This window comes from Rhinoderma darwinii, chromosome 12 (genome assembly GCF_050947455.1).
Source record: "Rhinoderma darwinii isolate aRhiDar2 chromosome 12, aRhiDar2.hap1, whole genome shotgun sequence".
Taxonomy (NCBI): Eukaryota; Metazoa; Chordata; class Amphibia; order Anura; family Rhinodermatidae; genus Rhinoderma; species Rhinoderma darwinii.
The window spans coordinates 82,810,774-82,882,862 of record NC_134698.1 but is presented as its reverse complement, the minus strand read 5'-3'; the positions used below and the strand labels follow the sequence as shown (position 1 = coordinate 82,882,862).

Below are 72,089 nucleotides of genomic sequence, written 5' to 3'. Positions count from 1 at the left end.
CATTACTTATACTGTACTGATCCTAAGTTACATCCTGTATTATACTCCAGAGCTGCACTCACTATTCTGCTGGTGGAGGCACTGTGTACGTACATAACATTACTTATCCTGTACTGATCCTGAGTTATATCCTGTATTATACTCCAGAGCTGTACTCGCTATTCTGCTGGTGGAGTCACTGTGTACATACATTACATTACTTATCCTGTACTGATCCTGAGTTACATTCTGTATTATATTCCAGAGCTGCACTCAGTATTCTGCTGGTGGAGTCACTGTGTACATACATTACATTACTTATCCTGTACTGATCCTGAGTTATATCCTGTATTATATTCCAGAGCTGCACTCACTATTCTGCTGGTGGATTAACTCCGCATATACATTACTGGTATCCAGGGGCATAGCTAGGAGTTTAGCACAGGGGGGAGGGAAACACATCTGAATGGGCCCTCCACACAGAATAATGACCCCTTAGTGACTCCCATACAGTAAAAAGCTCGCATAGTGCCTAATAATAAAATAAATATTCACCTATCCCCATTCCCATGACGAGTGGAGGAGAACCCTCTGCTTCCCGCTCTGTGCAGTGTGTGGTACGATTACGTCAATACATTGCGTCCGTCTACGCCAAGCTGCTCACGGCCACCATTACATAGTGAATGCTGGAGCAAGGAGCCGCCACCTGTATCTGTGTCCTGAGGATTGACCCTGGGCCCCACCATCTCGGTGGCAAGTCCAGGTTTTGTTGATTTCTTAGCAACAGGCTCCGCCCCCACAGGTGACCACATTGGATCTCCAGTGACTTATGGAGAGCAGCGTGGTCACTGGGGGACCCTGGGGTACACTCTATATCTATGAGATACAACCTGAGAGCTACGGCGCCCGGCACCCCTTGTCTCGCTGCTGGGGATCCTCTCTATGTCACAGGATATTTGAGTCTTTGGTGATGACGTCACTCGCCACAAGTGCCGCTGATGTTAACCCTATAAACCTGATGTCAGGCGGTGCGGGAAAAGGGCCGGTAGCAGCAGCGAGGGCGACCAATCGATCAGATTCGTGATTTAATAAGTCGCTTCAGGTAATTGGCTCAGGAATTCTCTGAATGGAACAACATTGTGTTTCCATTTGATAAGAAATATAAATAATTTATGTAAATGAGCAGAAAATCGGTGCCCCCCCTCCCACCCGGAACGCCCTTTTTATAAGTATATGTATTATCATAATCATTGAGATGGCGCGCAAATCCTTCACGCTGCTTAATGACGAGCCTGGGCCACAAATACGATTATTGCAAAATAGACGTTACCATAGTGACCTGGAAATTGATCAAAAAGTCTTATGTTATAAAGTGGCGCCAGAATGAGGGTTCCTGGTCCGTCATCATGAAAGAATCCTACAGAATCTCCTCATTCCCTCCACTGTGCTGAAACACTCTGTGCTGCTGGGAGAACCTGCTCCTTTAAGTAGTAACGTCCACTGATCTTTCATTGATCTTCATTCTCCAGCCTGGCTCCAAGAAGATAAGCACACTCCCCTCCTGAAATATTCTGTGCTGCTGGGGGGACTGTGCTCCTTCCACTATGTAAGGGTATATTCGCACGCCCTATTTTCAGCCGTTTTTCGGGCCATAAACGCCCAAAAATGGGTTTAAAATACAGGGGCTGATCGCCTCCAAACATCTGCCCATTGATTTCAATGGAAAGAACGGCGTTCCGTTCCCATGGGGCATTTCTAAGCGGCCGTTTTTAAAAATGCCCCGTAAAAAAGAAGCGCATGTCACTTCTTGAGCCGTTTTTCATTCGGTCAATAGAAAAACCGCTCCAAAAACTTAAAAAATGCATCAAAAACGCCTGTAAATCAGAGGACGTTTTCCCTTGAAGCTCCGTATTTTACAGCCGGTTTTTGTTAAGCGTGTGAACAGAGCCGAAGCTGAAAACACGCAGAACAGAAACCTAAGGCTGGAAAACGTCAGTCCAGGCTGGACGTCCGCAGCTCCTCTATAGTCCAAAGACTGAGAACATTTTATTCCACTTTTTTGAGGAAAGATCAAATTGAAATGATTAAAATGATCTATTTATTAATGACATTACAATGGCGCCCCCTGGTGGTTAGCCGGCAGACTGCTGGCCTCACCATGTTGGTTCCGTATCTGGAGAAGCCGGGTGACCACCAATATGGCTGCATTTCACCTCCCAAATGTGTGGTCACGGAGCTTTCCCAGACTCCCCGAGATCAAACCTGCCCAGCTATAATGAAATAAGAAAATGAGGATCACTGTGTGGCACATCTACCATTCAGGACTCCAGAAAAGCTGGGTGACAATAGCCACGTGAGCTGTAATGCAGGCCGTGTCAGAAACAGACAGCAATAAAAACAGATGATGGGGAATGTAGTGCTGTATGGTCACACGAGAGGCTTAGAAGACAGTATCACACATGATAGGATTAGATACACAGCTCAGCAGACAGTATCACACATGATAGGATTAGATACACCGCTCAGCAGACAGTATCACACATGATAGGATTAGATACAGCAGCTCAGCAGACAGTATCACACATGATAGGATTAGATACACAACTCAGCAGACAGTATCACACATGATAGGATTAGATACAGCAGCTCAGCAGACAGTATTACACATGATAGGATTAGATACAGCAGCTCAGCAGACAGTATCACACATGATAGGATTAGATACAGTGGCTCAGCAGACAGTATCACACATGATAGGATTAGATACAGTGGCTGAGCAGACAGTATCACACATGATAGGATTAGATACAGCGGCTCAGCAGACAGTATCACACATGATAGGATTAGATACACAGCACAACAGACAGTATCACACATGATAGGATTAGATACACAGCACAACAGACAGTATCACACATGATAGGATTAGATACAGCAGCTCAGCAGCCAGTATCACACATGATAGGATTAGATACACAGCTCAGCAGACAGTATCACACATGATAGGATTAGATACAGTGGCTCAGCAGACAGTATCACACATGAAAGGATTAGATACACAGCTCAGCACAGTATCACACATGATAGGATTAGATACAGTGGCTCAGCAGACAGTATCACACATGAAAGGATTAGATACACAGCTCAGCAGACAGTATCACACATGATAGGATTAGATACGCAGCACAACAGACAGTATCACACATGATAGGACTAGATACAGCGGCTCAGCAGACAGTATCACACATGATAGGATTAGATACACAGCTCAGCAGACAGTATCACACATGATAGGATTAGATACAGAGGCTCAGCAGACAGTATCACACATGATAGGATTAGATACACAGCTCAGCAGACAGTATCACACATGATAGGATTAGATACACAGGCTCAGCAGACAGTATCACACATGATCGGATTAGATACACAGCTCAGCAGCCAGTATCACACATGATAGGATTAGATACACAGCTCAGCAGACAGTATCACACATGATAGGATTAGATACACAGCTCAGCAGACATTATCACACATGATAGGATTAGATACACGGCTCAGCAGACAGTATCACACATGATAGGATTAGATACAGAGCTCAGCAGACAGTATCACACATGATAGGATTAGATACAGCGGCTCAGCAGACAGTATCACACATGATAGGATTAGATACAGTTTGCTACTTTTCTATCATTTTATATACAGGGTACAGGCCATTATTGTTATAGTCCCGGAGGGCCCCTTTATGGCTCAGGGCAGGGCTGGTAATAGAAGTAGAGCTTGTCGGGTCACTTGTCGGGTCACTTGTCGGCTCTTGGTATGGTGGGGGCTGCTGAACAAGTCTTATTCACCGCAATATCACAAACAACCTGTGGCCAGATGTGGCGCTGTTTTTGCAAGAAATACATGTTTTTCTAATCCAGGACAAATTAACTCAAATATGTAATGCAACCACCACCCCATAAAGTGTCGTGTCGTGCCCCCGTTTATCTGTAAATGTGGGTGAATTCATTGGTTTTTCAGTGATTATTTACTTTCCTTTCAGTCTCTGACACTTCTTCCTCGGGCCGGGGGGATTCAGGGTGGTCACTGTGACAGCTGCAGGCAGTGACTCCTCCCGGTTGCTATGGTGACGGCGGCCATTTCCGCTTCGCGTTCTTTTGTGTGGCGGAGTATGATGCAGCGCGGCCGCCGTACAGTGACGTATTTCCGGTTAGAGCGCAGCGGCAGACATGGTGAGTGAGCAGCTTTTTCTCCGGGAAGCGGGTAATATACCGGCGATCACAGCGGCCTTGTACCCAGGTCAGAGCCGGTGCGGAGTCTCGTAAAGTCCGGGGGCAGGTTACATGTCACTGAGTATTGTCCGCTCCACCAGAGGAGGGGAATTATATATACTGATTATATACCGGCAGCACAATCACAGGCCCCTACATAGTATCAGTCACAGTGCCCCCCCTATATATCGTATCAGTCACGATGCCCCCCCCCCCCTATATATAGTATCGGTCACGGTGCCCCCCTATATAGGGACGAAAACACAAAATGCTGGTGGGCTGCGATACAAACAAAACACCAATATTGCCATTGGCAAATAATTAGCCCTGGTTTCCCAGGTACCTATAGAATGTTTATAGTATTGAACGTGTAACTTTATTATAAATGACTATAAAGCCGACAAGTGAAGATTAGAAGCGCGATGTGAGCGCAGAGTCCCGGTGTCGCTGCGGTTATTACTCAGTAGTCGGTGCTGTCGGAGTTCAGGGTCCGGCTCCCACCTCTGATGACCGCACGGCCTGTACGAGACCCCTAAACCAGCGGCTGCAGTCGTTGCACAAAGGACTTGGGTTTAACAGGACACATTGATCCTAAAGCCCTTTGTGAACGGAGCGGACGATCCTGAACCTCCTAGAAATAATCATTTAAAAAAATCTTTGTCTTTTCAATAATGTCGATATTGACTCATTTTCCAAATATTTCTTGCTCTGATGTGATCGCCTATTGTCTTCATGTTTTACCCCTATATATATATATATATACACACACCTCGCTGACGCTGCGATTCCCGGAGGTTTCTCATATCTTTTCTATGTAGATAAATACCTGGTCTTTGATGATCCGTCTATGCCGTGACCTGTTGTCGATCTGGTTATTGATAATTGGCGATATCCGGGCTTATCCATATATGTAGCCATCTTTTTTCCTTCCCATCCCTAACATCACCTATATATATATATATTTCTGCATATCGTCCCGATATCTTCCGCTCCTCCCGGTAGACGGCTCCTGACAGAGGCACCGAGAGAGCGATAACCTTCTCGTAGCACAATTATTCTGCTCTTTATATTCTCTGACACTTTGTGTTATTTTTTTGCATTCTCGTCCACGGATATTGTAGCGGTCTTTCTCCTCTTCTCACGTCTGGCGGTCCCGTGGTAATACTTTACATCACTCACAGACCGGTGCGCGCTCCATGTATAAGGTCGCGGACGTGCGCAGTGAACCGTTGTTTATATTTTTCAAATCCGGTGGAATTTCTTTCAACTGCGCGAAAACGAGCCCCTCATTGGTCGGGCGGTAGCGCCACGTGGTTGGAACATTCTCCTGTCAATCAATCTATCCACAGGAGTGAAAGCAGGTCCCTCATTGGTTGGGCATTAGTGCTGTGGGATTGGAGCATTCTCCTGTCCGTCTCCTCATCTAGGGTTTTTTCTATGAGAATCATTGTGATTGGCAGCATCGGAGCAGCGGACGTCACCAGTGAGGTTATAAATGGGAGACTTTGTTGCGATCGCCGCCATTAGCCCCATTTTCCCCTGAGGAAACATGTCGGGGGCTTCTCCTGTTTTAACTTCAATGTGTCCTGTTAAACCCAAGTCCTTTGTACAACGACTGCAGCCGCTGGTTTAGGGGTCTCGTACAGGCCGTGCGGTCATCAGAGGTGGGAGCCGGACCCTGCACCCAGACAGCACCGACTACTGAGTAATAACCGCAGCGACACCGGGACTCTCCGCTCACATCGCGCTTCTAATCTTCACTTGTCGGCTTTATAGTCATTTATAATAAAGTTACACGTTCAATACTATAAACATTCTATAGGTACCTGGGCTAATTATTTTTGCCTTTGGCAATATTGATGAATACTGTCTATATAGTATCAGTCGCGGTGCCCCCCTATATATGGCATCAGTCACAACGCCCATCCCATAGTAGTAGCTACTGTGCCACTCCATAACAGTCCCCCCCCATATAGTGCCAGCTACAGTGTTTCTCTATAACATTGCCCTTTATAAAAAGTAACTGTTCCCCATATAGTGTAATCTACAGTCCCCCCCACATATAGTTCCATCCAGACATAAAATAATCACCGTGCCAGCCGCATTGCCCCTCCCATAACAATCATGGTAGCCCCCTAAAAATGACAACCACTGTGCTCAATAACAGCCGCCCCCCATAACCAGCCCATCGCTGCTGGACCTTGTGGACAGGGCTTGGGGTATTTCCAGGTGGCGGCCGCTCGGCAGGTTCTCGCAGCTCATGCTGAATCTAGTGCTCGGAGTTGCACTTTAACAATTGTTTCCAGCCGATCCCATCACTGACCTGACTGATAATATTCTGTGATTTTCAGGGTCAAAGTCAGAGCGGAGGACATGGCCCCGGGGGAGGGAAGAAGGACGACAAGGTGAGTGGCCCCGACATCGGCTGCAGCGGGATTATTCCTGTCATTTCTGGTGTGGCCTTAATGTGTTATAATAAAATATAGAAAAACGGTGCCCTCCGATCTCTGCCACACGGCTATATCCAGTGATATTGGTGGCCGGACCGCGCTGGACAACTCTGCTGTGCGGCCACAACATTACACCCCAGTCACTGTGCCTGCACTCCATGTCAGTGAATAGCTGCGGTGATGAGATGACGGCTCCTGTCACAGTGCCTGCACTCCATGTCAGTGAATAGCTGCGGTGATGAGATGACGGCTCCTGTCACCGTGCCTGCACTCCATGTCAGTGAATAGCTGCGGTGATGAGATAACTGCTCCTGTCACTGTGCTTGCACTCCATGTCAGTGAATAGCTGCGGTGAGGAGATAACAGCTCCTGTCACCGTTTCTGCACTCCATGTCAGTGAATAGCTGCGGTGATGAGATGACGGCTCCTGTCACAGTGCCTGCACTCCATGTCAGTGAATAGCTGCGGTGATGAGATGACGGCTCCTGTCACAGTGCCTGCACTCCATGTCAGTGAATAGCTGCGGTGATGAGATAACGGCTCCTGTCACCGTTTCTGCACTCCATGTCAGTGAATAGCTGCGGTGATGAGATGACGGCTCCTGTCACAGTGCCTGCACTCCATGTCAGTGAATAGCTGCGGTGATGAGATAACTGCTCCTGTCACTGTGCTTGCACTCCATGTCAGTGAATAGCTGCGGTGAGGAGATAACAGCTCCTGTCACCGTTTCTGCACTCCATGTCAGTGAATAGCTGCGGTGATGAGATGACGGCTCCTGTCACAGTGCCTGCACTCCATGTCAGTGAATAGCTGCGGTGATGAGATGACGGCTCCTGTCACAGTGCCTGCACTCCATGTCAGTGAATAGCTGCGGTGATGAGATAACTGCTCCTGTCACTGTGCTTGCACTCCATGTCAGTGAATAGCTGCGGTGATGAGATGACGACTTCTGTCACCGTTTAGCTTAGATCTTAAGGGGCCGGTGTCCAGTCTTGTAAATAAACCTTAAACCTGGTACAATGAAAAGTTCTGAAACAATTCCTCAGCATTTTTTAGATCTCTGCTTGCTGTTAGATAATCGGAACATTGTTCTCTCCATCCTTCCTGATGCTGAAAACCTGTTGTGGCCTAATACTACTCACAGCTGAGGGTTTGTTACAATTTTATCCGGTCTAAACAATCCTCTATATGTAAGATAAACAACCTGGATTGATACATCGTTCCTGCACTGATACATTGTCACAAACTATCAGGACAGGGGAGATCTTTGTGCCGCTGATGTATTTTGCTCACAGAGTTTTGTCTGGACTGGATACATTTATGGCTGGGTTCACACGAGCACATTAAAGAGGCTCTGTCACCAGATTTTGCAACCCCTATCTCCTATTGCCTGTGATCGGCGCTGCAATGTAGATTACAGTAACGTTTTTATTTTTAAAAAACGAGCATTTTTGGCCAAGTTATGACCATTTTTGTATTTATGCAAATGAGGCTTGCAAAAGTCCAAGTGGGTGTGTTTAAAGTAAAAGTCCAAGTGGGCGTGTATTATGTGCGTACATCGGGGCGTGTTTACTACTTTTACTAGCTGGGCGTTGTGTATAGAAGTATCATCCACTTCTCTTCACAACGCCCAGCTTCTGGCAGTGCAGACACAGCCGTGTCACTCACAGGTCCTGCATCGTGTCAGACGAGCGGGGACACATCGACACCAGAGGCTACAGATGATTCTGCAGCAGCATCAGCGTTTGCAGGTAAGTCGATGTAGCTACTTACCTGCTGATGCTGCTGCAGAATCAACTGAAGCCTCTGGTGCCGACACGATGCAGGACCTGTGAGTGACGTCACAGCGTGATCTGCCAGAAGCTGGGCGTTCTGAAGAGAAGTGGATGATACTTCTCATCAGAACGCCCAGCTAGTAAAAGTAGTAAACACGCCCCGATGTACGCACATAATACACGCCCAGTTGTACTTTTGCAAGCCTCATTTGCATAAATACAAAAATGGTCATAACTTGGCCAAAAATGCTAGTTTTTTAAAAATAAAAACGTTACTGTAATCTACATTGCAGCGCCGATCACAGGCAATAGCAGATAGGGGTTGCAAAATCTGGTGACAGAGCCTCTTGAACGTCCGTAATGGACGGACGTATTTCGGCCGCAAGTCCCGGACCGGGCTCCTGGCATCATACTTATGTATGACACTAGGAGTCCCTGCCTCTCCGTGGAACTTCTGTCCCGTACTGAAAACATGATTACAGTACGGGACAGTTGTCCCGCAGCGAGGCAGGGACTCCTAGCGTCGTACATAACTATGATGCTAGGAGCCCGGCTCCCTGCACTGTGTTCGGTCCGGGACTTGCGGCCGAAATACGTCCGTCCATTACAGACGTAACATGCTCGTGTGAACCCAGCCTATGTATTAAGACTTCACAGGCTTTCAGTCTGTTCCCATTCAGACAGCAAGCAGGGGTACTGAACATGGTGAAGAATTGAAACTGTATATTAGAAAGTTGCTGAAGTTTTCATTGATCAGTGACGAAGATTTTATTTTCTCCTTTTTTTAAAAATTAGTTTTATTTAAAATGTTGCAAACCGGATGAGTTGCTTTACATTGATACGTGGCAAGTGCAGAGAGTAAGGAATCCGCTCCGTCACCTACAATGTTATAAATCCAGCACAACGGTCAAAGCGTGGCTTTTTTTTTTTCTCTTTTACAAAACGATCAATAAAAAGAAATCAGGACTGGTTGTCTGCGCCGCTATAGAGTTGCATGAGTAGGGAGAGAGCAAGGGATATCCTCAACGAGAAACTGATGAGTGTTACCATGGGGCCGGGCGATTATGACAAAAATCACGATGATTTGAGCATGTGACCTCGATTGCGATCTACGCCACTGCAGTACTATATACCCCCTGACACTGCCCTCCACGCAGTATAACACCCCCCTAACTGCCCCCCGCGCAGTATAACGCCCCCACAACTGCCCTCCGCGCAGTATAACGCCCCCACAACTGCCCTCCGCGCAGTATAACGCCCCCACAACTGCCCTCCGCGCAGTATAACGCCCCCACAACTGCCCTCCGCGCAGTATAACGCCCCCACAACTGCCCTCCGCGCGGTATAACGCCCCCACAACTGCCCTCCGCGCGGTATAACGCCCCCACGACTGCCCTCCGCGCGGTATAACGCCCCCACGACTGCCCTCCGCGCGGTATAACGCCCCCACGACTGCCCTCCGCGCGGTATAACGCCCCCACGACTGCCCTCCGCGCGGTATAACGCCCCCACGACTGCCCTCCGCGCGGTATAACGCCCCCACGACTGCCCTCCGCGCGGTATAACGCCCCCACGACAATGTTGAGGCGGCTTTTTCTGCCTACACAACTCTTTGTGAACATACCCTTAGGCCTAGTTCACACAGTTTTTTGCAGCTGGAAAAATTTGCCTCGAAATTCCTTAAGGAATTTTGAGGCAGATTTTGACCTGCCCACAGGACACTTGTCGCTTTTTTTCAGCCGTGGCCATTGAGCGCCATGTGCAAAAAACGCAGCGAAAACCGCTTTCTCTGCCTCCCATGTTAATGGGAGGTCAGAGACGGAAACGCCTGTAGAAGGGCATGACGCTTCTTTTTCCCACAAGCGTTTTTTCTGTTAGTGGGGAAAAAAAAACGCCTCCTATTGAAATCATTGGGAGGTATTTTCGGCCGTTTTGTGGCGCAGTTTCCACGTCAAAAACAGCACCAAAAATTAGTGTGAACATGACCTTAGGTGGGAATTGGGATTGACTGGCGTGTCGGAGCTGGAGGGCTCTGCGCCGCTGCAGTTGAGGGCGGTGATGAGTCTCTTGTGATTGAATGTGAGGAAGGAGCCTTCACTAAATACATCTCCAACCTCCACTGCTCCCCGGCCCCGCGTTCCTAGTATTAATATGTGATCCCCGCTGTACAGTGACAGTCCTTTCCTCCGGCACTTTGTGGTCCTCACATCAATAATCTTATCATGCTTATCGTCCACCTGATAGTCCGGTACTTGTCCGGTCTTTTCCTGCTACTGAGATCGATGGTGAAGCCCCCGGCGTCTGTGATGTCGTGTCAGCCTTACAGTCGGGGACTTCACCATGAATTAGCTGGAGGAGCGGGTTAGTACATGTGTCTGATAATCCGGCAGTCCTGAAGATTCTGGATTATTGGAATTGTGTTGTGCACTGAGTAAGATGATCTTTGGGCAGCACATTCTGCTCTCACTGTGAAGTAACCTTTGTTTTCATCTGTAACATTGAAGGACAAGAAGAAGAAGTACGAGCCGCCCGTCCCCACTAGAGTCGGCAAGAAGAAAAAGAAGACGAAGGGTCCCGATGCCGCCAGTAAACTCCCGCTCGGTGAGATCTGCTATTCTGTCCCTGCAGCTGCGAGTCGAGCCGTGACCTCCCCCCAAATAACCGTCATAGTATCGGTCTGATCGGAGGGGGTTGACTGCTAGGACCCCACAATGGACTGTAACCCTCCGCTGGGGATGGGGGAACAGGTTACCCCTTTATCAGAACCAGTGGTCAGACCCCCACAATCACATTGTTATTCATGGAAAAACCCCCTTTAAGGGTCATCATGGTGACCCCGCAGGTTGGGCCGTCATACATCTGATGTGTACGGCCGCCTTCAAGGGGTTATCCAGTCCCAAAAATTTGATGGCCAATCCTCAGCAGAGGTCGTCAATATCTGATCAGTTGGGGTCTGACTCCTGGCACCCCCCGCCGGTCACCTGTAGTGAAGGGGCCACAGCGCTCGTACGATCGCTGCTTCCCCTTCATTTCCTGTAGGCCGAATTCAGACGAACGTAGAGTACGACCGTCACATGGACGCGTGTTTTTCAATGGACCGCGTGAATGGTCCATTGAAAAATAGAAAGTGTCCTATTTTGTTCCGTTTTCATGTCTATGGGGTGCACCTGGGCACCTCGGACGTGAAAGAGTCACGTTTTTCACGTCCGAGTTTCCCCACATTGGTGTGAATCTGGCCTTACTGCCCTCACTGAATCGCTGACGCGCTTGTAGCGGCGGTTCACACTTCTCCTATTCGAGTGAATTCTGTGACCGGTCACCTGCACGTCTGGCGGCGGTTCACAGTGTGAGCAGTAAAGGAAATGAAGGGGAAGCAGCGCTGGTATGAGCGCGGCGGCCCCTCCAAAACAGCCGATCGGCGGGGGTGCCGGGAGTTGGACCCTGACCCGTCACATATTGATCGCCTATCCTAAGAATCAATTTTTTGGGGAATGGACCTCTCTTTTGAGACATAGATGCTTGAAAGACCTAAAAGTTTTGTGATTTACAGAATGAGGTGCAGATCGTCCTCCTCTTACAGGTTGTCACAATTTTTGTTTTTTTTTTTTGTTATATCTGGGACGGTTGGATGGCCGCCATATTGACTGCCAGTACAGCCCCCAAATGAGTTCTCACCCAGTCCGCTGATTGGCAGATCTACCCGGTGATGTATTGATACCCCCCCCCCCCCCCACTCTCATATTCCTGCAGAACCGGTGGATATTCCATTCATTACTGTAGCAGAGATATATATATTGGTAACATTTACCCAGATTACAGGAGACGACCTCTCGGGGGCGCATGTCTTGTGGTGATGGGGTTTTTATGTCATGTCCCCTAATCCCGAGCCCTTCATTCTTCTCCAGTCACCCCCCACACACAGTGCAGGCTGAAGCTGCTGAAGCTGGAGAGGATAAAGGACTATCTTCTCATGGAGGAAGAGTTCATCAGAAACCAGGAGCAGATGAAGCCGCTGGAGGAGAAGCAGGAGGTGAATGACATTATAGCTGGAGGGGTCCACGGGTCATGTGACGGGGGACACCCGGGGTGACATTGTGTGTGATTTCTGCCGATAGGAGGAGCGATCCAAGGTGGACGACCTGCGGGGGACACCCATGTCAGTGGGAACCTTGGAAGAAATCATTGATGATAACCATGCGATCGTCTCCACGTCCGTGGGATCGGAGCATTACGTCAGCATCCTCTCGTTTGTGGATAAAGATCTGCTGGAGCCGGGGTGTTCTGTCTTACTGAACCACAAAGTGAGTAGACGGAGGACAGGGGGGCGCAGAATCAATGCTTGACCTGTGTACAGGGGTTCACATCTACACTATGAGCCTTAGTCTGGGGTGCTGTCGAGGTTACCGTCACTTTTGACCCAGCATGCAGTGCTATTTTTGCCGTTAAAACGACCGAAGCATTGACAGAACCCCCCGATAGACCACGTTATAAGTCCATGGTGTCGGGCGCCATTTGGATCAGTCATTAGACCGATCCATCGTGGTTCATTTGTGAACATGGCCTGGTGTAAATAAAGGTTAGTAACTGTATAATGAACGATTCCGGAGCTTTTTAATAATAGTGCAGTAATTCCTCGCCACTTTCAGGATCTCTGCTTGCTGTCAGTGAATATAAATATAGGCTTTAAATCCCTTTCCTGACCCAGCCTTGATAGGGTTTGTTACATTATATCAGTCTAGACAATCCTCTGTGAGGTAAACACATCAGCAGCACAAATCTCGTTCCTGTTCTGATAGGTTGTTACATTTTACCTGCACTGATACGGCGTATTCATTTGGAGTCCCGTGAACAGCTCCACTAAAAATCTGGCGCGGTGTAGATACTTTATTCCCTTGACTGGGCTGTGATCGGAGAAGTGTGGTCCGGCTCTACAGGGGGCTTCCCACCTGTCAATAAGTGTTGCCCTCTTCTAGTCAGATGTTATAAGTGGGAACACCTCTCGCAGGAACCCGAGGGAAATGTGGAGAGAGAATACACTTATTCATATTTATACAAACACGCCTTATATAAAGTGCGGCTGCGGTGTACAGGGTCCCGCACCCCCAGATGGGACTTGGACATTGTCCACTTGTGTTTGATATATTGAGGTAACGAATCCTAATACAAGGTAAAGCTGTGTAGACTCCCTGCTGCCTCCGCTCGCTGTCAATCATCTCCTTGGCTTGTGCTTTGTCCAGGTTCATGCTGTAATCGGGGTCCTCATGGATGATACAGACCCCCTGGTGACTGTGATGAAAGTAGAGAAAGCTCCTCAGGAGACGTACGCCGATATCGGAGGCCTGGATAACCAGATTCAGGAAATCAAGGTGTGTCATCGGTTCTTATCATCCACCTGTGTCGTATAAGGATTGTTCTTTTCTATTCATGTCCCCCATAGACTATGCGAAGAGTGACCACGCTTAGGGGGCTGAAGTCCCATCAATCTGACTCTTAAAGTGACATCATCATGGCTTTTGCATCGTACGTTACAATTGGGCTGCCCTGTCAGATTTTTATATATATATAATTTATTGCAGTTTCTGACTTTCTTAGATGGAGCTATAGTCCGGATGCTGTCGCTTTAGACTCGGTTTCACACGTCGCATATTTTTTTTTTGCCGATCTACTTAGCAATGCAAAAGGGTGAGATTCACGTCCACAACAAACCTGTGACGTGTGAACACCGCCGTGAAGAGTAACTCCGCTTTCATCAAACTTTTGACATGTCAAAGACATATCAAAAGTTTGGATCGGTGAGGGCCTGGTTGCTAAGACCCCCATCGATGCTGAAACAAAAGGTGCAGAAGTGCTGAGCTGAGCGCTTTGACTGTGACCAGCGCTCCTCGTCAGGCTGAAGACCGATTGTATAGAAAGCCTATGTAAACCGTCTTCAGGGAGCGTCGATCACATTTGAAGGTACCGGGCACTCACCTGAGCACTTCTGCACCTTCGTTTCAGCATTGATGGGGGTCTCAGCACCCGGACCACCACCGATTCAAAAACTGGGTACTACCGGGATAGAGAGAAAGAAGGCAGGCACTGCCCCAATGCAGGAAAAACCGTCTCTGCGCATGAAAACTGTGTGGCTCAAAACACGTGGAAATACAGCTGTCAAAATGTTGCCCGCGGGGTGCTCGTCGGTGGAGAACAGCAAATATGTAGAAAGTAGAAAATACGAGGCACTCACCGCAGTGGCAATAAAGGGATTTATTGATATTGATCTCGATTTCAAAAATGTGGAAGTGCAGCTAAACGTTTGACATGTCGGAAGTTTGGATTGGTGAGAGTCCGAGCACTGAGACCCCCACCAATCGCTAGAACGAAGCCGCTGCAGGTCTCATGTGAATGCTCAGCTTTTTCCGGAAAGCCAATGTATCGGAGCACGGGCTCATAGACTTTCTATTGAGTCCGTACACAATACATTTATTTCCGGAAAAAGCCGAACAGACACGAAGCGGCTGAGCATTCACATGAGACCTTCAGCGGCTTCGTTCTAGCGATTGGTGGGGGTCTCAGTGCTCGGACCCCCACCAATCCAAACTTCTGACGTGTCAAACGTTTAGCTGCACTTTTTAAGCTTTATCCAGTAGAAATGCTGTAAAATTAAATCACTGGAGAACGATTTGCGCCATTGTTCTGTACTATTGACCCCAACGTCTGTGTGATCTCTGTCCTGTAGGAGTCTGTGGAGCTTCCCCTCACCCATCCAGAATATTATGAAGAGATGGGCATTAAACCACCCAAAGGTGTCATTCTATACGGCGCACCCGGCACAGGTACAGTACCCCATGATCCCTCTTCTTATTTTCTGTAGGTTTTTTTTATGTTGTCTCACTGAACAATCTTTATAGGTAAAACCCTACTGGCCAAAGCTGTAGCCAACCAGACGTCTGCCACCTTCCTGAGGGTGGTGGGCTCGGAGCTGATCCAGAAATACCTGGGTGATGGTCCTAAGCTGGTACGAGAGCTGTTCAGAGTGGCCGAAGAACACGCACCATCTATAGTGTTTATTGATGAGATCGATGCCATTGGCACAAAGAGGTGAGGACGGAGGTTCCCAGTCTCCTTGGATTTCCTGTGGCTGGAAGGACATGCTGGTTATTGTAGTTCTACAGAGGTTAAACAGTAATGCGTCTATAATGGTCTTTTTATTAAGGATCGGGCGTAAGGGGGTTGTGGTTTATTATTATTGTAGTCCTGAATCAGTGGATTTGACCCCAGTGAAGCACCCGGCGGTCTACCTTATACATGAGCCGTGTGTAATCTTCCTCTGTTCCCAGATACGACTCGAACTCTGGCGGCGAGCGAGAGATTCAGAGAACCATGTTGGAGCTGCTCAACCAGCTGGACGGATTCGATTCCAGGGGTGATGTGAAAGTCATTATGGCCACCAACAGAATAGAAACGCTGGATCCGGCTTTAATTAGACCAGGTAAATAGGGGTTAACACAGTCCTGCAATAGAGACCAGAGTCCTAGCCCCCCTCCCCCCAATACAGGGGCTGGTATTCTGGGCTTGGATTTTAGAAAGTTCTTTCTTTTTTTCTGCACACTTGATGTATTCAAGAGCGGTTCATTTTATGTTTTACTTCCATCTCAGGTCGTATCGACAGAAAGATTGAATTTCCTCTACCGGATGAAAAAACCAAGAAGAGAATCTTCCAGATCCACACGAGCCGCATGACCCTGGCTGTCGACGTCACACTGGACGAGTTAATCATGGCAAAAGACGACCTGTCCGGAGCCGATATAAAGGTGTGTGGCTGCCCTGCGGGTATTGGGACTATTGGGGGGTGTTTGGTCCGCCCAGCAGAGGTCATTCTTCCAGTCTTTGGTGGAAGGACCATGAATGTAGCTTTTACGGCTGTAGCCACTTGAGCCGGGTTCCCACATAGAATAAACGCTACGGAATTGTGTGTGGAAATTCCGTAGCAGCAAAGTGGATGACATTTAAAAAAAAAACACAGCGTAAACGTTAAATTGACCTGTGTTGCGGCTTAACCACAACGATCGCCGCAAGAATCGCAACTCCGGAAAAATAATAATCGTACTTACCCTCTCCTCCTTCCTGCAGTCCGGCCTCCTGGGATGACGTTTCATCCCATGTGACCGCTGCAGCATCGGAGTACGCGCAGAGAAGACGGAGGGGGGGGGGGGGTGTGTATGTGCTTTTTTGTGCAACGGAAATTGCGTTTGAAAAAACACCACAATGTGGCGCAGTTTTACAGGCTGGAGGCGCTGCGGGATTTTTACGCAACATATTCAACCTGTGGGAGCTCGGCCTTAAGGGTATATTCACACGCGGCAGATTTTGTGCAGAAGCTTATTCCATACATGTGACTGGGGTTGTTTCTGCGGCGGGTGCATTGATTTTTGCAAACCCTATTTTGGTGTATAGGACAAATTCCTGCAACAAATCTGTCAAGTCTGAACGTACCTTAAGACCTGATTCAGACGGATGCATTTTAGCATCTGTATTACAGCTAGAAGTCCTGGCCTGACTGTGGGTCTTATGACCTGAACTAACAGCATCGTAGCAAAGACTCCAACATGAAGCCACGTTACGGTTGTTGGACTCACCCCAGTGGGATTCCCCGTTTTGCAGACTTAAAACTGAAATAGTTTGTTTTTTTTCCCCTGTATTTGCTATTCCGAGAGTAATCTGTGACGCGTTTACATGTCACTATTCTGCTGTGTAGTCTCAACATTTCTTAGGGCCTGTTCACATCACCATTCCGGCAGGTTTCCGTTTTAATAATTGAATCAATAGCGGAGTCGACTGCGCTATTGATTCCATCCGGAAACCATTAGCAATGTTTCCGTCACCCTTGATATCAATAGTGACGAAAACGGAAGCCGTGGTTTCGCTTTCCGTTGCAGGGTTCACCCGACGGAAAGCGAACGGTGATGTGAACAGACCCCTTGTACTGATCTTTGTCGCATTCACAATTCTGATAACTTGGATGTGACCGTTTCCTGTACTCTGCTGTAGTGCATTGTGGGAGATGCAGTCCTACAAAGCAAAACAGGAAGTTATGGCATATCGTTGTTAGGTGTGTGTGTCACCAGGACTGCAGCTCTGGATGTGACTGGAGATCTGTACAGTAAGCCAGGTTGAGTAATATATGCAGATTTAACCTGCAAGTCCGGATGTAGTGGGCGCCATAACTCAGACTGTCTCCTCCGCAGGCGATATGCACAGAGGCCGGGCTGATGGCGCTCCGAGAGAGGAGGATGAAAGTCACCAATGAAGATTTTAAGAAATCTAAGGAGAACGTCTTGTACAAGAAGCAAGAAGGCACTCCGGAGGGGCTGTACCTGTAACGTGATGATCTGTAGATTTGCTCACTGGTTGGGGGGGGGGGTAGTATGTGTAGAGGGGTGCAGGGGCGCCTGTTGCGAGATTTTCAGCCGTTGGACTACGACTCCCATCATATCTAGAGCGTCTCCCGTTAGACATGATGGGCTCGCTTGCAGCAACTCATCAAACCTTCGCTGATTGCTGTTCTGTTACCGGAGGTTGTGTGAAATAAAAGACAACTGAAAACTCATTGATTGTTTTTTTAAAAACGTTGTTCCGTTTACAATGCATTTAGGCGGCAGGATCCGGATCACAGAAGAAGTGGTCGGATGGTTCGTTCTCCAGCAAATCCTGAACCATCCCCTGAGCTCATTTATTCCATCTGTCTGAACGGGATTCTGCAGCCTGCTCTGTACTAGAAGACATACAGGCTGCAGCAGCCAAACTGTTATCAGGTGCTAATTACAAAGGCCCCAGAAGGTGTTCATAACCATTGAAAGGGATTTTCCCATCAGACATTTGACTTTTCCACAGGATATGTCCGAGACAGCAGAAGTGGGTCCCCCATCTATCTTTAGAACGGAGCCCCCTAAACCCTGTTCTAGCTTTGTCTGATCTCGCTGACTCCTGTCCTGATTACACGGTTGGGAGTCACTCGCTGAGCTACGCGGTTTCTGTAACTCCCATAGAACTGAATAGTTGTGACGGACACAGCGGAGCTCAGCGAGTTATGGGGTTTCAGTAACTTCCGTCCATACGATCAGGAAGTGTCCGGGAGGCGGAGTGAGCACAAAAAGCTAGAACGGGGTTTAGGGAGCCATAAATGTCCCTCATGGGAAAATACCTGTAAACCAGCAACAAAGCGGAAAACCATCGCAAGTGAGAGGAAAAAGAACAAAACCGTTCTACTTACCCAGAATTCACATCCTGCAATGTCACCCCCAAAGGATGGAAGGGGGGGGGGGGGGGGGTAAATATGAACTTGTTTTTCAACGCGGCTTATTGGAGATCCCCTGCGGTCTGATGTAGCGTGTCCGCCCTGAACACTGTGTGTGTGTTTACCCTTAGTGTGGAGGCTCTGCGGCCGAGTTGTGTCTTCGGAAAAGAACACACACCACACACACACACACACACACTCCACCCACACTCACCCCCCCCCCACTCCACTCCACACACTCCACACTCTCACCCCCCACTCCACTCCACACACTCCACACTCTCACCCCCCACTCCACTCCACACACTCACCCCCCACTCCACTCTCACCCCCAACTCACACGCCACACACTCTCACCCCCCACTCACACGCCACACTCACCCCCCACCCACCCTCCTCACACCCTCCCCCCACTCACCTCTCACACTCTCCCCCCACTCCACACTCACCCCACACACACCACACTCTCCCCCCACACACACTCTCACCCCCCACCACACTCCACACTCTCCCCCCACTCCACACTCACACTCCACACACACACACACTCACCCCCCACTCACACTCCACACACACACCCCCACTCCACTCTCACCCCACCACACACACCCCCCACTCACACACACCCACTCTCACCCCCCACTCACACGCCACACACACTCTAACCCACCACACACACACTCTCACACCCCACCACACACACACACACACACTCTCACCCCCCACTCACACCCCACCATACACACCCTCCCCCCCACTCCACACTCACACCCCCCCCCACTCCACACTCACCCCCCCACCCACACACCCCACCACACACTCTCACCCCACCACACACCCTCCCCACACACACTCACCCCACTCCCCCCACTCACCTCACACACTCCCCACACACACTCCACACACACACACACTCACCCCCCACACACACCCTCTACCCACACCCACTCTCACCCCCCCACTCACACCCCACCATACACACCCTCCACACACACACACACACACTCTCACCCCCCCCCCACACACACACACACACACACACACTCTCACCCCCCACTCACACCCCACCACACACCCCACTCCACACACTCACCCCCCACTCACACGCCACACACACACCCCCCCCACTCCACTCTCACCCCCCACACACACCCCCCACACACACCCCCACACACACCCCCCACACACACCCACTCTCACCCCCCACTCACTCACCACACACCCCCCCACTCCACTCCACTCTCCACACACACCCCCCACCCCACGCCTCAAACCCTATTCACACACTCCTCACACCCCCCGCTCCCCACTCCTCACACCCCACCACACACACCCCACACACCCCACACACCCACCCCCCCCACACACCCACCACACACACACCCCACTCCACCACACTCTCCTCACACACCACCCCACCCCCCACACACACACCCACTCCACACCCCACTCCACACCCCCACCCCCAGGACTTACTTCTCACTCTATGTAATACGCCACCGTCGCAATGTCTACACAATCCTTTGTTCCGTTGGTAGAAAACAATAGTGACTCGTGACTCAGCTCGTGAATCTGCAAACAGGACGAGGGGCAAGGGGATATAGAAGGTGAGATATGGCCACCATTCCAATTTTCACACAGCTTTCCTGGTGTCCTGAGTGGTAAACGTACCTCTACGCAGCAATACATCCTCCCCTTCCATATAGATAAATATATAGCTAGGCAATTTGATGTTCAGGACTTGAGGAAAGCTATAAAGGGCCAATATATATATTTATTTATTTTTTATTATTTCCACCCATCTTTCCTAGTGGACTGAATGGTGAACCTGCCTTATGTGCCAATACAGCCCTGCTTGGTACAGCTAGGTGTAGTGGCTGTTCAAAACTCAAGGACAGCTGTGAACGCCAGATTGCTTCCCACCCAGCTTTCCCAGTGTACTGACTGGCGAGTTATACAGCAATGCATCATCTGTTCCGATCTGCTAAGTAGGCACATATGCAGCACAGGAATCGAGGAAAGTCGAGTAACCATACCTGTGGGATGTCGCCACATCGCTTCACACCCAGCTTTCCCAGTGACCTGATTGGCTAGTTAACAGGTATATAAGAGCAGAGGATGTATTGCTGTATAAGTATATTACTAAGCAGGTGTGCGGTTCAGGAGTCAAGGAAAGCTGGGTGACAATCCCTGTGGAATTCGAATATTCGCCATATTGGTGGTCACCCAGCTTTCCGAGAAACAGAAATAACCAACAAGCAGCTGAACAGAATTTAAAACAAAATTGGGAAAAATAGAAGGAATTGCGCTAAACTCTTAATGTTGGTCCCAGTAGAATAATAATAAATAAAATAAGTCCCGTCCTCACCGTCACCTGTAAGATCTGCGGAGCTTTGAGAAGGAACCGCGACGCTTTACCGATCAGTTTCCTGTAAATGTGAACACAAGACAGACGATGAAACGGCCGCAGCGCCAGCGATTTTTCAGACGATGCAATAAAAAATAATTCAATTACACGCTGGAAGCCAGAAACAGCGGCTGCCGAAATTACGCAAACGCCGCAGGGCTCCTCGCTAGAGGTAAATCACCGGCTGAGCCGCAATGCACACGGCCGGAGTCATCTGTCCCAGGAATCTACAGTGTATAGAAAAATGAAACATTGTGTGCGCTCTAAAAATATGAGATGTCTGCGCCGGCAATTAAAGAGACATTAACAAGACGCGTAAAGTTGATGAATTTCCTATTTTTTGGAGCAATTAAAAAAAAATAAAATTAATAATAATAAAAAAAAAACAAAACACGGACCCCCCCCCATGCAGTACGCAGATTCAGGGCCACCTCCCGCAACGTCAAAGCCCTATGTGATCACAGTTACACCCCACCATCTGACAATACCAGACGCACCCACCGAGCCGCCCTCTTCTGCTTTTAGCCTTAGGCTTTATTCAGACGAACGGGAATTACGTCCGTGCAACGCGCGTGATTTTCACACGCGTCGCACGGACCTATATTAGTCTATGGGGCCGTGCGGACATGTGCGTGATTTTTACTCAGCGTGAGTCCGCTGAAAAAAAGTCATGACATGTCCGTTATTTCGGCGTTTTGCGAAGTCAATGGGTGCGTGAAAACCACGCATGCCGCACAGAAGCACTTCCGTGCGAACTGCGTGAGTCGCGCAACAGCTGTCAAAAGGATGAATGTAAACAGAAAAGCACCACGTGCTTTTCTGTTTACAAACATCCAAATGGAGTGTCATAATGATGGCGGCTGCGCGAAAAGCACGCAGCCGCGCATGATATGCTGCTGCCTTACGGAGATGGTAAGTGTTTTTTGCGCGCGCAAAAACGCCACGTTCGTGTGAATCCAGCCTTACACTGCACTAGCCAAAATCCCCCCCAAAAACATGCCAGCTAGTTCCCCCCCAATAATGCCATTTACAGCACCCCCAACAATGCGCTAGCAACAGTATCCACAACAATGCCAACCAATCTCTTCCCCAAGAATATGACATAGTGTGTCCCGTCCCCGTCCCCCCCCCCCCCCCCCCAACAATGCCAGCCATGGTGCCAAGTATTACAGTGTGACTAGTTGGCGGGGCTGCCCTCTAGTCCCGTCTGCACATGGCTTGAAACTGATGAGGTCTCCAGAGCGGCTGGGACTAAGGAGCTGCATTTTCTGGACAGTGTAATGGCCAGGGGGCCTCCCCCCAAACACAGGCGTCCCTGCATCTACCCATACTGGATGCGGACCCCGGGACTGTAAATAAGTTACGGGCCCTTGAATCAGATTTACTGTCGGTTCCTGCAGGACTTCAGACGGCTTCTTATACCGGAGACCTGAAAATCAACGTCATAAATACTGCGCTACGTAAGAGTCGTCGCACTCACTGCACGCGGACCAGATGATCGCACTTGGGGTCATCGCTGGTCCTGTAGTTCTAGACAGAGATCCGGCAGTAATTATGCTACATGTAAAAGTAGTTTAAGAATGCAGCCTATCCATTCACTAGAGAGCAGCGGTGACATCACTGAGGATGCAGCCTATCCATTCACTAGAGAGCAGCGGTGACATCACTGAGGATGCAGCCTATCCATTCACTAGAGAGCAGCGGTGACATCACTGAGAATGCAGCATATCCATTCACTAGAGAGCAGCGGTGACATCACTGAGGATGCAGCCTATCCATTCACTAGAGAGCAGCGGTGACATCACTGAGGATGCAGCCTATCCATTCACTAGAGAGCAGCGGTGACATCACTGAGGATGCAGCCTATCCATTCACTAGAGAGCAGCGGTGACATCACTGAGAATACAGCCTATCCATTCACTAGAGCAGCGGTGACATCACTGAGAATGCAGCCTATCCATTCACTAGAGAGCAGTGGTGACGTCACTGAGAATGCAGCCTATCCATTCACTAGAGAGCAGAGGTGACATCACTGAGGATGCAGCCTATCCATTCACTAGAGAGCAGCGGTGACATCACTGAGAATACAGCCTATCCATTCACTAGAGCAGAGGTGACATCACTGAGGATGCAGCCTATCCATTCACTAGAGAGCAGCGGTGACATCACTGAGAATACAGCCTATCCATTCACTAGAGAGCAGCGGATATATATTTTCCACAGGACTCACACTGGTTGCAGTTGACGGTCAGGTTGTCATATCCGCTGAACACGGCCTCACAGGTCCCACAGCGGTTCAGGTGACAGGTGAGATATTCGTTGTACGGACATGAAGAATCCTCACAGACCTCATCATAGTCGCAGTTCTCATGGGCAGGAAGAGCGTCAGGGCATTCATCATCTAAACAGAAAGAGGACATTAGAGGTACAATATACAATATCAGGCGGTAATATTCAGTGTCCGGGAATTATCAAACGTCAGGCGTCCTATATGGATGTTCAGATGAATGTTCCCCAATACTAGAGTACAGTATACAATATTCCATGCACTATATACAGTATCAGCTATCAGGCTGCAACATAAAAGACGAGCATGTACGATCAAAGGTCAGGGTATAGGTACAATATCATGTCATATCACACGTCAGGGGGCAGTGGACAATGTCAGACTGCGGTATATATGGGTGATCAAATGTCAGGGTGCACATATAGATGTTCAGCCCCCGTTATATAGTGTGTAGTCCGCCTGTATTATCAAACCTCAGGGGGCAGCATTAAAGAGCAGCGTTACATCAACGATCAGGTCGACCTGTGTGATCAGAGGTCAGGGGCCGAGCACAAGGTCATGCAGGAATAAATGTAAACATTCCACCTACTAGAACCAGTGTAGAAATCCACATCCCTGGTACTGGGGAGACCCCCGACCGAGACCCCAGAAGCAGCCGACAAAACCCAAAGCAGCAGAACCTTCCTGTGTCCATGTGAAATCATCAGTAACACAACGTCCACTCTCCTTCTACAGCGGGTTCCAGTTCATTGGAGACAGGTTTAGGCATTACCCCCTCCCCAGGCAAAACTTGTGAGGGCACATATATTAAATGGTCAATAAAACGGCTGCTGGTTGGTGACATTGCAAACAACACAATATTAGATCCGGAGCCCTGATACTAAAGACGAAGAAATGTGAAGAACTCACAACTTAAAGGGGATGTCCAGCTATAAACACCATGTTACGGTAATATATAGAATCAATCTCCATAAACAGAGTCATTGTATACATACATTATATTACTTATCCTGCACGGATGCTGAGTTATATCCTGTATTATACTCCAGAGCTGCACTCACTATTCTGCTGGTGGAGTCACTGTGTACATACATTACATTACTTATCCTGTACTGATCCTGAGTTATATCCTGTATTATACTCCAGAGCTGCACTCACTATTCTGCTGGTGGAGTCACTGTGTACATACATTACATTACTTATCCTGTACTGATCCTGAGTTATATCCTGTATTATACTTCAGAGCTGCACTCACTATTCTGCTGGTGGAGTCACTGTCTACATACATTACATTACTTATCCTGTACTGATCCTGAGTTACATCCTGTATTATACGCCAGAGCTGTACTCACTATTCTGCTGGTGGAGTCACTGTGTGCATACATTACGTATCCTGTACTGATCCTGAGTTATATCCTGTATTATACTCCAGAGCTGCACTCACTATTCGGCTGGTGTAGTCACTGTGTATATACATTACATTACTTATCGTGTACTGATCCTGAGTTATATCCTGTATTATACTCCAGAGCTGCACTCACTATTCTGCTGGTGGAGTCACTGTGTACATACATTACATTACTTATCCTGTACTGATCCCGAGTTACATCCTGTATTATACTCCAGAGCTGAACTCACTATTCGGCTGGTGTAGTCACTGTGTATATACATTACATTACTTATCGTGTACTGATCCTGAGTTATATCCTGTATTATACTCCAGAGCTGCACTCACTATTCTGCTGGTGGAGTCACTGTGTACATACATTACTTATCCTGTACTGATCCTGAGTTACATCCTGTATTACACTCCAGAGCTGCACTCACTATTCTGCTGGAGGAGTCACTGTGTACATACATTACATTACTTATCCTGTACTGATCCTGAGTTATATCCTGTATTATACTCCAGAGCTGCACTCACTATTCTGCTGGTGGAGTCACTGTTTACATACATTACTTATCCTGTACTGATCCTGAGTTACATCCTGTATTATACTCCAGAGCTGCACTCACTATTCTGCTGGTGGAGTCACTATGTACATACATTACATTATTTATCCTGTACTGATCCTGAGTTATATCCTGTATTATACTCCAGAGCTGCACTCACTATTCTGCTGGTGGGGTCACTGTGTACATACATTACATTACTTATCCTGCACTGATCCTGAGTTATATCCTGTATTATACTGCAGAGCTGCACTCACTATTCTGCTGGTGAAGTCACTGTGCACATACATTACATTACTTATCCTGTACTGATCCTGAGTTACATCCTGTATTATACTGCAGAGCTGCACTCACTATTCTGCTGGTGGCGTTACTGTGTACATACATTACATTACTTATCCTGTACTGATCCTGAGTTATATCCTGTATTATACTCCAGAGCTGCACTCACTATTCTGCTGGTGAAGTCACTGTGCACATACATTACATTACTTATCCTGTACTGATCCTGAGTTATATCCTGTATTATACTTCAGAGCTGCATTCCCTATTCTGCAGGTTATCGGAAATACTCATCAAGCTTGCCCGAGCGCTTGTCCGGTTGATGTCAGTCATGCAACAGATCCAGCAACTCTATTTCTATATTTTATTTTATCATTTTTCGTCCCGATGGTGGTACAGAAAAATCAACGCAGATGTGAACAGGGTCTAATATGTATGGGCATCTTAAGAAAGGGAGCACTGCACCCAGCAACTAAAACAACTTGTTACAATGTATCAGTGCAGGTAAGAGCTATCAGACTGGGTTACAGAACAGAGGCAATGCTGCATTTATCTCACAGAGGATGGTCCACACTGATACATTGTAACCAGGTCTCAGCTGTGTGAGCAGGTCTAGGTCAATACACTTAAAAACTTTTTTCTTTTTCTCAAACCACAAACAAAAATAGGAAATGAGACGTCACGGGAAGAAGAGAACGGAATTAGGACGAGATGCAGATTTTACAAATTGGAGCGCTGCAAACCGGCAGCGACCGTCACAGAAGTGTTTTATTCAGTATTTTACAAAGACGCGACTGTACAGGGGCCACAGGGGCCAGCGACTAGTCCTCCAGTAACAGATCCAGCTCCTCCAGGGGTAGTCGCACTCTCAGCTCCTTCTCTATCATTAAATCAATGATTTCTTGTAGCCGATCCGGGAAATATTCGACAGCGTCCAAATACAAGACCTGCCGGCGAGAGGACAAAGAACGGCTGAATACCAGTCATCCGCCTACTGACCACAAGAGGAGGCTATACTGCAGTCAATAGGTTATGTTTGCTCCAGGGAAAGCTGGGTGACTGTTCATATGGGGGCCATGACAGCTCCTGCAGTGGACGTTCTCCGGCTTTTCTAGAGTCCTGAATTGTACATCTGCCTAGTAATGCAGAAGCAGGTGATGTATAATTTGGAATATTTACCATTCAGGAGTCTGGGAAAGCTGGGTGACAGCCTGTAATGGCAAGGATAGCGGTCTAGAGAGAATTATCTGTAATATAAACAGTCAGAACTCCAACCCAATACATTTTACCTGCACTGATACATTGTAACAAACACAAAGAGAATTGTGGAGAGACTTTATCTAAGAGGGAATTGTTCATATTGTGGGGAATCTTTACACCTATGTTTATATTTTCTCATATAACCGATTCCTCATTTGTTGGGTGGTCTAGATAAGAACTCGGGGTACAGTTGTATTGGGTTTATAGGGTTGACCATTGCTCACCTTTGCCCAAGGACAGCTCTGTACGGCCTTGTAGAACAGCCCTTGGCTTCTGTCCTGGTGCCCCTGAGAGACCTGCAATACAAAAAGGAGGCACCATGTGGATGGGTTTAATGATGCCATGTCCTTGTCTTCCCCCTGCATGAGAGGAGCTCAGAGAGGCTGTTAGAGCATGTCTGTCCCCAAGCTTGCTGACAGTTTCTATGGACAACCAGCCGAACATTGAGTGCAGCTCTGGAGTATAATGCAGGATATAACTCAGGATCAGTACAGGATAAGTAATGTATGTGCACAGTTACTCCACCAGCAGAATAGTGAGTACAGCTCTGGAGTATAATACAGGATGTATCTCAGGATCAGTACAGGATAAGTAATGTCATGTATGTACACAGTGACTCCACCAGCAGAATAGTGAGTGTAGCTCTGGAGTATAATACAGGATAAGTAATGTCATGTATGTACACAGTGACGCCACCAGCAGAATAGTGAGTGTAGCTCTGGAGTATAATACAGGATAAGTAATGTAATGTATGTACAGTGACTCCACCAGCAGAATAGTGAGTGCAGCTCTGGAGTAGAATACAGGATGTAACTCAGGATCAGTACAGGATAAGTAATGTATGTACACAGTGACTCCACCAGCAGAATAGTGAGTGCAGCTCTGGAGTATAATACAGGATGTAACTCAGGATCAGTACAGGATTAGTAATGTAATGTATGTACACAGTGACTCCACCAGCAGAATAGTGAGTGCAGCTCTGGAGTATAATACAGGATATAACTCAGGATCAGTACAGGATAAGTAATGTATGTACACAGTGACTCCACCAGCAGAATAGTGAGTGCAGCTCTGGAGTATAATACAGGATAAGTAATGTAATGTATGTACAGTGACTCCACCAGCAGAATAGTGAGTGCAGCTCTGGAGTATAATACAGGATGTAACTCAGGATCAGTACAGGATAAGTAATGTAATGTATGTACACAGTGACTCCACCAGCAGAATAGTGAGTGCAGCTCTGGAGTAGAATACAGGATTTAACTCAGGATCAGTACAGGATAAGTAATGTATGTACACAGTGACTCCACCAGCAGAATAGTGAGTGCAGCTCTGGTGTATAATACAGGATGTAACTCAGGATCAGTACAGGATAAGTAATGTGAGTACACAGTGACTCCACTAGCAGAATAGTGAGTGCAGCTCTGGAGTATAATACAGGATGTAACTCAGGATCAGTACAGGATAAGTAATGTATGTACACAGTGACTCCACCAGCAGAATAGTGAGTGCAGCTCTGGAGTATAATACAGGATGTAACTCAGGATCAGTACAGGATAAGTAATGTAATGTATGTACACAGTGACTCCACCAGCAGAATAGTGAGTGCAGCTCTGGAGTATAATACAGGATGTAACTCAGGATCAGTACAGGATAAGTAATGTAATGTATGTACACAGTGACTCCACCAGCAGAACAGTGAGTGCAGCTCTGGAGTATAATACAGGATATAACTCAGGATCAGTACAGGATAAGTAATGTAATGTATGTACACAGTGACTCCACCAGCAGAATAGTGGGTGCAGCTCTGGAGTATAATACAGGATATAACTCAGGATCAGTACAGGATAAGTAATGTAATGTATGTACACAGTGACTCCACCAGCAGAATAGTGAGTGCAGCTCTGGAGTATAATACAGGATATAACTCAGGATCAGTACAGGATAAGTAATGTATGTACACAGCAACTCTGCTGTTTATGGAAAAGTATTTTCTATGGGATCTGTAACATGGGGATCAGAGGTGGAGATTCCCTTTAAGAGATGGGTTGTCTTGTGACACTATAACCGGGCCATCGATGTATGTAGCCCCCCCTCACATGAAGTAGTTGGACATTAAGCTGCTTTGTGAAGACCAGGACGACTTCCTCACCATGAAGCATAAATACATCCTCCAGAGCAGAAGGCAGTGGGCTCCCCGCTCCGTGGCGAGTCCGCGTTCAAACAGCGCCTTGATGCGATTGGACAGGCCTGTTTCCGGCATGACGGCGTGTACGTCTCCTGTGTCCCCCCTGAAAAACACAAAAACAACAACATTTCCGTTACAGAAGGTCAGGACGTGAACGGATTAATTCTAATTTATGCATTTTCCTTTTTTTCCTTTCATATTTATGAAATTATATTTCTTCCATGGAAAATGAATGAACAAGGGGTTTTCCAGTTTTGTGGTTAACCCAAAAGTTACATTCTAATAGATTTTACATTTTGATTCCTCAACATTGTTAAGATCTCGGCTTGCTGTGGTTGAATGGGAACATTCCTTTTAACATTCAATGATGTAAAACTAATCCTAACCTAGTCCTGCTCACATAAGTAATCAATTTGTTACAATGTATCAGCCTAGCCCATCCTCTAACAGCAGCACAAATGCTTTCTATCCAGTTTGCTACAATGTATCAGTGCAGGTAAAAGTGACCTAGACTAGATACAACTAAAGCAAACCCTCAGCCGAGAGAAGTAGAAAGCTGCACGATTACTATACTTTGGCTAAACAGTGTCAAAACCACACGCAAATTTATGCAGTTTTGCCGCAGTTTTACGATGATTGTTGTAATAATCTACGGAAAGAATCTCAGTAAAACCGCATTAAGGAGTGGTCAGATTTTCAGACTCTGGATGTAAACAAGAATGTTCCTTTTCACAGACAGCAAGCAGAGATCTTGAAGCCGGTGAGAAATTGAAACGCAAAGTCTATTAGAAAGTTGCAGAACTTGCCGTGATAAATGCATTAAAGGAATTGTCTCACGAGGACACATTTCAATGAATGTCCGACCATGTTCTGGCTCAGAGGGGGCTCCGGAGCAGGGGACCCTCCTCTGTGATGTCCATTCATTGACAGGAATTAGCAGCAGGTATACTATAACCACGTCACCTCTGCACAGATTCCAGCAGCTTTTTCCTGTCTTCTTCCGTTTTAATGGCAAACAGATACGGCTCCAGAGCGTCGCTCGCCCTCCTGACACCGTCGATGAACCTCCTGGCTTTGTTGCAGTTGTGAGATTTGCCCTCGGACTGGATGTAGGACTTCCATAGGGTGACATTATGGGGGTACAAACGCAAAGCGGCCATTAAGGCTTCCCTGAGAGGAGCCCGTGGGTAGACGCCGACTTTCATGTGGTACTTAAGTAAGTTTGTGTGCATCACAGCGATCGCCTGCAGGGGGCTCCAGGAGCCTTGTGCTTCATCACATTCTCCAGCAGGGAGCGCCAGCGAGTCAGAGACCTGCAGAAACACTGCAACAGCCGAGTCTATTCCTACAGTGAGATACTGAAAAAGTGCGAGACAGCCGGTTAAAGCGACCAGCGCGGGGTCTGCCGACTGCTTCAAGGAGTCTTCCAGCGCCCGCTCATACGATTTCCTCGCTTTTAATACGCTGACTGCAGGAGCCGACCCTGTATAGGGCACATATGGGGAACGGTCAGCAAGGCTAGTGAGGATGTGGACTGCCCGGGAACCGGCCTCGTACCCTGGTTGTGCCCCCGTCTCTGCTTCCAGCTCCGCATACAATAAACAGAGGCTTCGTAACTGCTGGTCCTTTAACCCTCGGCTGCCTGCAAGTCCAATGGCGGCATCGAACACCTTCCTGGCTTCCTCTGTGTTCCCCAGCAGCCACTCCAGGAGAGCGTACTCCTTCCAGAGCGCCAGGCTGCTCCGGTTCGCTTTCTCTTTAAGAAGTCCTTTTGCCAACCTCTTGCTCCTTTTTCCTTGAGATTTCAGTTTTTTCTTATTTTTCTCCTGCAGGCACCGAACCACCTGAAAACGAGAAACCGAAGACGTCACCATAAACTTCTATTACTAACCTGTCTATATTACCAGGACCAATGGCGGCTCGTTACAGTGTATCAGAACTCTTTTTTTTGTAACAAGTTCTACAACTGTGTTAGTTGGACGAGATCAGGAAGAGACGAGAATATTTCCATTCACTGACAGCAAACGGTGTAAACTGGTAACCTGTCATACCTTGGCTATTTCGTACTGAAGCCAACAGACAGAAAGCTTCATCTTCTCCTCCACCGTAATGCAGGACATGGCGGACTGGAAGACGTCTTGTATGAAGCGCTCTCCTTCCTTACACTGACCGATTTGCGCTCTGCCCCTGCGCATAGTGACAAGATGGCCGACGGCGCCAACTCCAGACAGGGGGAGTTCATGGGACGTCAGCATCCTCTCGTAAAAAGGGATGTGGTCAAAGATGGAGGCATCGTCCAGGTAGAGGTAGAAAGAGGTAGGGGGCGCTCTAGAGTCACAAGGAACTCCCAGGAACTGCAGGAAGGACAACACGAGCTGGAACTTCAACTCCGCACTGGAAATCTTGAACATGGAGGGACCAATGTCATCAAACAAGACCTGAAATAAGAAATAAACATGAGAGATCAGAGAATCCCAATCTGATGCCCCAGAGGGTACGAGGAATAGCAGCATTCCTCTAATCCGGCATCGAAACGTACCCGATACTTCTACTTCTGATCACGTGACATTCAAGATTATCATGAAAATTGTACATTAGTGTCAGATTATCAGAATTTCTGGATTATCAGATGCCGGATTAAAGGAATATAACAAGATGCCAAATCAATAATGTTTCAGAAAAATGGTGAATGCAGCTTTGGATGTGACTGGAGTATAAGACAGCCTATAACTTGTGAAGTATAATGGAAGGGGTTTGTGTCCTCACCTGTCTCTCGGGGTCCTCACAATCCTCCTCGGTTTGTTTTTTGGCCGGGTCCGGTCTCCACGGTATCCAGTGTCGGGCCTCGCGAGCGCTCTCCACGTTCAGCCAGATTTCGGACCTGGGGCGGCTTTTATCTTTGATATCAATCTCCTCTTCCTCATCCTCATCTTCCTCCTCATCTGAGGCAGAGAAGAGAAATTTATCGCACATTCCGTCACTGTACAATGAAAACTTCTTACATTTACATACTTTGGCTTTCAGTCTTCGCCGTTTACAAGATCTTTGATTGCTGTCAGTAAATTGGAACATTCTTGTTTACATCCAGGAGGCAAAAATTTGAGAGATTGTTACAATGTATCCGGTCTAAACAATTCTCTGTGAGGTAAACAGTCTGGACTATATACAGACTGATAGTTTGTTACAATGTATCAGTCTGCAATCCAGACATGGTCTATACTGGATGCATTGTAACAAACCCTCAGCTGTGAGAAGTATTAGGTAAGGACAGGCTTCCAGCTCCTAGATGTAAACAGAAATGTTTCTATTCACAGACAGCAAGCATAAAACTTGAAAATGGTAAAGAATTGAAAGACAAAGTCTATTCTGTAGTTTTAGAACTATTAACTATACAGTGATTCAGCTTTTTGCACATGGAGACCCCCTTTAATTAACGGTCACTGTTGCTATGGAGCAAGCGAGGAGTAAATGAAATGTCAGCGAGACGGAACCTGCGCTTTATATTCTGATGTCTCCGGATACTAGAGATAAGAATTACCCAGGTTATTAATGATGACCCAGCCGCCCTTCTCCTGCTGCCTCATCCACGAGCTCCAGCCTTTGGCCCCTTTTTCTCCAAATCGAGGTTCCCCGCTGTCCCAAAAAGGCTCAAAAAATTCCACCTGAAATAAATAAAAAAAAAATACAAAAAATACAATACATCATATCTTTTAATTTAGTTTGTAGTTATAAACTTCTCATACAGAATAATTTACTTACATATTTATTGTAGAATAGCAAACGTAATACTACTGAACTGTTATAAATCTTATAATATCTCTCAATTACATCACATCACTTATCCTGTACGGATCCGGAGTTATATACTGTATTACACTCCAGAGCTGCACTCACTATTCTGCTGGAGGAGTCACTGTGTACATACATTACATTACTTATCCTGTACTGATCCCGAGTTACATCCTGTATTATACTCCAGAGCTGCACTCACTATTCTACTGGTGGAGTCACTGTGTACATACATTACTTATCCTGTACTGATCCTGAGTTACATCCTGTATTATACTCCAGAGCTGCACTCACTATTCTGCTGGTGGAGTCACTGTGTACATACATTACATTACTTATCCTGTACTGATCCTGAGTTATATCCTGTATTATACTCCAGAGCTGCACTCACTATTCTGCTGGTGGAGTCACTGTGTACATACATTACTTATCCTGTACTGATCCTGAGTTATATCCTGTATTATACTTCAGAGCAGCACTCACTATTCTGTTGGTGGAGTCACTGTGTACATACATTACATTACTTATCCTGTACTGATCCTGAGTTATATCCTGTATTATACTCCAGAGCTGCACTCACTATTCTGCGGTTTATGGTGAATATATCTATAAGTAAATGGTACATTGGTGATCAGAGGAGGATGTTCTATATCGCGACATTCATACTGTTTAGAAGACATTTATTATACACAAGTTTTCTACCATCACATATTCCCCCGATCCTATAAAAGTAATTAAACATCCCCGGCACGGTTGGCAGCAGTGGAGTTTGGATTCAGGACAGATTTATGTGGAGCTTCAGATATAATAGTCCACAATCCAGTCCTTGTGTGGTTTGTCCTGGCAGAGAACAATCTCTCAATACAACATTTCTAATTAAACGTCTTGAAGGAGCGGCTGGCTGCGGAGCGCAGGATCGTCGCTCTACAATCTGTCGCGGTGTTCAGCCGGGTCTCCCATGTAAATATCAGCCTCGTGAGTCATTACCAGAGCGGCCGCAGTGACCCTGCACTTCATCATCATCATCTCCGCAGGGGTCATTGTTAAGAAAACTTCCTGCCGCCACGAGGTTCAATTACCCACCGAGAGCAGCACAAGGGGGGGGGGAATAGATTGTGCAGACCTAATGGGTTAAATTAAAGGGATACACTTTTTTTTTTTCCATTTTAGATAAGGTTTTTAGGGGAAGCAATCGGTTTGGGGTGCATTCAGCTAAGCTGTAAGGGGTGTCTCTGTCAGCACCGTGTTGACAGATTCCAATTAACAGCCAGAAGTGTGAATGCAGCTCTGGATGTGAGTGGAGTATTACAAGCTGCAGCGTTCTCTGGATTTGCCTTCTAGATTATGAGCCCAGCGGAGTCTGTATGTAAGCGATTGTCTTCTACGGCTATAACAAATCGTTCAGTAAGACAAAACTAAGAGGAAGTAAATCAGATAGAACGTGAAGCGTGGGCGGCGGCGGCGGCGCTCAGGTCACCGCAGATTTACCTGCTCTTTTGTGGTCATGGCCTTCACACTGTCCGGTTTATAGAAAGTGAAGTCGATAAGAGCTTGAAACAAGGACACCGCTTTTTCGCAGTGGCCGGCCTGGCGCAGGAAGTGACACTGCTGGAGGAAAACGTCTGCCAGGGAGAGAAGATTACGAAGCTGCGTCACTACATGGATAGGTTATATACGACCCTACTGACATCATCCAGTCTCATGTAAAAAAAAGAAAAGCTTGACCACGGTATAACGAGAAGTTCTGCCCCTTTCTAATAGACCGTGTTTAATTTACTCACTGCTTGCTGTCAGTGAATGGCATATACAGGCTGGAAGCCAGTCCTGACATAGTCCCTCTCATACATAAGAGGGATTGCTACAATTGTATCCAGTCTAGACAATCCTCTGTGAGCTAAACACAGCAGCACAAATCTCTCTCCTGTCCTCATAGTTGTTACAATGTATCAGTGCAGGTAAAATCTATCAGTTTATCTCAGAGAATTGGTGAACACAATGAGTATGGTGCAGTACTGGCACTCCGACTGTAGGTGGCAGCATTACTCCATCTTTCTAGACCTTAAAGTGTAAAGGTATGTTCACACGGCTAAATGACCGAAAAATCGGCAGCAAAACGCCTCCAAACATCTGCCCATTGTTTCAATGGGAAAAACGGTGTTCTGTTCCGACAGGGCATTTCTTTTTACGCGGCTGTTTTTAAAAAAATGACGTCGAAAAACAAGTGCATGTCACTTCTTGAGCCGTTTTTCATTGACTATAGAAAAACAGCCATAAAAAAAGTCGCAAAAAACACGAGTTTGATAAAAAAAAACGGCATGAAAACGCTCCGTATTTTGTTAACCCTGTGAATATACCCTAACATACATTTTGATTGGTGGGGGTCCGAGCACTGAGACCCCCACCAATCGCTCAAACAAAGCGACAGAAGTGCTACTGTGAGTGCTCAGCCGCTTCAGGTCTGTTCGGCTTTTTCCGAAAATCAACGTATCGGGGTACGGACTCAATAGAAAGTCTATGAGCCCCGACTCCGCTACATCGGCTTTAAGTAGAAAGCTGAACAGACACGAAGCGGCGGAGCGCTCACACGAGCACTTCTGTTGCTTTGTTTGAGCGATTGGTGGGGGGTCTCAGTGCTCGGACACCCACCAATCCAAACGTCGGACATGTCAGAAGTTTTTCAATCGTTTAGAAACCCTTTTATATTACGAATATGACGAGGTCTAAATATTCTGAGCGGATATTAAAGTCTCGGTGTTTTTACCCGAGAACATCGGATATAAAGAGTAAAGAGCCCACTCACGGTACATGCTGCGCTCGGTGCCGGGCACGGCGGGGTGGGAGAGCATGCTCCCGTCATGTACCGCAGACAGCGTGCGGAGACACTTCCCGTAGACGGCGTTCACTTTGGACACAGAGAAGGTGCTGAACTGTCCCTGGGAAAACTGCAGATATTTCCGCCAGAGTTGGGGGTCATTGGGGTGAAGAAAGATCAACTTCTGCCACTCTTTAAGCAGCGCCGCGTTCTCCCAGAACTCCTCGCACAGTCGCAGCCGCGCCAATTTCAGCTCCGTGCTGGCCGGGTTACTCTCGATGGCTCTCTCCAGAATAGACAGCTTCTTCTCCAGGACCATCTTTAGTGACATGCGGTGGCTGTCCATCTCGCTGTCACTGGTGGAGTACATGCTGGGCTGGTGGATCAACTCGTCCTGCAGGCAGAAGAGAGAGTAGTAAGATTTGTCAATCTGGACTCCAGGAAAGCTGGGTGAGCACCCCTGTAATAGCCGTTCTAGTCGGGGTCACCCAGCTTTCCCAGGACTAGAGGATAATTGGGATGTGTGATCACTCCAGGCCGCATATTTACTCTATACATGAAGTATGAACAGGGCACCTGAAAGGAGACAAACTCCATCCACGTAGTGATGTCTCCGGGGTCTTCCCGGACCCTCCTGTTGTAATCCTCCACCTTCTCCAGGACGTTGGTGTCTCTGGGCTCCGGCGCTGGGGTCTTGCTCTCTGGGCCCCCTCTGCCTTGCAGCCACATTGCGGTGGAGGTGTCGTACACCCCCAGCGGATTCACCCAGCTGACGGGACCCCCGGAAGAGGCGGCTGCGGGGTCTGGGTCACAGTTCTGCACTGGAATGAAGCCTCTGGGGCCGTGGTCCGCACCGTCCTTACTGCAGGACACGGACTCTGCCCGGGCCCGCAACGTCTGCACTGCCGCCCTGCTGTAATAGCGATCTGCCCTCTTCTGAGACGTCTTCTTGTTGTTTGCGCCCTCCCAGGTGATCTGCTGCTTCTTGGGATTCATCCCCAGACAGGAAGGAGTTCTCCTCTTATATCTGTGCAGGGGAAACACGAAGATATTTACTACTCCCCAGTTATATGATGAATAGGACGCATGGCATTTCTGCAGGTGGTGGCACTTAAAGGGACAGTTCACTAAATGAAAAAAATTGACAGTTTGCAACTATATAGAATTTTGACTAACTGTGCTTTAAGGTTTTATACTCTAGTCACACCCAAAGCTGCAGCATTCCTGGTAACTATTAGGATGCAGGAGCTCACATCTCTCCGTTGCCCCCTGCTGGTGTAGTGTTTGTGCAGACTATATTCTGCTGTGAGGCATTGTGGAATATGTAGTGGTTAATCCACTGCTAGAGATTCGTCTGTCCGCACAGTGCTGGGAAATTTCAAGTGGCTGAACGCAGCTCTGGATGTGACTGGAGTATAAGACAAGGTGCATCTCTCTTATCGGACTAGTGACCAAACAGCTTAGCCCTGTTACCGGTCACTTCCTACAACCCACTGCTCTGTGGTAACCAGCAGAATTGTGAGTGCAGCTCTGGAGGGGGGTCTGGACTCGTGCACCGCTGGGTTCCGGCATTATCTTTTAGGCCCGGGCCCCACAGCGATTTTACATGCCACCATTATGGCACTTTACAATGAGAGTAGATTGCAGGTGATCTCCCCTGATGTTGAGCTTTGGGGGCATGACTTGGTACGTGTAGACGTTGCGTCGCGTGTCCATTATTATCCTCACCTTACAATGTCTCCTCGGTACAGCGACTTATACTCCCAGTTTGCCGGATCGGCTTTCTTATCAATTGAGAACGTCTCCTCTGGTGCAGACTGAACTTCATCGCTGGCGGCTGATCCCCGAGTGTCCTCCCTGCAGACGCAACAGTCACAAACCCAGCAGCATTAACGAAGACGCAGGATATTTAACCCCTTATACAGCAGACGGATGTGCGCTCAGTGACGGCGCAGGTTATTACACAATGTAACGCAATTCATGTTCCATCTAAAAGGATAACATTAGGGTAGGTCATCAATGTGCCCGACCCACGGGACCCCCAATGATCAGCAGAAAGAAGGGTCTGTGGCGCTCTCTGGAGATGTAGCTGTGACGGGTACTTCAGCTCTGGCCCATTCACTAGAATCATGCGGAGCGCAGGTACCAGCACTGCTACATGTCTGGAGGTGCCGCTGTGTCTGGATAAAACACGTTAGGGGTCCGCAGTCCCCTCCTCTGCGGGGCCCCGGGGGGGGGGGGTTAGACACCGACCAATCATAAGGGAGAATCCCTGCAGTCACCAGGACGTTAACTGAATATTTTCAGTGAATAATAAGAATTGCTCTATACAGACTGATAGGAATGGTGGAGAAAAGCTGCTGCAGAACTACAACTCTCAGCATGCCAATTCCTATTGGTTTTCCTACAATGAGCATCATCCAAGTGGTCAGGCAGCCGGCCACCTCCACAATCACTATGTCTAATGTCGGCTCTGGAACTTTTACCCACCTGGCAGCGCCCACCGGCTGAGGGTCCTTTAAATCTCTGATGGCGCCCGAGACCGTGGATCTTGCATCACGCTCATCCTCCTCCTCCTCGCTGCTCCTCTTCTGCTTTTTGTGTTTCTTTTTCTTCTTTTTCCTCTTTTTTCTCTCTCTTTTGGCCTCGGAGTCAGAAGTGTCGCTCCCGGAGGTCTGGCGTTTGGGGTCATTGCTGTAAATAATACAATATAACGCAGGCGCTTATAAGGGTCGTCCAGTCTTATGGAACTAAAGATGAATTTCTGAAACTTTCCTATAGATTTTGCGTTTCCAAATTCCTCACCTGATACATAGTTAACCGATAATACGCTGGCTGCGTACAGATATATACTGCTCCCCCACTGACCTCTATAATAAAGCTGTATGCAGGCAGTTTTCAGCCTCTGGATGTAAAACAAGAATGTTCCAATTCACTGACATCAAGCAGTGATCTTATTAAAGGTGAGGAATTGAAATACAAAGTGGATTAGAAGTTGCAGAACTTGTCATTAAGCTTTGCTCCAGCCGCAAACCCGTGACATAAACCAATGGGACTGACTTTTTCTATACATTGGCGCGATAGAAACCTATGGGAAGATTACGGTATCATTTTGTATGTTTTTTAGTATAGAAATGTACCAGACGTCTGTGATGTGAACAGATCCTTACTACATACATGATCGCTGGTCCTTCAGGGGTTAAATACGGATTACCACAGTAAAAATAATAATGAGTAGTTACCAAGAAGAAAAAGAAATGCGCTAAAGAAAATACCGGAAGGACGCAGCTTCTGAGGCTACAAAGAGGTTTCCCTGCACCTAGCGTTTGGATAAGATTACCTGCCCAAGATCTCTGCTTGGTGTCAATGAACAGGAACATTCACGTTTACATCCAGAGGCAAAAAACCTGCCCAGACCAAATACTTTTCACATCTGAGGGTTAGTTCCAATTGTATCCAGTTTACAAAATACTAATGACAATTTTACCTGAACTGATACATTGTAGCAAACTATCGGGACAGGAGATTGGATCGCATTGCTACTTTGTTGGGCTCACAGAGGACTGTCTAGACCCTAGGTTCTCAATGTATGGTACGTGTGGGGGTACATGCCACGTCTGTAGGGGTTACTCGTGCATGCTGTGCAGTACAGTGTATGATCAAAGACTTGGGGGTACTTTGATGTCATTTGAGTAAGGGGGTACTTGGCTTAGGAACATTGAGAAACAATGCTCCAGACTGGATACAACTGTAACAAATTCTCAGCTGTTTGAGTAGAATTACCTTGGTACAGGTTTTCAGCCTCTGAATAAAAATTAGACATGCAAGATGGGCGAGTAATCTGGCTACCAAGGAAGGAGAAGTATGCAGCAATGTGGATGCAGGAGGTATCACTAGATCACATTCAGGAGTCTGGGAAAGCTGGCTGACAACACCCAGACATAATGGCAGTCATTAGTTGTCCCCCAGTTCTCCCCCCCAAAAAAGACATACTTGAAAAAAACAAAATGTGTATTTAGCGATACATACCCCACTCAGACAGATAATTGGGCAAAGTTGCCATTTAGGACTCTAGGAAAGCTGGGTTGTAATTACAGACGAGTGCATTGCCAGTTCATAGAATACAATAAGTAGATTGATTGGCCTGCTATGCTCTTCAAATAATCTAAAGAAACCCTGAGAGAAGCTGCAAAAATCATCAAAACTATCTAGCCACTTAAGGCCGGATTCACACGAGCATGTGCGGTCTGTAAAGGACGGAACGTATTTCGGCCGCAAGTCCCGGACCGAACACAGTGCAGGGAGCCGGGCTCCTAGCATCATAGTTATGTACGACGCTAGGAGTCCCTGCCTCTCTGCAGGACAACTGTCCCGTACTGTAATCATGTTTTCAGTACGGGACAGTAGTCCCACGGAGAGGCAGGGACTCCTAGCGTCGTACAGAACTATGATGCTAGGAGCCCGGCTCCCTGCAGTGTGTTCGGTCCGGGACTTGCGGCCGAAATACGTTCCGTCCTTTACGGACGTAACATGCTCGTGTGAATCCGGCCTAAGTGTTTCTGCTTCTGAGAAATCTGGGTGACACCTTAACCCCCCGCCCCCTCCAGGGAATTGTTATCACCCAGATTTTAACAGACGTCATTGCAAATCTAAATTATACAACAATACAAAAACCAGGAATGTATCATTAGGCACAATCAGGAGCCTGGGAAAGCTGGGTGAGATTCTGTTTTGTGTTAGAGGCAAAATCTCTTTGTCCTCTATCGTCACATCAGCCTAGTTTGCTATTCAGGACTCAAGGAAAGCTGGAGAGGAGCCGTACTGGTGGCCCCCCAACTTTTCAAGTAACAGATATAATGGCTTATACAGAGGTAAGCGTTGCACCCAGTGGGTTGTTGGAGAAGTATTAGGGTATGTGCACACGACCTCTTTTCAGACGTAATGGCGGCGTTTTACGCCTGAAAAGACGTCTCCAATACGTCGGCAAACATCTGCGCATTGCCTGCAATGGGTTTTACGATGTTCTGTGCAGACGAGCTGTCATTTTACGCATTGTTGTCAAAATACGGCGCATAAAATGACGGCCGCGTCAAAAGAAGTGCAGGTCATTTCTTGGGACGTTTTTGGAGCCGTTTTCTCATAGACGCGAATGAAAACAGCGCCAAAAACGGACGTAAAAAAAAGCAGCCAAAAACGCGAGTTGCTCAAAAAACATCTGAAAATTAGGTGCTGTTTTCCCTTGAAAACAGCAACGTATTTTGAGACGTTTTTGACTCTGCGTGTGAACATACCCTTAGGGTATGTTCACACGCCCTATTTATGGCCGTAATTCAGGCGTTTTACGCCTCGAATTACGCACAAAAAAACGGCTCCAAACATCTGCCCATTGAATTCAATGGATCTTACGGTGTTCTGTGCAGGCAGGCTTTTTTTTTGCCCGCCGCTGTCAAAAGACAGCGTGTAAAAAGACGCCCGCCTCAAAGAAGTGCCTGTCACATCTTGGGAAGTAATTGGAGCCGTTTTTCATTGACTCCAATGAAAACCAGCTCCAATTACGTCCGTAAAAGACGCCGCGAAAAACGCGTGCACTTGTCAAAACGTCTGAAATTCAGGAGCTGTTTTCGCCTGAAAACAGCTTCGTAATTTGAGACGTAATTGGCGTTGCCGTGTGAACATACCCTAACTCTCATCAGGCTCTGCCTCGTTGTGCTGTGGTGAATATGATGAGACTACCTGGACAGTGGAGGATCAGGGTGAGAGGGTGGCACAGCGTGCTGTGTGCGCTGGTGCAGGGACAGGGCGTCCTCCGTACAGAAGCTCCGATTATTCAGCCAGTCCAGCCCTACAGAGGAGACATCAATAAATGAGACGACACTGCAGCTCAACCACAACCCACAAGGGGTATCTGGCAGGGGTGGAGTGGAAGGGTACAGGGAACTTTTGTATGGACAGAGAAGTGCAAGGGGACACAGATAGGGGTGAAGGGGTACAGTAGGTTTCTGACAGGAGTGGAGGGGTACAAGGGGAGGGGTGGCACAGGTGGAGGGATGCAGGGGGTATCCGGCACAGGTGGAGAGGCGCAGAGGGTATCCGGCACAGGTGCAGGGGCGCAGGCGGTATGTGGCACAGGTGGAGGGGCGCAGGCGGTATGTGGCACAGGTGGAGGGGCGCAGGGGGTATGTGGCACAGGTGGAGGGGCGCAGGGGGTATGTGGCACAGGTGGAGGGGCGCAGGGGGTATGTGGCACAGGTGGAGGGGCGCAGGCGGTATGTGGCACAGGTGCAGGCGGTATGTGGCACAGGTGGAGGGGCGCAGGCGGTATGTGGCACAGGTGGAGGGGCGCAGGGGTATGTGGCACAGGTGGAGGGGCGCAGGGGGTATGTGGCACAGATGGAGGGGTGCAGGGGGTATGTGGCACAGGTGGAGGGGCGCAGGGGGTATGTGGCACAGGTGGAGGGGCACAGGGGGTATGTGGCACAGGTGGAGGGGCGCAGGGGGTATGTGGCACAGGTGGAGGGGCGCAGGGGGTATGTGGCACAGGTGGAGGGGCGCAGGGGGTATGTGGCACAGGTGGAGGGGCGCAGGGGGTATGTGGCACAGGTGGAGGGGCGCAGGGGGTATGTGGCACAGGTGGAGGGGCGCAGGGGGTATGTGGCACAGGTGGAGGGGCGCAGGTTGTATCCGGCACAGGTGGAGGGGCGCAGGGGGTATGTGGCACAGGTGGAGGGGCGCAGGGGGTATGTGGCACAGGTGGAGGGGCGCAGGGGGTATCCGGCACAGGTGGAGGGGCGCAGGGGGTATGTGGCACAGGTGGAGGGGCGCAGGGGGTATCCGGCACAGGTGGAGGGGGACAGGGGGTATCCGGCACAGGTGGAGGGGTACAGGGGTACCTGGAAAGAGTACAGGAAATATCTGGGGTACAGGTGGTCTCTGACAGGTATAAAGGGGTACAGCGGGTATCTGATAGAGGGATCCCAGGAGAACCCTAGCAACGGTGAACAGCGCCGGGGGATCTCTGAGTGTTACCCGTTTGCTCAGGGGCAGCGCCGTCACTGGAACACCCTGCAAATGCAGGAAATAAAGCCATGTTTGCGTCTCTATCAACAATCCCGTCGCACACAATCTACGTCACATATTTTTCTTCCGAACTACCGCTCCCAGAACGCACTGCGACCGGAGACAGCTATTCACTACGGGTGAATCGTCGCACTGACTCATGGGATATGTGGTCCCAGATCCTGCTACATTCAACAAGTGTAATGTCACGTAACCTCCACTAAGAAACGTAGAAATGACGAGAATAAAAAAAGAGCAGAAAAGTTACAAAGTTTCATAAGATAAAGTCACGTGATAACAACACACTGGACTGCCCCTTCTTCTGGGGGCTGGGGCTGATGTGATGATGTACAGATCGTTTTGCATCTACTACACGGTCTTGGTACTGGGGCACATAATATCTATCAGCACTGGCGCTACAGCCGAATATGTCGCAATGGATCTATTCCTCAAACAGATCGGTGACAACCAAAATGTCCACCAATACCAGTGGGAAAATACGCCTAGAAATACCGCACTATAGAAGCAGAGATGTATCAATAGGCCAATCAGGTGTCTGAGAAAGCTGGATGAGGATATGTAGGATCAATACTGAGGTTACTGCAAACAGATTTATTATTGGGTTCAATTAGAGCTGTATACATCTGTACGTAGTTAGCGCCCCCTAGTGGTGGCTGCAGCAGGATGTTATATAAAGCTATGGGAGCTGTATATACAGTATGTAGTGAGCTCCCCCTAGTGGTGGCTGCAGCAAGATGTTATATAACTATGGGAGCTGTATATACAGTATGTAGTGAGCTCCCCCTTGTGGTGGCTGCAGCAAGATGTTATATAACTATGGGAGCTGTATATACAGTATGTAGTGAGCTCCCCCTAGTGGTGGCTGCAGGGAGCAGTATGTTATCATGTACCTCTATGGGAGCTGTGTATATCTGTATGTAGTGAGCTCCCCCTGGTGGTGGCTGCAGGCAGCAGAATGTTATCATGTAACTCTATGGGAGCTGTGTATATCTGTATGTAGTGATCTCCCTCTAGTGGTGACTGCAGGCAGCAGAATGTTATCATGTACCTCTATGGGAGATTTATATATCTGTATGTAGTGAGCTCCCCCTAGTGGTGACTGCAGGCAGCAGAATGTTATCATGTAACTCTATGGGAGCTGTATATATCTGTATGTAGTGAGCTCCCCCTAGTGGTGGCTGCAGGCAGCAGAATATTATCATGGTACTCTATGGGAGCTGTATATATCTGTATGTAGTGATCTCCCTCTAGTGGTGACTGCAGGCAGCAGAATGTTATCATGTAACTCTATGGGAGCTGTGTATATCTGTATGTAGTGATCTCCCTCTAGTGGTGACTGCAGGCAGCAGAATGTTATCATGTATCTCTATAGGAGCTGTATATATCTGTATGTAGTGAGCTCCCTTAGTGGTGACTGCAGACAGCAGAGTCTTATCATGTAACTCTATGGAAGCTGTATATTTCTGTATGTAGTGAGCTCCCCCTAGTGGTGACTGCAGGCAGCAGAATGTTATCATGTACCCCTATGGGAGCTGTATAGATCTGTATGCAGTGAGCTCAACCTGGTGGTTGGCTGCAGGCAGCAGAATGTTATTATGTATCTCAATAGGAGCTGTATATATCTGTATGTAGTGAGCCACTTTGACTGCTAGTAGGCCCTCCATTTTTCATAACCAGCCAGATACAACATGGCAGCAGCAGACTAGCATTTCCAGGGTGGGAAGGGCCACGGGTTCTGGCCTTTCCCAGTCTAATAACACCAGCCTGCGGCCGCCGCATTGCATGAAGGTCACTAATAATGGTCGAGTACCGGATCAAATCCGGCTCCTCCCGGCACACTTGGTGGCGGTGTGTACCAGGGCAATAATGGGGGTTAGTGTTCGCCTTTTCACGAGCTAACATTAAGGCTGGGTTCACACGACCTATTTTCAGACGTAAACGAGGCGTATTATGCCTCGTTTTACGTCTGAAAATAGGGCTACAATACGTCGGCAAACATCTGCCCATTCATTTGAATGGGTTTGCCGACGTACTGTGCCGACAACCTGTCATTTACGCGTCGTCGTTTGACAGGTGTCAAACGACAATGCATAAAAATACAGCCTCGTCAAAAGAAGTGCAGGACACTTCTTTGGACGTTTTTGGAGCCGTTTTCTCATAGACTCCAATGAAAACAGCTCCAAAAACGGACGTAAAAAAACGCAGCGAAAAACGTGAGTTGCTCAAAAAACATCTGAAAATCAGGGGCTGTTTTCCCTTGAAAACAGCTCCGTATTTTCAGACGTTTTTGGTCACTACGTGTGCACATACCCTAAGCCCTGCCTTAGTAATGGACGTTGTCAGCGGCCAGCAGCCATTACTAAGCCGATAGTAATAAAGTTTAAAAAAAATACAAAAACAGAAAAAATATTTTATTGAAACAAACCCCCCCCCCCCCCCTCCACACATCCCTCGTTAACCATTTTATTAAAAATAAAAAAAGCTGTCATGGAAAGTCTTCGCATCCGAGGTCGTCTAACAATCGAACCTGTATAAAAACCCAAACACAAAAAAACATTAGTAACACATGTAGTAGGCTTAGATACAGGGCCCATGTGTGATACTGTCTGTTGGACCATGTATCTAAGCCTACCACATGTTAGGTTTAGATACGGGGCCCCAGCAGACAGTAACCTTATACTTAGCCTCCTCTTCGGCTCCGGACGCAGCGGAAGTCCTGACGCCATCCAGCGTTGCGATGTTATGTGCGGCGCACAACGTCATGACGCGGGTAAATATACTGTTACTATAGTAACAGGGCCCCGTATATTTTATTACATAGGCCCCAGTTACTATAGTTACTTTTTATAGACGTGCGGGGGTCGCGGTCCCCCTGGTTCCGGGGCCCGGTCGCAATTGCGACCTCTATAGCTAATGTGGCAGTCGCCCGGGGATCCGGGGCAATAGTCCCGTGCTTGGGCCCAAAAGCCCGGCGCTGGCGACGCCACTGCCACTCTGATTGGATAACGTCACAGCGATGCACGAGGCAATGCCTACTGAGGAGAGATGAGGTCTCCTCCCCTCTGTACCTTTACTCAAAAATATCATATTAGGAGCGGGGGCCGGAGCGGGGCAAGGGAGGGCAATACAAATAAATAAATAATAAACCTGGAAACGGGAGAAGGCGGGAAAGAGGGGACGAATGTGGTTAAAAAAACAAACCGTGACAGGTCCTCTTTAACTCACCAGACTGGCATGGCGCTTTCTAAGGTGGGCAGAGTCCTGGGGTGCCACTAACATAATGCCAGCTGTAGCTTTGGACTGTCAGGGCATGCTGGGAGTTGTAGTTTTGATGTCCTACAGTATGTAATGACACATCTCATAGACATTTGTTACACACCTCAGTTTCACGCTGCAGATCAAAGTATCGAGGTGTTGATACATTTTAAAAAAGGGCAAACGCTACAATATAAATAATTCACGTGGCTGCAGTGTAAAGCATCTTGTTAATTATTAACCTCCTCGTACTTTCTCTTTCATGGCTGTTGTAGCCCGTGCCAGGGCGTTCAGGAGGGTAAGACCACTTTGTAGGGAGGTCTCAAATTTAAAGGCACAGAACATTTCTGGAATGTGTTTATTAGGTCCCCTGGCTGAGGATGTCATTGTAATAAACTCTCAGCTTTCCCAGACCCCATAATATACCCATAATCTTCCTGGGTATACAGTCCCTGCTGCCATAATACCAGGCAGACTATTCATTCATGCAGGGGCATAGCACGGGGCGTGGGGCACAACAAACCCCTCAGCCTTGGTTAGGGTATATAGGTAAATATCTAAGGCAGCAATAAAAAATAATTTCCCTGGGTGAAGGAAAGCCTAGCTGGGTGACAACCACTTTAGCTGCAACATCTACCAAACAAGTTGTAATCCAGCTTTCCCAGACCCCTGAATGGTACCGCTAACTATGAGTTGATCCCCTGCTCCTTATAGATCTGCCTAGTGATGTAGAGCTGGGTGACAACCAGTGGAGTCTTTATCCTGGTTCAACCAATGAGGCCACTATTTCGCCTTCCACAGGGGGTGGTCACCCAGCTCTCCTAGACTCCTGAAAAACAAATCTGTCTAGTTATGCAGCGGTAGAGGGGAATTGCAGCAGGAAAAGGTTAATTGAGTCATTTAGGCCCTGGAATCAGCCCACGGCTCCTCATCATGCCGCTCTGCAGCAAGTATATTGATTGCTTTGTGGCGAGGCGAAGCCTGGGGCCTTTATAGGCTTTTCAGTGGTAAATGTGACATAGTTGGCAGCGTGGGGCGGACACCCGTGATCTGACGCTGCGATATCGGCTGGAGTCATAGAAAGTGCACATCGTTCTTGAAATGCTTGAGAATATTTTAAGATTCTGTAAATCATTGAGTATTGTGTCTGAACTGTAAAGTGGATTTTGTACATTTTTAACTTTATGTAGGGACAGATAAAAAAAAAACACGTTAAATTTACCAAGATATTAATATGCGTGAGACCTGTTCATCCTGAGCCTCCTGGTTCATGAATACAATGTCAAAACTACAGAAAAGACTGACACACCGGGAGACCACATCCGCAGCGTATCTTCAGGTGGGCAGTAGTTTTGGGAATATTTTGCACATCTGTAGATATTCTGTGGATAACACCTCTCATTTATAAGGCCATGTTCACACGCTAAACAAAAAACGGATGTAAAATACGGAGCTGTTTCCAAGCATTTTAAGCATTGAGCATTTTTTGATGCGTTTTTTACGGCCGTTTTTGGAGCAGTTATGAAAAACGGCTCAAAAAGTGACATGCGCTTCTTCTTACGGGGCGGGCGTCTTTTACACGCCGTTTTCTTCAAACGGCCACGTTAAAAAACACAGTTTTTTCCATCTAAATCAATGGACAGATGTTTTATGATGGTATACAGTGTTACAATTGTATCTACTGTAGCCTCTGAGGTAAACAGTCTGGACTATAGACAGATACATTTTACCTCCACTGATACATTGTAACAAACAGGAGAACGATTTGAGCTCCTGGTGTGTTTATTTCACAGATATATTGTCTTGACTGGACACAATTGTAGAAAATTCTCAAGGGTGAGAAGTATTCGGTCAGGACAGGTTTCAAGGCTCTGAATGTAAACAATGTTCCCATTCTCTGAAAGCAAGCAGACATCTTAAAAATGGTAAGGAATTGAAATGCAAAGTATATTAGAAAGTTGCAGAACTTTATACAATGATTAAAATGTAGTTGCACAAAACTGGACAACCCCTTAAAATCTTGGGTTCAGCACGCAGCTTCAGTACAACGTATTTATCTGCAGTGACCGGTGTGTATTTAGGGTCACGCAGCTCCTTTACCTCTTTACATTGGACTTTGGTGTTTCCGGCATGTTTGGGGTTAATCATTACACACAGGCGCGCTCCCTCTAACGTGATGTTGCCCAGGAGCTTAAATACAAAACCGTGACCGCGTCTCTACAATGACCTCATGTTCTGCTCCAGAATCACCGATATTCTGGTGAAATAATCTGGCGCCGCGACTCGTGAGGTTTCGCACCCCTGGTAGACAAAGCATTGACCTGAGAGATGACGGCAGCGCCGCGTTTTCTGCAGCTTTTAGGGTATGTTCACATGGCTTATCGAAATACGTCTGAAATTACGGAGCTGTTTTCAGGCGAAAACAGCTCCTGATTTTCAGACGTTTTCGTAACTACTCGCGTTTTTCACGGCGTATTTTACGCCCGTTATTGGAGCTGTTTTTCCATGGAGTCACTAAAAAACGGCTCCAAAAACCTCCCAAGAAGTGTCCTGCACTTCTTTTACGCGCCATCTTTTGACAGCGACGCGTAAAATTACATCTCGTGGGAACAGAACATCGTAAATCCCATTGCAGGCAATGGGCAGATGTTTGGAAGCGTAATGGAGCCGTTTTTTCAGCCGTAATTCGAGGCGTAAAACGCCCGAATTACGTCTGAAAACAGTGCGTGTGAACATACTCTAACTGTATACCGGGCTTTGTGGGAATGTAGTAAGATTATAATCCGATACATATGTATCACTGGTTCTGTTGCCATAGGTAACAGACAATGGACCCTTCTATATACAAGTGTGTCCAATGCAGGAACATGGCAGATCAGAAAACATCAAAATGACCCCCCGCCCTCTAATGCTGGTTATGCCCACATCATACGTGGCATAAAAAACCTGTCACTTGGGTGTCACCAACTGCCCATGGGGCAGCAGCATGGCCCTCTGGCTGTTTCTTCTGCATTTCTATTACTGCATTGCCCATGGAGGGGATTTTCCATTTGGGAGTGAGCAGGAGCCACCTTCTCAACAGGCCCCATAGCAGTCAAATAACTACCGTAGGATATATACTGTATGTCTGTGGTCATGAGGTTTTCTAGCCTCAGACCTCTTCCTGAAGTAATCAAACATTACTGCCACCCAAAGGTCCTCAAGATCAGCCTAGTTTATGGCACAGAGCCTGGTACAAACACTACATCTCCCTCAATGCAGCACAGCAGGAAACCGTACAGAAATAAAATGAGCAACAGGCTGCAGGATGATGTGAGGTCTTGCAGTTTGAGAGCTAAGGCTTCGTTCACATCTGCGTTGGGGGTCCCGTTCAACTGAGCTTTCCATCAGAACGGGACACTGAACAGACACAAACTGACACCGACAGAAACCAGAGAACTACGCTATTGCTTCCGGTAAAACGACGGGTCCGGTGCACAACAGAGACAAACGGAAACCATGGGCACCGGATCAGTCACCATTGAAATCTTCCGGTTTCCGTCGGTGTCAGTTTGTGTCTGCTCAGGGTCCCATTCTGATGGAAACCTCAGATGGAGCGTCAGAACGGGACCCCAACGCAGATGTGAACGAAGCCTCAGGCTGGCCATAAACATAAGGCTAAGTTCACACTTGCGTTGTATAATCAGGTTTTAGATCAGAATAAGGCTAAATTTCGATCCGTTAAAAATCCCATTGAAATCAATGGGATTTTTAATTGCATCTGTTAGCGTCCGTTATTTTAGTCATCCGTTTTTTTGACGGAGATAAAAGTGCAGAGTACAGGACATTTTCTCCATTCAAAAAAAATAAATAAAGATGTCTAATGGATGTTATTTTTATAATTGGTGTCAATGTAGATCGGATTATAATCCGCCTGCATCCGTTATTTTGATTTCAATGGGATTTTTAACGGATCCGTTTTATCCTTATTCTGATCTAAAAATGGATTAGAGTAACAGATTATACAACGCAAGTGTGAATTTAGCCGTAGATAGATGTTGGCTGAACGTCCCGATTCCCATATATACAAGCACGCTCAGCGTGCATTCATTCTGAATTAGAGAGGGGAGTGGGCCGCTGCCGGACACCTCTAGCGGAGAATTATCTGGTGAAGAACAGAAGCATCGGGCATGCTGAAATCCAACTGTCCGATCCTTCCCTCCCCTGCCATCGGGCGGAGAGTCGGGAGGCCCCCATAAACATTTGAGTCGTCCGATCTTAATCTAAGGCGTCATTCAGACGAACGTGTTTCACGTCAGTGCGCTGTTCATTGAAATAACGGACACAACACCGACCAATGCAAGTCAATGGGGCTAATTCACACATGCGTGTTTTTTCACGGAGTTTGTGTCTGTTGCGTAAAAACCCACAGTATGTCCTATTCTGGTCCATTTCTGCAGACCTCGTCACCCATTAAGGTCAATGGGTGCGTGAAAATAACGGACAGCACACAAATGATTTCCGTGTGATGTCCGTGTTCCGCGCATCAGTTGCTAAAGAAATGCGGAGAAAAAAAAAGATAAAACCACGGCCTGTTCTTTGTGCACACAAATAGGAGACGCTCGTGTGAATAAGGCCTAATGTGTATGATCACCTTAAGGCTCTGTTCTGGAGTATAACTGGAGTATAAGGCATGAGGTCACTCAGGATCAGTAGGAGATACGTAAAGCGAAGGATTTAAAAACGGACGTCACTTTGATGGAGATATCGTCATGACGTACAGGTTACGATGGCATCCTCACAAGAGCGGTCACGTTTTTGATCCCATCTCACGGCGGCCATTGCTGTATTTGCATTAAACGAGCACTCGCTACATGATCAGGTACTTTATTTAAATCAGGTGGAATGCTCTTCTGTGACTGGCTGAGTTCTATTTTGATATTATGTGATCCTGCATCTTGGTGGCCCCCGGACGAAGCTTTGGGCGAAACGTACGTTGGGTGTCAGGCGGTGTATGTTATGCTTCTTGTCTTATGATGTTGCTACATTATTCCTATTCTGATAGATATTTGTACTAGGATAGGCATGTATTTTGTAGCTGTTTACTCAGTATCAGCAGGGGTTGCGAGCACGCGTGTCGTCGTTATCTTGCATATCATCTCAGCCTTAACACCCTCAAGTAGGAAACTGCGTCGGAAAACGCGCCAAAAAATGTCCGAAAATGCCTCCCATTGATTTCAATGGGAGGCGGAGGCGGTTTTTTTCCCACGAGCACAAAAAAACGCCCGAGGGAAAAAGAAGCAACATACCCTATCTTCGGGCGTTTACGTCTCTGACCTCGCATTGACATCAATGGGATGCAGAGAAAGCGTATTTTGTGGCGTTTTCACCCGTGGCGCTCAATGGGCACGAGCAAAAAACGTGGTAAATGGCTGGCAGGCAGATCCAAATCTGCCTCAAAATTTCAAACGGAATTTTGAGGCAGAATTTTCTGCCTGCAAAAAACTCTGTGTGAACAAGCGTTCATTCCTCTCTCCTCTTTTTTTATCTACTATTATATATTATTAATGATGATTGTTAAAAATAAAGCAAGTTTTGTACTTTTTGGATACACATATTTGTCTTGTGCATTTATCGGTTATATTGTTTGTCTCACACAAGACATCACTTACATTCTGTCCAGTACGCCTGTATTCTATAGCTTGTGTGGACGTATAATGGGTAAAATGATGCTCAGACTTGGAGCTTTCCGCAGCATCCGCTGACCCTGGAGTCTGGTGACCTTGCTGTGGTCAGACGGTGGGGGGGGGGGGGGGGGGTCCCACTGGATATTGCTGTGTAATCACAGAATTTGTTACAAAGGTTGTTTCAGCGGTTATTGCCAAACACTAAGCCACGCAGAACAGAGGGTGTATTGTGTGTAACAATACTGTCATTCTTACCAGGAGCACTTACCCTAAATTCTTCAGGAACAGAAAGTTCCATCCGCTACAATCCAACACTTGTGTCTGCAATTCTCAAACTGAGCCAGGCCTGATATCATTATTATTACATAGTCCCAACCTACAGCATGAAGCGCATCAGGGAGAGATATGAGATGGAGATTCTGTATAGTTGAGATAGAACATGACTCTGTATATATGACCTGTCTGTACTTATTCCTAATCGATACAGAGCTCACATATTCCATAGCACACAGAATATTCATCAGCTGCTGTGGATCCTACAATCTAATGTTGATGATTGTCACATATGGAAATCGTTTTATCACACGACTTGAGATTCAGGGTTGAACTCTGTAATTCCAGCTGTTTACCACAAGAGGGCAGTCTGGCTCAGTGTGAGGCGGGTGCTGTAGGTGACAGGAGTGCTGAAAGCATCACTGGTACCTGTCTCCACAGCTGCATACATTACATTACTTATCCTGTACTGATCCTGAGTTACATCCTGTATTATACTCCAGAGCAGCACTCACTATTCTGCTGGAGGAGTCACTGTGTACATACATTACATTACTTATCCTGTACTGATCCTGAGTCACATCCTGTATTATACTCCAGAGCTGTACTCCCTATTCTGCTGGTGGAGTCACTGTGTACATACATTACATTACTTATCCTGTACTGATCCTGAGTTATATCCTGTATTATACTCCAGAGCTGCACTCACTATTCTGCTGGTGGAGTCACTGTGTACATACATTACATTACTTATCCTGTACTGATTCTGACTTACATGCTGTATTATACTGGATAGCTTATTGAGGACGATGGAGGAGTCACGTGTGTCTACAAATATCGTATAAATGAAGATGGTTAATCTTGTCGTATTTAACTGATGTCTGGATTATTATAATGTATTACCGCTGGTGAGTCATGATAGATGAATTGTGTGTCATCTATAACTGTTAGGGTATGTTCACACGACAGCGTCCGTAACGGCTGAAATTACGGGGATGTTTTCAGGAGGAAACATCCCCGTAATTTCAGCCGTAACGGCATGTGCAGGCGCTTGAACGCCGCGTCCATTACGGATGTAACTGGAGCTGGTTTTCATTGGAGTCAATGAATAACGGCTCCAATTACGGCCAAAGAAGTGACAGGTCACTTCTTTGGCACGGGCGTCTATTTACACGCCGTCTTTTGACAGCGGCGCGTAAATATACGCCTCGTGTGAACAGACAAACGTCAGCCCATTGCTTTCAATGGGCAGATGTTTGTCAACGCTTTCAAGCCGCATTTTTTGGACGGAATTCGGGGCAGAAACGCCCGAATTACGTCCGTAATTAGTGCGTGTGAACATACCCTTAGGCTGGGTTCACACGAGCACATTAACGTCCGTAATGGACGCACGTATTTCGGCCGGAAGTCCCGGACCGAACTCAGTGCAGGGAGCCGGGCTCCTAGCTCATAGTTATGTACGACGCTAGGAGTCCCTGCCTCTCCGTGGAACTACTGTCCCGTACTGAAAACATGATTACAGTACGGGACAGTTGTCCCGCAGAGAGGCAGGGACTCCTAGCATCGTACATAACTATGATGCTAGGAGCCCGGCTCCCTGCACTGAGTTCGGTCCGGGACTTCCGAACGAAATACGTCCGTCCATTACGGACGTTAATGTGCTCGTGTGAACCCAGCCTTAATGGGTTGAAAAAACAAAATGTACTGCAACATAATCTTAATGAATATAATCCGGGCTGTTTTGTCACAATAAGTGATGGTGGATATGCCACACTGTGATTGGGTGGGGGTCCAAGTGTCGGGAACTCAACTAATCAAAAGATTAAATGGGCCGCAGCGCTGGCTTAGTGCTGCGTCCACTTTTGCAGCCCCTTTAATCCCAGGATCGTGGGGAGCTCCACTGTCAGACACCCAAAGTGAAGACATATCCTAGTGACATACCCCCACTTTGTGTGATGGGAATAATCCCTTAAATAAATACTCTGTCCAAAATATTTTTTTCGCTTTTGCTGATTGTATCAGTCACTAGTTTACAGTTTGCTGGTTTTATTAGTCACCAGTTTACACTTTTCTGGTTGTATCAGTCACTAGTTTACACTTTGCTGGTTGTATTAGTCACTAGTTTACACTTTGCTGGTTGTATTAGTCACTAGTTTGCACTTTGCTGGTTGTATTAGTCACCAGTTTACACTTTTCTGGTTGTATCAGTCACTAGTTTACACTTTACTGGTTGTATCAGTCACTAGTTTACACTTTGCTGGTTGTATTAGTCACTAGTTTACACTTTGCTGGTTGTGTCAGTCACTAGTTTACACTTTGCTGGTTGTATTAGTCAGTAGTTTACACTTTGCTGGTTGTATCAGTCACTAGTTTGCACTTTGCTGGTTGTGTCAGTCACTAGTTTACACTTTGCTGGTTGTATTAGTCAGTAGTTTACACTTTGCTGGTTGTATTAGTCACTAGTTTGCACTTTGCTGGTTGTGTCAGTCACTAGTTTACACTTTGCTGGTTGTATTAGTCAGTAGTTTACACTTTGCTGGTTGTATCAGTCACTAGTTTACACTTTGCTGGTTGTATTAGTCACTAGTTTACACTTTGCTGGTTGTATCAGTCACTAGTTTACACTTTGCTGGTTGTATTAGTCACTAGCTTACACTTTGCTGGTTGTATCAGTCACTAGTTTACACTTTGCTGGTTGTATTAGTCACTAGTTTACACTTTGCTGGTTGTGTCAGTCACTAGTTTACACTTTGCTGGTTGTATTAGTCACTAGTTTACAGTTTGCTGGTTGTATCAGTCACTAGTTTGCACTTTGCTGGTTGTATCAGTCACTAGTTTACACTTTGCTGGTTGTATTAGTCACTAGTTTACACTTTGCTGGTTGTATTAGTCACTAGTTTACACTTTGCTGGTTGTGTCAGTCACTAGTTTACACTTTGCTGGTTGTATTAGTCACTAGTTTACAGTTTGCTGGTTGTGTCAGTCACTAGTTTACACTTTGCTGGTTGTGTCAGTCACTAGTTTACACTTTGCTGGTTGTATTAGTCAGTAGTTTACACTTTGCTGGTTGTATCAGTCACTAGTTTACACTTTGCTGGTTGTATTAGTCACTAGTTTACACTTTGCTGGTTGTATCAGTCACTAGTTTACACTTTGCTGGTTGTATCAGTTACTAGTTTACACTTTGCTGGTTGTATTAGTCACAAGTTTACACTTTGCTGGTTGTATCAGTCACTAGTTTACAGTTTGCTGGTTGTATCAGTCACTAGTTTACACTTTGCTGGTTGTATTAGTCACTAGTTTACACTTTGCTGGTTGTATTAGTCACTAGTTTACACTTTGCTGGTTGTATTAGTCACTAGTTTACAGTTTGCTGGTTGTATCAGTCACTAGTTTACACTTTGCTGGTTGTATTAGTCACTAGTTTACACTTTGCTGGTTGTATCAGTCACTAGTTTACACTTTGCTGGTTGTATCAGTCACTAGTTTGCACTTTGCTGGTTGTATCAGTCACTAGTTTAGTTTGCTGGTTGTATCAGTCACTAGTTTACAGTTTGCTGGTTGTATTAGTCACTAGTTTAGTTTGCTGGTTGTATTAGTCACTAGTTTACAGTTTGCTGGTTGTATCAGTCACTAGTTTACACTTTGCTGGTTGTATCAGTCACTAGTTTACACTTTGCTGGTTGTATTAGTCACTAGTTTACACTTTGCTGGTTGTATTAGTCACTAGTTTACACTTTGCTGGTTGTATCAGTCACTAGTTTGCACTTTGCTGGTTGTATCAGTCACTAGTTTACACTTTGCTGGTTGTATCAGTCACTAGTTTACACTTTGCTGGTTGTATTAGTCACTAGTTTACACTTTGCTGGTTGTATTAGTCACTAGTTTACACTTTGCTTGTTGTATTGGTCACTAGTTTTTGCTGGTTGTATTCGTCGCTAGTTTACACTTTGCTGGTTGTATTGGTCACTAGTTTACACTTTGCTGGTTGTATTAGTCACTAGTTTACACTTTGCTTGTTGTATTAGTCACTAGTTTACACTTTGCTGGTTGTATTAGTCACTAGTTTACACTTTGCTGGTTGTATTAGTCACTAGTTTACACTTTGCTGGTTGTATCAGTCACTAGTTTACACTTTGCTGGTTGTATTAGTCACTAGTTTACACTTTGCTGGTTGTATTAGTCACTAGTTTACACTTTGCTTGTTGTATTGGTCACTAGTTTTTGCTGGTTGTATTCGTCGCTAGTTTACACTTTGCTGGTTGTATTGGTCACTAGTTTGCGCTTTGCTGGTTGTATTCGTCGGTACAGGTTTGCAGGCTCCGGCGCTCTTATATCCAGGGCTCCTCCTCACGCATCTTCTCCTCGCACCGCTCTCATTCTGGGCGGCCGTAGAAGCAGAGTTAGAAGCTCCGGTCCACCCCTCGCACAAGCCCCGGACGTTGAGTCTCCTCCGGCAGACAGAACCACACTCAAAGGATGCTACTGCCACCACCAACACTTGACGCATTGCAGGTACAGCGCAACCAATCAGAGAGCTCGTCTTTGCCGAGTAACCATTGCAGGGTTCCGGCGACTAATCACAGCGCACCTAACACACCGCGACCCGGAGACTGATCCGCCCTTTTTTGAGACGAGACTGTGAGATGTAACCTTCCGCGGGGAAATATAGTTCCTGAGATTGAGCCGCCTAGTGACCGCGCATTGTGCACGGCGCTGTGTGTATAGTCGTGCATTAACCCCTCATGTGCCCACGTTATACACTGATGTCATATAACCAAATACAGACCTCTAGTATAATATTTATATTAGTAGATATGTATTATTACATATAATATAGTCGGTGTTACCTGAAGTCCTATGTAACGCCACAGATAACACAGTGATAACTCTCTGAGTACAGATAATGTAGTAGATGTTACCTGCAGTCCTATGTAACGCCACAGATAACACAGTGATAACTCTCTGAGTACAGATAATGTAGTAGATGTTACCTGCAGTCCTATGTAACACCACAGATAACACAGTGATAACTCTCTGAGTACAGATAATGTAGTAGATGTTACCTGCAGTCCTATGTAACGCCACAGATAACACAGTGATAACTCTCTGAGTACAGATAATGTAGTCGATGTTACCTGCAGTCCTATGTAACACCACATATAACACAGTAATTACTCTCTGAGTACAGATAATGTAGTAGATGTTACCTGAAGTCCTATGTAACGCCACAGATAACACAGTGATAACTCTCTGAGTACAGATAATGTAGTCGATGTTACCTGCAATCCTATGTAACACCACAGATAACACAGTGACAACGCTCTGAGTACAGATAATGTAGTAGATGTTACCTGCAGTCCTATGTAACGCCACAGATAACACAGTGATAACGCTCTGAGTACAGATAATGTAGTAGATGTTACCTGCAGTCCTATGTAACAACACAGATAACAGTGATAACTCGCTGAGTACAGATAATGTAGTAGATGTTACCTGCAGTCCTATGTAACGCCACAGATAACGCTCTGAGTACAGGTAATGTAGTAGATGTTACCTGCAGTCCTATGTAACACCACAGATAACACTGTGATAACGCTCTGAGTACAGATAATGTAGTAGATGTTACCTGCAGTCCTATGTAACACCACAGATAACACAGGGATAACTCTGAGTACAGATAATGTAGTAGATGTTACCTGCAGTCCTATGTAACACCACATATAACAGTGAAAACTCTCTGATTACAGATAATGTAGTAGATGTTACCTGCAGTCCTATGTAACACCACAGATAACACAGTGATAACGCTCTGAGTACAGATAATGTAGTAGATGTTACCTGCAGTCCTATGTAATACCACATATAACACAGGGATAACTCTGAGTACAGATAATGTAGTAGATGTTACCTGCAGTCCTATGTAACGCCACAGATAACACTGTGATAACTCTCTGAGTACAGATAATGTAGTAGATATTACCTGCAGTCCTATGTAACACCACAGATAACACAGTGATAACTCTCTGGGTACAGATAATGTAGTAGATGTTACCTGCAGTCCTATGTAACACCACAGATAACACAGTGATAACTCTCTGATTACAGATAATGTAGTAGATGTTACCTGCAGTCCTATGTAACACCACAGATAACACAGTGATAACGCTCTGAGTATAGATAATGTAGTAGATGTTACCTGCAGTCCTATGTAATACCACATAAAACACAGGGATAACTCTCTGAGTACAGATAATGTAGTAGATGTTACCTGCAGTCCTATGTAACGCCACAGATAACACCGTGATAACTCTCTGAGTACAGATAATGTAGTAGATGTTACCTGCAGTCCTATGTAACACCACATATAACAGTGATAACTCTCTGATTACAGATAATGTAGTAGATGTTACCTGCAGTCCTATGTAACACCACAGATAACACAGTGATAACGCTCTGAGTACAGATAATGTAGTAGATGTTACCTGCAGTCCTATGTAATACCACATATAACACAGGGATAACTCTGAGTACAGATAATGTAGTAGATGTTACCTGCAGTCCTATGTAATACCACATATAACACAGGGATAACTCTCTGAGTACAGATAATGTAGTAGATGTTACCTGCAGTCCTATGTAACACCACAGATAACACAGTGATAACTCTCTGGGTACAGATAATGTAGTAGATGTTACCTGCAGTCCTATGTAACACCACAGATAACACAGTGATAACTCTCTGATTACAGATAATGTAGTAATGTTACCTGCAGTCCTATGTAACACCACATATAACACAGTGATAACTCTCTGATTACAGATAATGTAGTAGATGTTACCTGCAGTCCTATGTAACACCACAGATAACACAGTGATAACTCTCTGAGTACAGATAATGTAGTAGATGTTACCTGCAGTCCTATGTAACGCCACAGATAACACCGTGATAACTCCCTGAGTACAGATAATGTAGTAGATGTTACCTGCAGTCCTATGTAACACCACAGATAACACAGTGATAACTCCCTGAGTACAGATAATGTAGTAGATGTTATCTGCAGTCCTATGTAACACCACAGATAACACAGTGATAACTCTCTGAGTACAGATAATGTAGTAGATGTCACCTGCAGTCCTATGTAATACCACATATAACACAGTGATAACTCTCTGATTACAGATAATTTTGTAGTGTTACCTGCAGTCCTATGTAACACCACAGATAACACAGTGATAACTCCCTGAGTACAGATAATGTAGTAGATGTCACCTGCAGTCCTATGTAACACCACAGATAACACAGTGATAACTCTCTGATTACAGCTAATGTAGTAATGTTACCTGCAGTCCTATGTAACACCACATATAACACAGTGATAACTCTCTGATTACAGATAATGTAGTAGATGTTACCTGCAGTCCTATGTAACGCCACAGATAACACCGTGATAACTCCCTGAGTACAGATAATGTAGTAGATGTTACCTGCAGTCCTATGTAACACCACAGATAACACAGTGATAACTCCCTGAGTACAGATAATGTAGTAGATGTTACCTGCAGTCCTATGTAACGCCACAGATAACACCGTGATAACTCCCTGAGTACAGATAATGTAGTAGATGTTACCTGCAGTCCTATGTAACACCACAGATAACACAGTGATAACTCCCTGAGTACAGATAATGTAGTAGATGTTATCTGCAGTCCTATGTAACACCACAGATAACACAGTGATAACTCTCTGAGTACAGATAATGTAGTAGATGTCACCTGCAGTCCTATGTAATACCACATATAACACAGTGATAACTCTCTGATTACAGATAATTTAGTAGTGTTACCTGCAGTCCTATGTAACACCACAGATAACACAGTGATAACTCCCTGAGTACAGATAATGTAGTAGATGTCACCTGCAGTCCTATGTAACACCACAGATAACACAGTGATAACACTCTGAGTACAGATAATGTAGTAGATGTTACCTGCAGTCCTATGTAACACCACAGATAACACAGTGATAACTCTCTGAGTACAGATAATGTAGTAGATGTCACCTGCAGTCCTATGTAACACCACAGATAACACAGTGATAACGCTCTGATTACAGATAATGTAGTAGATGTTACCTGCAGTCCTATGTAACACCACATATAACACAGTGATAACTCCCTGAGTACAGATAATGTAGTAGATGTTACCTGCAGTCCTATGTAACACCACATATAACACAGTGATAACTCTCTGATTACAGATAATGTAGTAGATGTTACCTGCAGTCCTATGTAACACCACAGATAACACAGTGATAACGCTCTGAGTACAGATAATGTAGTAGATGTTACCTGCAGTCCTATGTAACACCACAGATAACACAGTGATAACGCTCTGAGTACAGATAATGTAGTAGATGTTACCTGCAGTCCTATGTAACACCACAGATAACACAGTGGTAATGCTCTGAGTATAGATAATGTAGTAGATGTTACCTGCAGTCCTATGTAATACCACATATAACACAGGGATAACTCTCTGAGTACAGATAATGTAGTAGATGTTACCTGCAGTCCTATGTAATGCCACAGATAATACCGTGATAACTCTCTGAGTACAGATAATGTAGTAGATATTACCTGCAGTCCTATGTAACACCACAGATAACACAGTGATACCTCTCTGAGTACAGATAATGTAGTAGATGTTACCTGCAGTCCTATGTAGCACCACAGATAACACCATGATAACTCTCTGATTACAGATAATGTAGTAGTGTTACCTGCAGTCCTATGTAATACCACAGATAACACAGTGATGACTCTCTGAGTACAGATAATGTAGTAGTGTTACCTGCAGTCCTATGTAACACCACATATAACACAGTGATAACTCCCTGAGTACAGATAATGTAGTAGATGTTACCTGCAGTCCTATGTAACACCACAGATAACACAGTGATAACTCTCTGAGTACAGATAATGTAGTAGATGTTACCTGCAGTCCTATGTAACGCCACAGATAACACCGTGATAACTCTCGGATTACAGATAATGTAGTAAATGTTACCTGCAGTCCTATGTAACACCACAGATAACACAGCCATATTTATCTTAGTACTCCTACTGCAGTCCTAAGTAAATTACAAATAACACATTCTGCAAGAATATTTTTTTTTCTGGAGTGACCTCACACGATCTGATGATGTCATCTGCCTGACACTGACATTTCTACATCTTTAAATTCAAACAATCGGTCACATACATGGATAGAAACTGATAAGATAATACAATATAATACTGAAATTAGTGATGTCATTGCCAGTGGGGTATCTTCAGGTGGGGAATATGCAGTTGCACCTTGGATATATTACCTGAGGGGGCGTAAGGCGTCTCTACCACATGAGGCCTTGTTCACACTATGGAATTTTCATGGGGTTTTTCCACGTCGAAATCAGCGTGAATTTTGTCAGTAATAAGCCTCCTATTGCTCAGATGGGGTGGAAGTTTTTGCAGATAGAATAGCAAACCGCCCTGCTAAAAAAAAAGAAAGACGCGACATGTCCCTTGACGCGGAAAACAGCGTTGGGAGCCACAAACAGATTATCCCCATTGAGTAGGGATAATCTGCGTACGGAAAACGCGTCTGTAAATTGCCAAAAATGTGGCAAGAATTCGAGGGTCAGCAATTGATTTCTGTTGCGGAATATCGGCAGAATACATGTTTGCTTTTTCCACTGTAAATATCTGTTGTGTGAACATAGCCTAAGAGAATACCAGTCCTTTACACGACACATGACAGGACCCCGGGCGTATGACACTGTTTACGGACTGTGTGTGTTATCATCTGCATCCATGTATGAAAAATAAGCACCATTTTATTTTCCTGCACATACGAGTGTTAATATCCTATAGTTGTAGGACCGCTGTGAATAAAAGGGTTAAACTTCGTGTTTTTTTTGGCACCAAGGTGTGCGGAGTCTGTTTTCTATGTCAATATTTAGCGCCCAGGATATCCCAACTGACTGTCGCTTTGTGCCTCAGCACCTCGTCCTAGCAACCATCTCTCCAGGAGACCGGAGGCTGCCGTGCGGTTACTCCTGTGGCTAAACGCCGACACTAATGGGCTGCCCCTCCCAGGAACGCGCCTGCCGTTACCACTCATGAAAGGGGGAATATTTTCCATGGGTAATACACAGAATTTTGGCCTGTGGTGACATCTCTGCGGCCGCTGCTAGGCGGGAACAGTACACACTGATATATAGGCGCTGAACTCCTATCTAGCTCCCATGGCAGTTGTGTTGGCAGCGCGGCTCTAGTATACACAGCGTCAGCGTATAGCAGTCATGATCCAGTCTCTTAAAGGGGAATTCCATTATAGTTACTGTCTGATATGTCACTGGTTAGAAGTTTCCGTAACCTGTCATTTCTGACACAGCTTTCTCCATGATATCATAAGTACAATCACTCTCACTATTGTCAGAGCAGCTCAAGCCTAATGCCATGGCTTAATAGCGGCCATTGTGCCCCATAGCCAAAGCATTGCATCTCACATAATAGTGTGTGCCAGCCACTGATACCACTATAAGTGCCTCAGGTATAGGTGCTCTTTTTAGTGCCTGTGCTCCTGGTGCCCCCTATTTTGCCTTTGCCACAGGTGCCCACCTTAGTGTCTGCCCCAGTTTCCCCCTATAGCGCCTCTGCCGCCGGGGAGGTGACTTTATTGCACTAATACCCCTTTAGTATCCCTACCCCAAGTGCCTCCTTTAGCGTCTTTTCCCCAAGTGCCCCTATAGGATTTCGACCCCAGATCTCCAGTTTAGTGTCTGCCCAGGTGCCCCTCCACCTAATAGTCCCAGGACCAGGTTGTTTCCGAATGCGTTTTGCAGGCCATACCCCATTTTCACTAACGCATTTCTTAAACATGGGCGAACTGCGTTTTTCCATAGTGTGGATATACCAGAAAACAATCATAATTACATTTCTAAATTTCCCCCAATGTTAATAAAAATGCATAAAAACGAAAGCCAATTAGCGCAACCAATCAGAATGCATCCTACATTTAGAAAAAGAATGAACGCTTAAATCTGATTGGTCGCTATGAGCATCAGCTCGCTCTGTGGTTCTCATTTGTGAACACTAGTGGAGGAGTTGCCCATAGCAACCAATCAGATCATCTGTTTCATTATCTAACCTGCAGTTTAAATTGGCTCAACATCCATAGCATCCAATCAGAATCCAGAACAGATTAGAAAATGAAAGTAGTGATCTGATTGGTTGCTATAGGCAGACTCACATTTCTTAGAAGCTGTTTATTTTTCAGAATTGAGAGAAAGTATAACGGCCGCATGTGTATATATCAGCCACGCTCTCAAATATACTGACCATGCCCCCATACTGACAGTCAAATACCACTCACAACAATTACAGGCACAGTGCCCTCATAACTGTGATACGCCAATAACAATGGCAGCCACAGTGTCCCCATAGCAGAGCCCATGAAAGAGAGAGCTGTAGTGCTCCCATAAAAAAGATGGCTGCGGTTCTTCCATAACAGTAAGATTCACAGTGCCACCATAACAAAGACATCTGTGGTGCCCCATAATGGAACTATCCACAGTGCCCCCATAACAGTGTCAGACACATTTCCAAACATAGTGCTAGCCACCGTGCCCAGATAAAAGAGCCAGACACATTTTGAAAGAAATATATATATATATATATAAATCTTCTGAGCTGCCGCTGCCGGAAGGTGACATATGAGCAGCCAATGAGAAGCGGCTCACTGGTCCCTTCCTGTGCTGATCTCTGTCTGGGAGGGGCGGTGTGTGTCACACATTCCTTCTCCGAGTGTCCCAGATATGGGGGGGGCAGTCGTCAGATATGTGATGCCCCTCATTATGTCGGTGATAATTATGATGGAGACTTTAATAAAAGATATTTGCATCTACAACATGGAGGACAGCGGCGCCCGTTACCTGCAGATGCTGCTATATATGTGTCATGTGCTGCAACGTTATGGACGGCACATATCTGAAGTGGAATAATTGTAGGAAATCCTGCTCTGTAGTTTAATAGTGGAGCTGCCAGTCCCTTGTTTCCTGATCATGGACAGAAATCTAGAAAAGCTCCAATAATTCTAATTAAGGGCAAGTCATAGATGGAAGTCACGGCTATATATAGCAGCATTTTTATGTTTCATTTCCTTTCCTGTATATGTACAATACTGCTGATATTATGGCATCGGTATGAGGGACTGTTACTGGTGGACTGCACAGTCCCTGCATTCATTGTTGTCCTGTCGTTAGTGCTCTGTGTCCTCAGGTTTGGATGAGCTTCAGGCTCAACATATGGAAGAGTGTTGGTCGCCGTATTCACCTATCATAGTCTATAGGTCCGCGGTACAGCCATTGTATGCAGATATTGATTTTCATTAGGGAGTGACATTGGGGACTGGGAAACTAACAAACTACACAACAGGGACTGGGTCAATAATCCACTTGACACTGGGGCTCTAACTCCCTGGACATGAGGTATTGGAGGCATTTATCCAAGGACATTGAGGACTGGGACTACCAATGAACACCAGGGACAGGAGCACTGGACACCAGGGACACTAAACCACTGATCTCCAGGGACTGGGGGACTAAACCACTGTACTCAAGGACTTTGATACTATATCACCGGACACCAGGGACTGGGTGAAAAATCCACTAGACACTGGGCACTAACTCCCCAGATATGATGGATTTGAGGTATTAATCCAAAAGGACATCGAGGACTGGGATACTAAACCACTGGACTCCAAGGACACTAACCACTGGGCACCAGGGACTGAGACACCAGACCACTGGACACCAGGGACTGAGACACCAAACCACCGGACACTTGGAAATGGGACACTAGACCACCGGACACCAGGGACTAAGAAACCAAACCACTGGACACCCCGGACTGAGACACAAAACCACCGGACACCAGGGACTAAGACACCAAACCACTGGACACCAGGGACTAAAAAACCAAACCACTGGACAATGGGAACTGAGACATTTAACCACCGGACAATAGGAAGTGGGACACTAGACCACCGGACACCACGGACTGAGACACTAAACCACCGGACACCAGGGACTGCGAAACTGAGCTATGGTTAAGAATTCAGTAATGTATAGGGTTGAGGTCAGAACTAAGTGCAGTCAGGTTCTTCCACAATTCAGTAAACCATTTTTCTATGGACCTTAGAAGATACATGATTCCTTCATCAGACCACCAAACGGTGAAGAACGTGTTTCCATCTAGACGTAGATGTTCACACCTGCCATATGAAAGGGGACCTGATGTTTGTCCCACTCCGCGGCCCCAGAGCATCCATACGGCTGAGCCTATGACACGATTATTACGCTTTTATCCGGTAATTTTTTACATGGTGTAAATGAACAATTTATCATCCCATTGTCCATGGTCAGTGGAAACCTATGCAGGTGGGCTCTGCTATTCCATGGTAAGGGTCTATTCACGTGTCAATTTTCTCTAACCCTTCTTCCCCATTAATGCACCATCATATAGAGGAGTATAAACGTCATCATCAGCGGCAATCCCCCAAATAGAATATTTTTGTGAATTATTTAAAGTGCTTCTAGTATTTTCCAGGCTGCTGATATACCGCTCACCTATGCTCTTTATTAATAAAATATCTGATATCCGTATAACCTAACACCAATTTCTGAAAGTTGCATTCACCATAGGGTTGAAACAATGATCTAGATATACCGTGTAACACGGCACCCCTGCAAACGAAATCCTAGAAGGCTTCAACTAATTACACCCCCCTCCTAAATCTGGGTGACATCTGATAGGGAATGTGTGGATGTTTCGTGTTTTGGGATGAGCTGGGGGTGGACGGTGCATTCAGCATGACCGGTCCTTGGTTACACTCGCTCTCTCTCTAACTCTGAGGTTGCTCTGGATTAAAGACAAAAAAAATAAATGATGCAATTTTCCATCGCACACATTCCAGAGCCGCCCACTCCGACCTTACTGCAGCATTACTATGCATAACGCTGCCCAGGAAAAAACATCCACCCATAGCAGAGAGGCTACCACCCGGGTCATGCCCTGAATTATACACTGCGTCTAGTCCCTGAGTGTAGTCCATGTTGCAAGATTACAAAGTAGATGGGTTTTATCACCTAAGGTCCCATGCACACGACCGTACCCGTAATCACAGCCCACGATTGCGGGCACGGCCGGCCACTGATGGCCGCCCACATTTTCAGGCCATGCTCCCATACAAAGAATAGGAGCACGGCCCCGAAAAGTAAGAAAAATAGGACATGCTCCATAATTCCTGGCACGGTTCTACGGCACGGACACCCATCTGTAGCACTACGGAAAGGTGTCCGCTACCAATAGAACCGAATGGTTCCGTGAAACGGCGGACCGTGGTGCATGGGGCCTGAGACATTGATGGAAAGTGCTGTACCCCTTTAGCTCAGCTCATTTTTTCAAAGGCTGTCACTTCATTCTAAAGATGGGCAGGGGTCACTGCGGTGAGACCCTCACCACTCGGACATTGATCCTGCAATATGCCATCAATGTCTTAAAGGTGTATTACCATCTAAGACATTTGTGGCATATACATCATGAGCAGAATGGGGGTCCCCACTCCAGCTGCGGACTGAATAGCTGGCTTTTTGTGTAATGCCCATAGACTTGAATGGAGAGAGTGGGCAGCCACCTCTTCTGTCTGTCTGCGGCTGCCTTGTGTGGCAGGACAGGGTCTGACGAAACACATTCTTCCAAATATAAGTGGTGGGTTCCAGAGTTGTGGCCCCCACCTGGCATAAATGTCTCAGATGTGAATACTCCTTTAAAGAGGAGCTTTTACCTCTCCCGACATGTCTGTTTTAGTAAATACTTGTATTCCCCTTGAGATATCAATTCTGGAGCATCTTTTCACTACGTTGTGCCATTCCTCTGTTATTCCTCCTAGAAATGTATGAATAAATTGACAAATGGGTGTTACCAGTTAGGGGCGTGTCCCTACACAGACTGACAATGTCCAATCAGTGCTGACAGAGTGAGATTGTGGGGACACGCCCATTGGACAGGGGGAATGGTAACACCTAGTTGGTAATTTATTCATACATTCCTAGGAGGAAGAACAGAGGAACATCTTAACGTAGAGTTCTAAGAAAATATGTTCCAGAATTGTTATTTCATGGGAAATACAAGTATTTCCTGAAAAATATAATGGGGATTGCACTGATACTTTGTTGCAAATCTTCAGGACAGATTTGTGCTGATGTGAGAAGCATTAGGTCAGGAGAAGCGACAGAAAACAGAAATGTGGAACATAAAAGGGAAATTAAGTTTATTAGGAAATTGCAGATATTTTTTTTTATACAATGATTATGCTTTATTTACAGAAGACTGGACACCGGCCCTTTAAAGCGTGCACTAGAGCTAACTGGGCTGCGGAGGCCGCTCCCTGCCTGACTGTGGTTTCCCCTTCCTTTGATTGTTGTGCCAGCTCACAGGTGACATACGCGGTGCTGTCCCGGAGCTTTTATTGAGGCAATATTTTCACCCTCAATTGCACTTCGACCAGTCATAAAAATCAGTTCCATAAAAATGCAATAAAGATTACACCAATGCAGCGGATTTCCAGCATTTTCTGCAAAATTTCTTGCACAGCTTTTCTTCGGGGTGCACATGCCTTACCATATTATTAGGCTTTCTCCTAGGTTGTCACTTCCATTGAACTGACTATAAACCCCAAGAGAAGTTTACATTGTAAGCTCGCTGTGAGCGTGTGGGCTGTCATGTGGGTGTTCCTACATCAGTGCTTTCTTATCCAAGCACGGACAGTGGGACATGGGAATTCCGGACTCCCCCATACACATGCACGCTCGGCCGTGCATGTGTTTCCAACGGGCAAAGGACAATAAGCCGCTTATCTCCCTGAAATCCAACATTCCCATACACATTAGAGAGTTGTCCGGTCCCACTGAAATGGGCAGGTTTGGACGACTTTCATCTGGGGTGTATGGGCATCCTAACATGTTGGTGACCAACGACATTGATGCATAGCCTCCAAAATGGCGGCGTTTGGTTGCAAGTTCCTGTCCACAGTTACAGTAAGAAGATAAGCGTTAAAGCACAAACTGCTGTGCAGAGAGTGGGAACATTTGTAAGCACATGGAGTTGTGTTCTTTTGCTGGAAAGTCATACGACCCACCAGAAACTAGGGGAGACTTATCTAAACATATGCAAAGGACAACATAGCTTATAAGCCAATCAGAAGCCAGCTTTAATTTTTCAGAGGCTTTTTAGGAAAATGAAAGCAACAAACTGATTGGTTGCTGTGGGCGACTGCTCCAACGTGGCCTTATTACCATTATTATTATTATTAGTTTTTTTTTAAATGGAGACGCAGATTATTGTTTGTTTTTTTTTAGGAATATTCTACCTGTTAATCATCCACCAGGTGCCGTTTCTTTTCCCTTCCATTTTGGATTCCCCTCCAGTGGCGTAAAGAGGATTTACACCCAAAACTTAAACTCATATTTTATTTACATAGAGATATTGGCAATTTCCCACTTAGCTGTGGCAGCCATTTCTGCAAGTGGTGGATACAGGCAGCAGAGGACCCTCGTACAGGAACAGTATGTGGGTCCCTTCCTCTTCATTAGCTCATTAATGCACACCCCGCCGTCATGTCTTTCTAACAATTTATCAATTATTCTGAGCCATTGTCAATAGCTCAGTCCATACATGCAATCGAATAGACAGTAAAAAGCTGCATTTAAGGTGGCGGTGGGCCTCCCTACCTGCTGGGCCCCTGTGCAGCTGCACAGGTTGCACCAATGAAATATCCACCTGTTTGTCACCCTGAAAGGATCTTGTCATCACCTTATGGGTGTTCTTTTACCATGCAGAGGACGCAATACCCAAGAACATGCTATATGATGGGGCCGTCTCAGCTGATTGGTTTACAAGGACCACTTGGTCACATCTTTCACTCATTTCTTGTAACTTGGCGTGGATGCGGCAATGTGGCTCCCGTCGACCAATCAGATGGTCACATCAGTGGTATATAGCTGGAGCTCTCCCAATTTAAAGAAGTCTTTCTTCATGATAAGTTCACTTTAATGGTTAATGTTGTAGTTGTATATCATTCCCGTAACAGCTATAATAAAGATCCCGTATTATGTTATCAATGCATTATAGATCCTACATATAGTGATCATTGTATAATAGATCCTACATATAGTGATCAATGTATAATAGATCCTGTATAACGTGATCATTGTATGATAGATCCTGTATAATGTGATCATTGTATGATAGATCCTATAGAACTGGATCATTGTATAATAGATCCTGTATAACGTGATCATTGTATGATAAATCCTATAGAACGTGATCATTGTATGATAGATCCTATATAATGTGATCATTGTATGATAGATCCTATAGAACTGGATCATTGTATAATAGATCCTGTATAACGTGATCATTGTATAATAGATCCTGTATAACGTGATCATTGTATAATAGATCCTGTATAACGTGATCATTGTATAATAGATCCTGTATAACGTGATCATTGTATGATAGATCCTATATAACGTGATCATTGTATTATAGATCCTGTATAATGTGATCATTGTATGATAGATCCTATAGAACTGGATCATTGTATAATAGATCCTGTATAACGTGATCATTGTATGATAGATCCTATATAACGTGATCATTGTATAATAGATCCTGTATAATGTGATCATTGTATGATAGATCCTATAGAACTGGATCATTGTATAATAGATCCTGTATAACGTGATCATTGTATGATAAATCCTATAGAACGTGATCATTGTATGATAGATCCTATATAATTTGATCATTGTATGATAGATCCTATAGAACTGGATCATTGTATAATAGATCCTGTATAACGTGATCATTGTATAATAGATCCTGTATAACGTGATCATTGTATGATAGATCCTGTATAACGTGATCATTGTATGATAGATCCTATATAATGTGATCGTTGTATGATAGATCCTATATAACGTGATCATTGTATGATAGATCCTATATAAGGTGATCATTGTATGATAGATCCTATATAACGTGATCATTGTATGATAGATCCTATATAACGTGATCATTGTATGATAGATCCTATATAAGGTGATCATTGTATGATAGATCCTATATAACGTGATCATTGTATGATAGATCCTATATAACGTGATCATTGTATGATAGATCCTATATAATGTGATCATTGTATGATAGATCCTATATAACGTGATCATTGTATAATAGATTATATTTAATGTGATCATTTTATGGTAGATCCTATATAATGTGATCCTTATATGATAGATCCTATATAACAGTATGATTGTATGATGGGGATCTGCTTATCCCGCTGTTTTACCTTCATTCACAATTACCCTGTAGGTATAAAACCACACAGTATTTATAGTGATCTCTCCAGCGAGGAGATCTCGGGAGTATTGACAGATCATCTTCTGATTGCTGGCACAATGCAGTTTGGGGAAGGAGGTAAACGTCACATAATGATCACATTAATGTCGCAGAGCGCTGACGGTCGTGTGGGTCATCTAAATGGTGGGAGGATAGTACAGGATTTCAATAGTCACAGTGCAGAGGGACCTATAGTTGTGTTCAACCTGAGCCTCCTGGTTCATGAATGAGTTACAGTGAAATAATAATTTAACTGGTGAACAATGCAGATGTGTGCCACTCAGGGTCTATAAAAAGCTGGGTGACAGCTCTTACAGGCGTTATATTCGCCGCCATTAGCGGTTGTTACCCAGATATCTCAAGAACAGCAAAATAGAAAATGAAAAGACTCGCCACGTGAGCACACGAGGAGGAGGGGGGGGGGGAGAAGTTGGTGGCGGTGACGGGACACGCACATATATGTTATACCTGAGCCTTTCTGTCATATTTGTTACTAAGGTCAGGGTACGATTGGAGGGTTCAAGGTTCAAACAAATTCCAGAAAAACCTGATTTGTACAGAGACATAGGGGCGAGGAAACTAGGGAGTGACCAGATGACTGAATACCAGCGATGACTGCAGTGACGGGTTATAAGACGACAGCTGCGAGGTGAACAGTTACTACGGGCAACACCCCACCATGTCTGTAGCAGATAATCCCCCTCCCACATCTTGTCTCATTCATAAATAACTTCATCTTGTCATCACTGTTACTCTTCACCAGAGAAGATGGTAATAACAATTGTGGCAAAGAGGTGTAGCCAGGACTCTGGGGGTCTCAGTGAGTGCAGTGTGCTGTAGTCAGGGGTCTTAGTGGGTGCCGTGTGCTGTAGTCAGGGGTCTCAGTGGGTGCCGTGTGCTGTAGTCAGGGGTCTCAGTAGGTGCAGTCAGGGCTCTAGGGGTCTCAGTAGGTGCAGTATGCTGTAGTCAGGGGTCTCAGTGGGTGCAGTATGCTCTAGTCATGGGTCTCAGTAGGTGCAGTCAGGGCTCTGGGGTCTCAGTGGGTGCAGTGCGGTGTGCTGTAGTCACAGGTCTCAGTAGGTGCTGTGTGGTGTAGTCAGGGCTCTTAGTGAGTGCAATATGCTGTAGTCAGGGGTCTCAGTGAGTGCAGTATGCTGTAGTCAGGGGTCTCAGTGAGTGCAGTATGCTGTAGTCAGGGGTCTCAGTGAGTGAAGTATGCTGTAGTCAGGGGTCTCAGTGAGTGCAGTATGCTGTAGTCAGGGGTCTCAGTGAGTGCAGTATGCTATAGTCAGGGGTCTCAGTGAGTGCAGTATGCTGTAGTCAGGGGTACCAGTGAGTGCAGTGCGCTGTAGTCAGAGGTCTCAGTGAGTGCAGTATGCTGTAGCCAGGGGTCTCAGTGACTGGAGTGTGCTGTAGTCTGAGGTCTCAGTGGGTGCAGTGTGGTGTAGTCAGGGGTCTCAGTGAGTGCAGTATGCTGTAGTCAGGGGTCTCAGTGAGTGCAATATGCTGTAGTCAGGGGTCTCAGTGAGTACAGTGTGCTGTAGTCAGGGGTCTCAGTGAGTGCAGTGTGATGT

General features: G+C 46.2%; 2 protein-coding genes across 2 annotated transcripts; one reads left to right on the top strand and one right to left on the bottom strand.

Annotated features, from left to right (window-relative positions):
• Positions 1-4,165: 4,165 nt before the first annotated feature.
• Positions 4,166-18,070, top strand: PSMC1 (proteasome 26S subunit, ATPase 1). The gene is made up of 11 exons (XM_075844369.1): positions 4,166-4,217; positions 6,608-6,661; positions 10,986-11,082; positions 12,387-12,511; positions 12,597-12,782; positions 13,719-13,847; positions 15,200-15,296; positions 15,372-15,561; positions 15,801-15,952; positions 16,120-16,274; positions 17,709-18,070. Exons 1-11 carry the CDS (start codon positions 4,215-4,217, stop codon positions 17,841-17,843), a joined length of 1,323 nt encoding a protein of 440 aa, XP_075700484.1. The 5' UTR covers positions 4,166-4,214; the 3' UTR covers positions 17,844-18,070.
• A 7,966-nt stretch (positions 18,071-26,036) lies between these two features.
• Positions 26,037-42,876, bottom strand: NRDE2 (NRDE-2, necessary for RNA interference, domain containing). Its single transcript, XM_075844368.1, has 14 exons — positions 42,762-42,876; positions 41,469-41,577; positions 38,226-38,429; positions 37,464-37,592; positions 36,312-36,762; positions 35,724-36,129; positions 34,412-34,545; positions 32,673-32,796; positions 31,901-32,076; positions 31,186-31,572; positions 30,098-30,978; positions 29,099-29,237; positions 27,171-27,242; positions 26,037-26,633 (listed from the first exon to the last, which is right to left on the bottom strand). Exons 1-14 carry the CDS (start codon positions 42,820-42,822, stop codon positions 26,508-26,510), a joined length of 3,399 nt encoding a protein of 1,132 aa, XP_075700483.1. The 5' UTR covers positions 42,823-42,876; the 3' UTR covers positions 26,037-26,507.
• Positions 42,877-72,089: the final 29,213 nt, after the last annotated feature.

Coding starts and splice junctions, on each gene's coding strand:
- PSMC1 (XM_075844369.1), top strand. Junction 12,512..12,596: donor CGCTGGAGGAGAAGCAGGAG/GTGAATGACATT, acceptor TTCTGCCGATAG/GAGGAGCGATCCAAGGTGGA. Junction 13,848..15,199: donor ACCAGATTCAGGAAATCAAG/GTGTGTCATCGG, acceptor TCTGTCCTGTAG/GAGTCTGTGGAGCTTCCCCT.
- NRDE2 (XM_075844368.1), bottom strand. CDS start 42,822: ATGGCTTTATTTCCTGCATTTGCAGGGTGTTCCAGTGACGGCGCTGCC. Junction 31,573..31,900: donor GTGAGGACCCCGAGAGACAG/GTGAGGACACAA, acceptor TTCTTATTTCAG/GTCTTGTTTGATGACATTGG. Junction 27,243..29,098: donor GGATGTATTTATGCTTCATG/GTGAGGAAGTCG, acceptor TTTGTATTGCAG/GTCTCTCAGGGGCACCAGGA.